The 72,089-nt window shown below is 38.5% G+C and overlaps 1 long non-coding RNA gene across 2 annotated transcripts; it reads left to right on the top strand.

Annotated features, from left to right (window-relative positions):
- The first annotated feature begins 17,193 nt into the window (after window positions 1–17,193).
- On the top strand, window positions 17,194–67,603 carry LOC138806473 (uncharacterized). Of its 2 annotated transcripts, none has more exons than XR_011365895.1 (6): window positions 17,194–17,303; window positions 22,061–22,125; window positions 43,778–43,843; window positions 61,652–61,848; window positions 63,419–63,627; window positions 66,967–67,603. It is a non-coding gene; the product is annotated as an uncharacterized lncRNA (long non-coding RNA). The 2 variants fall into 2 exon arrangements; XR_011365894.1 differs by having other exon boundaries at window positions 17,194–17,420.
- The last annotated feature ends 4,486 nt before the right edge of the window (window positions 67,604–72,089 follow it).

Below are 72,089 nucleotides of genomic sequence, written 5' to 3'. Positions count from 1 at the left end.
AGAGATGAGGGTAAAAAATAGGAATAGATTGGTGTGGGGAGGCACAGGGAGAGTTAACTATGTCCTAATCACAGTGCAGGAAATGGGTTGGGTAGGATACAAGTAGAGAGAGAGAGAAAAAGAAGAGACGGAAAGGGGAATGAAAAGAGACCAGAAAAAAATAGAAACATAAAAATTAATGTTATTATAGAGATTAAAAGACCATCTATTTAGAGAGGAATGTGAATATGTTGAGAGAAAGGGAGGGACATAGAGGAGATGTGAAAAACTTTAAGGATGGGAAAGGGAGAAGAAAAGATCAGAAGTTCAGTAGAGCTAGACAAAAAACAAAAAGATAATTAAGAAAGAAAGAAAAAGAGAAAGAAGACAAGAAAAGAAAGGAAAACGCTCATTCACATATTCCTAAAATAAAAATTATAAGAGGAGAAAAAAAAAGTTACTGGAAAACAATTATTTTTTCAGAAGAGGCAAAAATTAAATATTAATAAAAGTTTTAGAAGAGAAAAAAAATTTATATATATATATAAGGTAACAAAAAACAAAAAACAAACAAAAAAAAGAAAATAAGAAGAAGAAAAGAAAAAGAAAAAGAAAAAAAAAGTCCTTTGATTTTTTTTGGGGGGGAGGGGAGGCGTGGGAAGAATCCTGTATCTCCCTTTTGTCTGTAACCAGCCTCTTGTTGAAGTCTCTGGTCAGCTTGAGGTCCTGTGGCTTGATTGGTTTCTTAAGTCGGTTTGTTGGAAGAGGCAGAAAAGTGCTCTGCTTTACCCAAGATTTTGAGATCCCCCTCCCAGGTTAGTTTTCTGGGAGGGTGATCTGCTTTGAGAATCACAAAAGAGGGGGATGCAGTGATGAGGCTAGGTTCTGGGTAGAGTTGAGGCCTTTCAACAATCAGTAGCTTTTCCCTGGGGCTATTTTGTGATAAAACTCACAGAGCCCAGCCTGGAGCCATTCTCAGGGTTTCTGTTTTTCAATTGATTGTGGTGGCTGCTAGAGGGAGGGGCAGCCTCTGGCTCTGGTTACCCAGTGAGGGAAAGCCACTCCAATGGCTGGCGCCTGAGCTGGGTGACTTTTCCCTGGATGGAGCTGAGTCTGGCAGGTCACTTCGCCGTTAAGTTCTTGTGACCTGCTAAATGACTCGTTTTATTCCAAGGCCTGAGCTGGAGCTAGCAGCTCCTCCGAGCTTTGTCGGTATCCAAGATGGAGATCACCGGTGCTGGGGGGAGAGGGGTGGCCTTCCCTCCTCTGCTCCCTGAGAAGGAGTGAGGATGTCAGGCTTGTACTCACGCCGAGTCTTGGATCCTGGGTCGTCTCTGGTCTGCAAACTGCAGGATGAAGATGTCCGCTCCTTGTAGGTTCTTGTTGGTGTTGAGTAGAATCCGCTCGTCCGCTGCGTCAGGCTCCTTCGTCCCGGATTCTCTGTGTCTCAGGTATGACCCCGTGGCGGTGGTCGCCGCAGCGACCCTGCCGCCGCAGCGGCAGCTGCTAGCAGGCGCTCAGATGTGTCTCCTTGGCTTCCCCTCTCTTGACTAACTCTCTGTCCTGTGATAGCACACTTGGTGTGATTCTCTGTCTTAGGACTGTTCACTGGAACTCTAAAACTGCTTTCTATGCGAGAGCTTGTTCAGATTCCAGCTTCTCCTCCGCCATCTTCCCGGAACTCCCGATTTACACTTTTCCCCTTTTTGTTTTTAAAGTCATTCTTTTCCCCGTAACTTTCTAGTTATTTGAGAGATTAAGTTGCCAAGTTCATAATGCCCCACTTGTTCTTTCTTTTCCTTACTTTAGAAAAAATGGTCCTTTTAGGTCACTGCTACCATCCCAACTCTATTCTAGTTTCTTTGGACCCATACACAGAGACTCTGGAAGAGAAGTCAATAACATACTCCATGTGGTGGTTCAGCGAAACAGATTCCTTTTATTGCTTCTGGGGTAACCAGCAAGAATTTAAGAAAAATACAGAAGAAATAAAGACTCACTTTATCTCATGAAATGAAGACAGAATTATAGATTTCTATGCTTTGACTCAATATATTTCTTCCACAGAGATGTCCTTAAAATGGTATTGATGACCTGTATTGGAGAAGTTTGAATTGTCCTGGAAGTAGAGCACATTTTCACATGCAATGAGAGCAAAGACTTCTGAAAGCAAAGACTTTTAGAATGCGAATGTATTAAATCAACAAGGATTAATATTGAGGTCTAGTTTACAGATAGATGATAGATGATAGGTGATGGATAGATAGATGATAGATAGATAGATATCTGGAAGATACTGTACATGCAAATATCAAGCCACAAATCCAATTCATCAGGCAACCCTATGACTTCTTATCATCAATTGCATTTTAGCCACTGCATCTACTTACAATTATCTTTTTCATGTTATAGTTTCCTAACACATGGATTGGCCTCCACAATACCTCTCTTTAGTCAATTCTCTGAAGGACAGCATTAGTGATCGCTAGAAACCTACTTTGGATGAAACTCCAACCTCTTTATCATAGTTCAGGCTACAATTCTCTTCTCTGTTTCTTCCTCTTCTTTTATTTTCATCTAATATTCTTCATTCTCCAAGGCTTTGAAACCTACTTTCTCATTTGGATGCTGGATCATTCCTGTAACCCTAGCTACCCAGGAGGCTGAGATCTGAGGATCCTGGTTCAAAGCCAGCCTAGGCAGGAAAGTCTATGAGACTCTTATCCCCAATTAACCAACAAACAATTTTGGATAGAAAGGTATGGCTAAGGTAGTTGAGTGATAAAACTGAATGGAAAAGCCAAGCAAGAACATAAGGCCCTGAGTTCAAGCCTTAGTACCAGCACTAAACATAACTTACTTTTTCACTCACAATTTTCCCCACCAAACATATATATCTTTAAGATCTTAATTTGTTATCCTTGTAACTGTAACCCCTTTGCATAGGGGTTTGCATAGGCAATGAGTACATTTCTTCTTGGCAAGCATTATGACCCATTCCCTTGTTGTTTTCTCACTACCCTTCTCTCCCCCACCTCCCTAACTCCTCCACCAATTCTGCCCAAAGTTGTAAAATTCATTTCCAATATACTGTCTTGTGGGTATTCATGCTGCAACGGGTCTTCCTGTATCCTTGTTCCAGCATCTTGTTATTCCCCTTTCCCTCGCCAAATTAGACAAATATATATACAAGATGCAGGGTACCAAAATCAAATACACTTTCTTAGAAATGTCCTCCCTGATTACCTAATGTACAAAGGTCATCGGTTATTATTCTCTTCTCCATGTTTGTTTCCTCAGTAACACTCAGCACTCTGCTCATCAAGATGGCTTTCTCATTCTCTTGTCTCTACACATGTATTTGCTCACTTCCTGCTCAGTGCTATAGCCTTGATGTCTAGCACATGATCAGTGTTCAATCATTATTTGTTGAATAAAGAATTTACAATGGGGATAAATAAGGAAGCTATTAATTTTTAAATAACGTAGAAGAGATTTTCTTTAAATGACGAGCATACTTTGGATCATTTAATACAATTCACACAAATATAATTTATATAAAAAATTAAGTGTACCATATGGTAAAATGTACCTAAAATTATTTTGTACTAGGTTGAAGACTGAATTTTCTTAATTTGAAATGCATCTTTACTGCACACTTTGTTGTTTGAAAAGAAAAAAATGTCTCTCTCTCTCCCCCCCCCTCTATCTTCTTATCTCCTAGCTCTCTATAACTTTTTTTTGTGTGTGTGTCCGGTCGTGGGTCCTGAACTCTGGGCCTGGGTGATGTCCCTCAGCTCTTCAGCTCAAGGCTAGCGCTCTACCACTTGAGCCACAGTGCCACTTCCGGCTTTTTTTCTTTTTGCTTATGTGGTGCTGGGGAATCGAACCCAGGGCCTCATGTATGCAAGGCAAGCGCTCTACCACTGAACCACCTTACCAGCCCCTCTATAACTTATTTATATACAGGAATACCTTCTTTCACAGTATGTACATGTTCATGAAAGTTTCTTAAACACTGAATTTTTTAGTTTTCTAAATCAAACCATGTTTCTAATGATTCACTTATTTTATGATCTTTTATTTTAATTTTTGATCATTTTTTCTCATTTCTATTCAATATGATCTAACTTATCCTGTATCACTGTCTAATTTATAAACATTTTACAGTTATATGGAAATGTAGAGGAGATACTTTCAAACAACTTAATGATATTAAGCAATGATGACAGTTTTCACTTCCTGAATCTGATATGCTTAAAATTTGTGCACATTTTGGGATTCATGAGGGCAGTTCATATGCCTCCTTTCTTTATAGGATTTTATAACACTGATAAAAGGTGGAGGTTGAAATAAAAAAATGAATAACATAATTTTGATAGTTATGTTCTCTATTATTAGACTTCAAAACACCCAGCTCCTATATATGTTTAAATCTTCAACCTGGGGCTTTGTTTGAAGTCATATTGCCAGTATGGTTTAAGATGCTCTGGCTTCTGCTGTGGTTTTGGACTGGCACAGTTTCTGTATGTATTGCTTATACTTTCCTTGGGGCCTGAACTAAAAGCGTTGTGGATTTAGAGATGGATTAATGCTGGCATTTGGGGGATTACAGATGGAACATGAAGAAACTCTATTTCAAATACGCACGATGCATGCATTTTACTTGTCATCTTTTTTTTTTGTGGTCCACGAAGGTAAAAAAAAGAAAGTACTTTGCTAGTACCATTAAAACTAAATTACATGATTCTGATTGGGTTCACACATCTACATTAATAGGTTTACTGTAATTAATTGAGTTAATTTTATTTCATTTGGCTAAATGTGGGTATGTATTTGTGTGTGTGTGTGTGTGTGTGTGTGTGTGTGTGTGTTTGTGTGTGTGTGTGTACTGGTGTTCTACAGCTTGAGCAACACCTCTACTTTCAGGCTTTTGCTGGTTAATTGGTGATAAAGGACTCTGTCTATGCTGACTTTGACTCTTGATTCATACGTCTCAGCATCCTGAATATTTAAGATTACAGGCATGAGGTATGGGTGCTAAAATGTTCGAATGTGTCTGTTACCCATATCTGATACTGAGTGGAAGGAAGAATATGAACTACTTTTATTTCTTTACAGGTTGCCTGAGCTATTCAAATGAACAGAGTGCTAACTAGTCCTTAAGTGTTAAAATCTGATTAATATTTGGACAATGCTCAGTGAGCAGGAAGAAAAGTTTTGAAAATTAGCCCTATCATGTATTTAGGAAGTAGCTTAAACATGCAAAATAGGATGACCTCCAATATGTCTCCCTACAGCAACTTGAGAATTAACCAAAATAGATCACAAGTCAGTTAAGAAAGAATGATGAAATAGATGTGCATGAAGTGGTTTTCTGGTGACAAAACTATTGACTTTGGGAACAATTAGTAACTTCTTTGAGTTTCAACTTTCCTTATAGTAAAGTGAGGATGATCATAGTAACCTGAATGGCACACATGGGTAAAATGAGAACATATGTAAAAATACTTAGCTAAAGAATTGCAATAAAGACTCCAGTACCAGTGGCTCATACCTGTTTTCCTAGCTCTTCAAGAGGCTGAGATCTGGGTTCAAAAGCAGCCTGGATAGAAAAGTTCATAAGACTCTTAAACTCTAATTAGCCAGAAAAACCTGGAAGTAGAGATGTGTTTTAAGTGGTAGAGTGTCAATCTTAAGCTAAAAAGCCCAACAAGACTAAGTGACCCTGAGGGAGAAGAGAGAGAGAGAGAGAGAGAGAGAGAGAGAGAGAGAGAAAGAGAAAGAGTGCCTTGTAGAAGGGTGTAGGGTAGAGTGGGGATTGGGGAGGGAGGAGGGAGGAGAGGGAAGGAGAGAGAAGTGAAAGAGTAGAGAGGGGAAGAGAGGGAGAGAAAGGAGGAAAGGGGGAGAGAAAGGGAGAGAGAAAGGGAGAGAGAACCTTGTAGAAGGGGGGAGGGGAAGGAGAAGGGAGGAGAGAGGAGGAGAGAGAAGTGGAGAGGGGAAGAGAGGAAACAAAGAAGAAAAGAGGGGGAGAGAGAGATGGAGAGAGAGAGTGATGGAGAGAAGGAAGGAGAGGAAAAGGAGAGATTACAATATGGAAATATGGGAAATAAATGGGATGAAAAAATATTGAAGAAGCCAAAGGAGAGAAGAATATTTGAATTAGAGGGCAGAGTTCTGGGGAGTATTTTAGCCTGTATCTCTTCTCTCCTACTTCAAGCTTTGCTCAATCTGTTTCAAAGCCAGCTGCGTGAGCTTTTTTTCTCTTTCCCCACTTCAGGAGTTTTCCCATTTCAGGAGTATATATTTTTCTTCTATCTGTAGCTGTTTGCCCTTTTTATTGGCAAGGCAGCGTTATCACTCCTCTACTTCTTGGCTTCTTGGTATTCAAAGCTGCAGAATGAGGCTCTGCAGTAGCAAGGGGGAAGAACTCCTTAGTGGCTTCAGTGGTGAGGACATGTCAGGCCACCCAAGAGACATGGCTTTCTTCCAAGTTTCTAGTTCTGGTGCCTTCCTGCTTCCTCTCCTCTCCTTTCCCTCTTTCCCAATCTTTTCTCATTTTTCCTTTTCATATTAAAGAATGTGAACCAGAACAATATCACCTACTTCACTCTTCACACACTAGTAGTTATTTAGTAAGTTGGTATCTAAGTGTGTTTAGATCAATGCTGTCTGGTAGAAATAGAATGCAAGCCACAAATGTGAACTCTAGGTGTGATGTAACATTTTATAGTAAGCACATGAAAATAGAAACACAGGTGAAATGAATTTTATTAATATATTGTATTTTGATGGAAGATATAACATTGATCAAGATGCATTGTACTCATAACCTGATTATAAAGTTGTAACCTCTTTGTATAACTACTTAACAATAGAAAGAAATATTTTAGTTTACCCAACACATCCCAATATGATCATTTCATCATGTAGTCTATATTAAAACCTATTAATAAGAACTCCAAGACCTGGATACAAGAGGTTTTTCTTTGTTGTTGTTTTTAATGTAGTATATGATTTCTAGTTTTGTTTGAATGTTCTTCCTCCTATAGTATATCTCCTGTTGTCATTGTATTTGAATTTGGTACCCTGGTATTGTATATACGTTTATCTGAATCAGGGAAGGGAAGGGGAACAACAGAATGGTGAGACAAAGGATGAGGGGGGAACCAATGCAATAGCAATATTCACAAGACAGTATGTTGGAAATGATCTGTACAACTTAGGGAGGGTTGGTGGGGGAGGGAAAGAAGGAGAAAAACAAGAGGATGGGTAACAAGTTTGACAAGACATGTACTTATTACCTTATTACCTGTAACCCATCTGTATATCACCTTGACAATAAAAAAAAAGAATTTAAAAAGATTTTCTTTCCTTTTTTTTATACCTGTACTTAGGCTTGACCTTAGGGCCTAGTTGTTCTCATTTAGCATTTTCACTCAAGGCTAGCACTATACTACCTTAGCTATAGCTCTACTTCTGGCTTTTGGAAATGAGTTTCATAGACTTTCCTGCCCTGGCTGGCTTCAAACTGTAACTCTCAACTCAGCCTCCCGAAAAGCCAGGATTATAGACACTAGTAATCCATGTTGCTCCAGTAATTTAAAACAATGATTTAAATTCCCCTGAGGAGTAATTAAAGCTATAGATAAACTATGTCTTCTGAATGGAAGAAGTTTGGCATCTCAGTATACAACAGCTAATTTGGAAATCTGAAGAAACATTTGCTGAGTCTGAAAGAATTGTCTATTACTTGAGAGTACTGTTAAAAAGTGACAGAAATGCAATTATTTTGGAGTTGTTTTAAGGCTTTGGTATTTTTAGAATTCTCAATAAACATCTCCTTTGAGGAGCATACAGCACTTGGCATGCCAAGGTAAATCAGGCTGCTTGTAGCAAAATACAAAGACGACTTGACAAGGCATCTGGGTTTGTCGCTGTCTGAAAAGCCCAGGTGTTTATCCAAGATATTCATATATTTTGAGTCTTCAGCTAGACAGATTCTTCCCCATTCCTTTCTTGAAGTTGAGTAGCTTCCTAGTGGTGCCCTGGAATAACTGCCAGGACCAGCTGTTTTGGTCCATCCACACTGTGACACCTCCAATATTCAGCCATGATCCTGTGGTCCCAATACTTGAGGTCATTTTTTTTTTCCCGTCATGGGCCTGATCTCTGGCCCTGTCCCTCAGCTCTTCAGCTCAAGGATAACGCTCTACCACTTGACTCACAGTGCCACTTCCGGCTTTTACTGCTTATGTGTTGCTGAGGAATTGAACCCAGGGCCTCATGCATGTGAGGCAAGCGCTCTACCACTGAGCCACCTTCCCAGCCCCACTTGAGGTCATCTTGTAAGGAGCAATGGTGGTGACAGCAGGGCTGAAGAGTAGCATCCACACTTAGAAAACTGATGAAATCAGGACGAGATATAACTTAGTGTAACACAGTGATGTTGTTCTGAGAACTGAAGTGGAAGAAATTATCCCCAGGATAAAAGAGAACAGGATGAAAAAATAAAAAATAAAAAAGATATGGATTTTTTTCTTCCCAGACAGATTGTTAAATAGGCTTTTCTTGTTCAGTGGGGTCTGGTAATGAAAGTTGACAGGATATTAAGGTTATTTCAGGTTCCACTGTCTCCCAGGGTCACATAAGCCTTCTGTTATGCATGTTAATCCATCTCAGCATTCCTGCCAGGAGCTGCTTAAGTAGGACAATCAGTTTAGTGTGTACCTTTTGCATTGCAGTTTAGTTGAGAGGCAAAAGCTACTAATTAGCATAGTAGGCCTTGGAAATGAAGTGATGCTTTCCTATTCTAAAGACAGAGACCCAAAATTTGTGATTAATAAGTGATGAATCCAACTGCTATGTTCTCAGATATGCAAAGCAGAAAGACAAAGACAAAAACAAAAACAAAAAACCCAATGTCTCCCACCTTTTCCCATTTCCTTTCTGTTACGTGCATGTCCATGTATCCCTGTATGTACATTTTGTATCGTAGACTGGGAATGATGCTTGGCTCCTATCCTCACCTCACACTCCTTTTATTTTTCAGGCATACAGTTTCCTTATCTGCAAACTACCAACCAACTGCCACACTAACAATGGGAGGAAGATAGCATACACAAGCATACACATACAATACTGGATGCATAATCAAATCTGTGTATGTGTTCATGCACATGCATGTGCATGCATTGCACATGCACATGTGAGCCAATACTTGGACTTGAACTCAGAGCTTTTCTTACAATTTCTTACACTATTTCTTACCATTTCTCTACCATTTGAAATAGAGCTCCATATCTAGTTTTTTGCTGGTTGAGCGGAGATAGTCTCATGGACTTTCCTGCCCAGGGCTGGCTTTAAACCTCGATCTTCAGTTCAGCCTCCTGAGTAGCTGATATTACAGGTGGGAGCCACTAATCACATGCTCTAATGCATAGGAAATAGTGTGAGTATGATTCTGGAACTAATCCATTAGTGACTGTGATGTATCTCCACAAACAACTACTATTCTAGATGAATCCTTGAGGAACATTATAAACTTCTTATGGGTCTAAAATAATCAGAACAACCTATTCTGACCGTTGTTCTTCCAAACTTAAGCTATTTTCTGTGCAATTTATGACAAAAATAGCAGGAAGTAAGGACACTAAATCAGTTGGATTAGAATCTCAGATTTCCCATTAATTATTATTACTGTATTAGTACTGGGGCTTGAACTCAGGGCCTTACTCAGATCTCATTTGGCTGTTTCACTATAAATGTTAGTGCTCTATGTTCCACCACTAGAGCCACACTTCCACTTTAGTCTTTTGCTAGTTATCTGGAATTTTTATAGACTTTTCTGCCCAGGTTGTCTTCAAACTGTGATCCTCAGATCTCAGCATCCTGAGTAGCTGGAATACAGGCATGAGCCACCCGCACTCATCTTCCATTTACTGAACATTTGACCTAGAGTTAATTACTTGACACTCCAAGCTTCAGTTTTGTCATGTATAAAATGGGAATAATCGGGGGTTGGGAAGGTGGCTCAGTGGTAGAGTGCTTGCCTTGCATGCATGAAGCCCTGGGTTCAATTCCTCAGCAGCACATGAACAGAAAAAGCCGGAAGTGGCGCTGTGGCTCAAGTGGTAGAGTGCTAGCCTTGAGCTGAAGAGCTGAGGGACAGCACCCAGGCCCAGAGTTCAGGCCCCACAACAGACAAAAAAAAAAAAAAGATAAAATGGGAATAATCATACCTAATTCATATAATGATTAAATGTGGTAAGATGTAATATTTACATATGATCTGTGATATATGTATGGTATGTAAAAATATGTAATAATTGGTGATCCATTAATGGTTACATGGTAACAATAAAGCTGAACAATTCCAGGTATGTTCTAGTGAATTATGGCCATCTTTATCCAATTTCTGAGACATGATGACTTTATACCAGAGCAAGGTCAGTATCCAGAGGACAGGAGGGGATGGTGCTTTTTCCTTCTCACATTTGTCTTTGAGCAAAGCTTTAAATGTGAGCTCCCTTCTCTCTCTTTGACCAATCACTCCTTACAATAAAAGGCAAACATACTAAGTGGCTATTAGAGGGGCCAATCTCTGCACAGCCCCTTCTATATAATAGGCACTCAAAACTCATTTCCTCTGAATGACTTAATATTTTCTGTACTGTCATAGTGGTGGTATAGGCTCCTAATAAAACATTATATCAACTCTTGAACCTCTGAATTTTTGAAGCAGATGTTTTCCTAACATCCTGTAAATACTCCAATCATCTGAAACTGCTGGGCTTTCACCTTTGTACCAGTTTTAGAAATGTTCTCACTGAGTAATGGGCCTGTCTAATCTGTTTGACGTTTATTGGTGCTCAAAGAGTAGCAAGGTTGGAAGATGTAGCAGAGCACATTCTAAATAAATCAACACAAGAAAGGAAACTAAATCACAGGGGGAAATTACAGTGTCAAAATCATTTATACACTGGTGATTACCATTTCACCTGGGCCGAGCTGATGTCACTTGAGACCCCCACAGCTTGAGGAATAATTCATCAGTCGACTAGGCCTGCTCATCTGTGGTTCTACACTAAAACAGACTTATGTGGTGGAGATGTTGGTGGTCCACAATAAGAAGACAAATTAGTGATGTGAAAGAACATGTGGAGAAGGAAACGTACCAGGTTGAGAGTGGTTTTAGTAGTAGATCTGTGATCACTGTCTTAGTTCCTTAAGAAAATATCTGTATATCTTTGTATCTATGTGTGGATATATTTTTGTAGTGGGGAGAAGAAAGTTTTTATTTTTATTGTTTTGAAAGGACCAGAACCTCTATTCCAAATGCAAAACCTAATGTAAAACAAACAAGCAAAAGCACAACTAATGTTTGGCGGGATACACAGTGGCCTACATGTGTTCCCTTATGCCCTGTGACATCCCTAAGCAAGCTTTTTAGATACTTAGAGTTCTCTGGGCTTTGTACAGAAACTTCTGGATTGTGTGGATAAACTCTTCGAGTATATGGAAAATTCTCTCTAAAGACAAAATGTTGGATTTACACAAATATTTTTATTTAGTAATTTATTAGTTTTCAACTTATGCAGTAATTTTTTCTAAATAATTTCTTACAGTAGTTAGGTCTCAAGTCTCATGAGTAAGTGGTTTAGTTACCTTACACATGGGAAGCAAGCACTGTACTGTTGAGTTACATCCCAGTCTAGTCTTGTATTTTTAAAGAAACTTGTTTGAAGTTCAAATTAATATGATTTGCCTCATGTTTTACTATTACTAGCTTTATTATTTAAGTAGCAAATGGCCACATTGCAAAGTCATTTTAAGCTATGATCTCCTTAGAGAATCTTTTTTCCAGTTGGGATAGATCTAGTTCCCAAGAGAACATTGCTTTCTCTTTAATGAAAACAAACAATTACAGATTTGTGTTTAAGCCATCAGGGATCTGAGGGATTCAGTGAAACCGGGATAAAGCATATTCCAGGAAGCACAAGTTCTTCCTATAAAAGTAGAGAAGGGCCCAAGGATGCCTGACTTTGTGGTGGAGGAAGGCAAGGAGGAGTGAGTCTGAGACAGACAGCAGAGGACAAACCAGAGAAACTGCCCCAAGCTGAGATTGGGACTGGAGAGTAAATCAAGTCTCCCAGCAGCTTACAATAGAGGTTGTACTATGAACCATGAAGAGATCCTCAAAGTCTCTCAGGTTTTCAGATCTCAAGACAGGCTGAAAGGAACATCCTTCTTCAGAACCAGGACAGCAGTGAACTGATCCACATGGGCACACAGATAGCATCTAATTCAGCTGAAGGACTAATTGAACCAATACAGCCAAGAAGGTAGAAAAACCTTGCAGAGGAGGGAGGCACCTTCTTTGGGTGAGTAGATACGTAAATATTATTTACGTAAGTCTCGATTATCCTTTTACTTACCTAGAAATTAAGGATTGCTTACATCATCATCCAAAGAAACAAGATAATTAATAATAAGGCTCTTGCTAGATTATGTATTTATGTAACTATTAATTCAATAAAAATTCTATGATATGTGAAAATGGAGAAAATGTTAATAATAATAGAAAAAGGCCAAGGCTCAGATGATACATTTCTCAAAAGAAATAATTTTACTGCCATCTTGTAAATATATTAAACTGATATTGGAAAAATGGGCAAGAGACATGGATAGGTGGAGGATGCTTGCAGAAAAGTGGGAACTAAAAAAATGTCCAAAATGGAGAAAAATTAGTGCTGTAAGTAGTTGCTCTAAAAGTTACAACATACATGTGCACATTCAAGTAATATTGAGTTACTTCCATTATGTAAAAACATTACAAGAGTATTGATAACAACTTATACTTTTCTTAGTCTTTGTACTTATGTTATCATGGGTTCTGTATATATTAAAATCTCCAAGTATGTTGTTATTATATTGTTTTAAATAGTAAAATGTTTGAGTTGGATTTATTTTTTCTCAAGCCAGGCACGAATGGCTCACACTTGTAATTCTAGCTCTTCAGGAGAATGGGATCTGAGGATTGCAGTTCAAAGCCATCCTAGACAGGAAAGTCCATGAGACACTTATTCCAATTAACCAGCAAAAAGCCAGATGTGAGCTACAACTCAAGTGGTAGAATTCCAGGCTTGAACAAAAAAAGCAAAGGGATGGCATCCTGGCCCTGAGTTCAAGCCTTGGTCTTCGCATGCCTATGTGTGCATACACACATTATTTCCTCCTCTCCATCCAACACATACAATCTTTTCTCAAGCACCAGTAAAGTGTACCATACATTTTAACATCACTGGCTTTAGTTTTATCACCTGTGTCATTTCCAGGTCAAAGTGGACTAGTTGTGGTTCCCTACATTGTAGATTTTATTTTTCTCCTTTGCATATAAAGAAGTTTTTGCTTGGATGCCAGACATTATGAATTACACATTGTTCTGTTCTGGATATTGTTTGTATTTAACACTATATATTTTCATTTTATTCTGAATAGAATTAAGTTACTTGGAAACAATCATCCTCTTGGATCTTGTTTCAAAAGCAAGTTTTATTAATAGGACTAGCATCTAATAGAGTCTTTTGTGTAAGTGATTTTTCCCCCCTGTTACTTAGTTCAGGCACTTAGGACTTTAACCTGGAGGATATGCTGCATTTTTTTCTCTCTCTAATGGACCAAGTTGTGAATTTTTCAGACTATGTGAAGCATCTGGTCTCTGTCCCAACTGCTCAGCTTTGTCACTAGTTCAAAATTAAGCCACAGAAAATACATAAAGAAATGGCTGTGCCTGTGTTCTAGTAAAACTGTATTTGCAAAACTAGGTGACAGATTGGATTTGGTCTGTGAGTCTCACTTTGCACACCCTTGTGCTGGTCCATAAATCTTGATTTATGAGATTTTCTGCTGTGTGCAATGGGCACCATTACTATCTTGGGGTGAGTTCTGGGCACTGTTCCTTTTGCCCAGAGGATAATTTTCTCTCAGTATTTGCTTATCAGTATGTTGCTGATATTTAGGAGAATGCTCTGCACCCCTTTCCCCTTCCCTCCTAGCCCCTCCTCTTCCTCCTTCTCTTCCCCCTCCCTTCCCTCCTTTTCTCCCTCCTCCTCCTCTCTCCCTTCCCCCCTTCTTTTCTCCCTCCCTTTCTTATGTCTTTCTCCCTCCCCCACCCCCTCTCCTTTCCTTCTTGACTCCTTGAACTATATAGGCACTTTGGCCTCCCTAAATACTGGTCTCCCCTTCTTCAGTCCAGATGTCTGTCTACTCTCTGCCCAGGCTCCCTTTCCTGATCACAGCCTGGAATCTTTCTCCTCTGTTCCTCACATCTCATTATGCTTTTTGGCCTAGTGTACAGTAACTTGAAAGCTGATTTGCCAAGGTCTTTGGTTGTTTCAGGCAGGAAGATAAATCTGATTCCTTTAATTGTGTTTTTTTGGGTTATTTGTTTTGTTTTGAGACAGTCTGTCTAGATCAGCATTGAACTAGCGGTCCTCCTGCCTCAGTCTCCCAAGTTCTGGGATTACATGTGTTCATAACCATGCTTGGTTCTTATCCATTATTTTATCTTTGCTAGAACACACAATGTTAATATAATAAATACATTGTATCCATAGACACAAGGCTACTTCTTACATTCTGTTTCCCTCTATAACTTGTAAATAAGGCTCTCAGGATTAAATGTACAATTTGGAGGGGGAGGCATTAGGAGGGAGGGAAAGTGAGAGAAAAAAGAGGGAGGGGGTAACAATGTTCAACAAGAAATGTACTCACTACCTTGTGTATGTAACTATAACCCCACTGTATATCACCTTGACAATAAAATTAAATTTAAAAAAAGAGTTGGATTTAAATATCTACAACAATAACCCATTTTGGAGGATTTTTTTTAAAGTAAGTTATTGAGAAAGCTGAGGAATAACTTGAGCCAATTACAATTATCATGGTGAATTCTCTGAAATTATTGTTAACTAAAATGAAACTACAATATGATTTGTGGAGGTGTAGCTTACATGTCTGAAGCAAGTATATATCATATTTGTTTATTATTATCTCCAATGCCTGCTTTCAGCTCTAGCTTTGTAGGATCCTTGATGGGAGGAATGATAACTTTTTTTATTGTTTAATATCAATATCTGCCACAATGCATAGGAATGGTCTGAAAGCTCCCAAGTGAGTGTAATACATATCCAGGTAACTCTACTGTGCCTGCATGATGACTATAATGCTACTTAAGTAACCACTCATTCTAGAAACATGGCATTTGAAACTATAGTCATCAGAATTTTTCATTCTGCAAGTATTTACAGAAGGCTTTCTATGTACCCTGTACCAAAAAGGGTTCTCCAATGTACAGAATAAATACAATATATAACTACTGTCAAAGAGCTTACTATCTAGTTGGGGAAACAAACTCTTACAAAATAAGTGAGAAAAAAATTAAGCAGTTATAATTAACTTCTGAATAGTGTAGACTAATTATATATTACATAAAAATTCAGCAAAGCAGAAAATCATTTCAAGCTTGAGTAGTCAAAGCAGATATTCTTAGAAGAATTATTATTTTTCTTTGGTCAAGTAAAATATTCTGAATGTATGTACAGGAAAATTCTTACATGCTAGATCCAGATCTTTTTATTTTTCTCCATGTCTTATTTTAGGATGAATCACTGTCAAATAGGAAAACTTCTTCTACAGAAAAATTGCTATTAAGATTTCTAAAAATGTTTGAGAAAATTAATTTATCTTTTTAAAAATTCAATATCTGGAATTACTCTTGTTGTTAATTTAAAAAGCTCTCTTTTTCTGATCACCCTCCTCCAAAGCATTGGATACTATTATTATTTTCATGATTATTTTATTATAATGGAAAGGATAGGGAGGAAATACCTTACCTCTGAAACCAATTTTTGAATGCTTTTTTTTCATTTTGGAAGCCCAAGCAAGTTTTCCATGAAGAGATCTTTTTATTTTTCAATGTATGCATTGATTGATCAGGAATATTTAAGTCTCATGTTCTGGATTATTTTACCGTTAAGTGCTTTGTGAAAAACTGTTCCATTTTGAATAGTTTCAGAATTTCATTAAGCTTTTGGAACTTTTTTCCTTTTTCTTGTTTTTTCTTTCTTTTCTTTTCCTTTTTTCTTTTATCTTTTTTTTCTTTTTTGCAGTTGTGAGGCTTGAATTAGGGCCATGAGCACTGTCACTATTTTTGCTCAAGGTTAGCTCTGGACAACTTTGAGCCATAGCTCCACTTCTGGTTTTCTGGTGGTTAACTGGAGTTAAGAGTCTCATGGAGGGCTGGGAAGGGGCTCAATGGTAGAATGCTTGCCTTGAATGCATGAGGCCCTGGGTTCGATTCCCCAGCACCACATAAGCAAAAAGAAAAAAGCCAGAAGTAGAGCTGTGGCTCAAATGGTAGAGCGCTAGCCTTGAGCTGAAGAGCTGAGGGACAGCGCCCAGACCCAGAGTTCAGGCCCCATGACCGGTCCCCCCCTCCCCCCGCAAAAAGAAGAGTCTCATGGACTTTCCTGCCCAGGTTGGCTTTGAATCACAAACCTCAGATCTCAGTCTCCTGAATAGGTAGGATTACAGGTATGAGCTACCAGTGCCTAGTTTAGGGCTGATTTTTAATTTAACAATTTTTTGTTATTTGAAATAAAAAATATTATTATTAATAATAACTTTGCTTGAGGTAGGAGCAGTTATTGACCAAATAGTCCTCCCGATTAGAAATGGGAGAAGAGCCCTCACCCTACCCTTACTTCTGTCTTCCCTTTCTCAATGTCCTCTGTTAGGTCTGCACACTCCTTCCATGGCCCCTTGGCTCTTGCCTTTTCCCATCACAGATGGGGAGGCCCTTTTATAGCCACAGTGGCACAGCACATCTTGTCCAAGGAACAGCAGTGTCTACTGAGTGCTGGCGGCCCCAAGCAGCTGTCCGAGCTACTTGCCCCCAAATTGCCTTTGGATAGAAGTAAACAAACATGCACATCCAACTGAGCATATTTCAAACTGACCTCTAAGGCCATCTATTTTAAGTAGGTTGTAATTTTGCAAAAGGCATGGCTCTACTCCAAATGTTTATTTAGTCTTGAATGGACTCCAGTTGGCTAGCTGTTTACTTTTTCAATGGTGTCCAAGATATTAAGAAACACAGCAATAATAAATACTGGATTTGCACTCCTCTTCATACCCAGAAATTCATTTTTGGGTGATGACAGACCAAAAAACTTCACTTCAGGGAGAGGCAAGCATAAAAGCCAGGCTGTATGGTAGCTGATTTTGGTGGCCATCACTATTACCTCCACTGGCTGATGAAGGTAAACGATGTGTAGTGAAGAACATTCCTTTGACCTTCTAAGTTCTTTTATGGAATCCGTAAGGCTTTAGCACTGGGTCCAGCTTTTGTTATATAGTCTTCTTTCTTCACAACAACCGTAAGTATTATTACTTCCATTTTAGAGAGAAGGAAATTACCATTTGAACTACAGCTGTAAGAATAAAGTAAGCTTCCAGAGGTATTTTTTATTTTATATTTCATTAACCATAGTTCCCCCCTTGCCTCCAATTATGTGTTCATGACAGAGCAATTCTTTTTCCCTCTACTTATTCCTACTATCCTTGATATGGATTTTTGCTCCAGGGTGTAGAGCTCTTGGGAATAAATCTTCTGTTCTCTTGTAAGAGGCAGGAATGTCCAAGTGCCTTGCACTCTTATCCACTTGGTCTGACTTCTTCTCTTCAGTGAAAATGATTATTTCTATCTTCTGTACCAAACATCCAGTTACTATGAAAAATGAAAATAACTGATGTTCCTACATACATGAAGTCACACTCATTCTCCATCATATTAGAATGATTTCACAGTCACAAAGTTTTGGCTTAGTGCAAATCTTTTCTTCTACGCAGCAATTTTAGGAACTTGAGGAATTGCTGAAGGGGGGAGAAATTTTAGAAGATCTAGATTCTAATTAACTTTTCTTCTAATTAACTCTGCCACCATCCTTTGTGAATACAGCTGAGACTCCCAAAGATAAAACGGTTATGCCGAGGATGGCAGCAGGCCAGATGCAGGAAGCTTACAGAACCTCATTCTTCAGATTTTAAAGCAAGGAATATGGGTAGCATGAGAGGGAAAATATGATTGTGTATATTAAATTGGGCATTACCATTCTCTGCATCAACAAAAAGTACTAATAGACACATGGGCATAATTTTCTCACCATCTCTGCAATGTTTGTCTCTTCAATTTTTTGGTGGTCTGTAGCTCAGTCAGAGGTGGTAAGACTTCCTAGTGCTGAAAACACCTCTCCCTACTTCCTTTTCTCTTCCATCCATTGAGATATATTTCCACATCCCTAGGGAGTGCTTTACTGGTTGACTTGTTCATGATGCTTGTATTTTCCAGGAATGCTCAGTTCTTCACTTATGAAATCTCTCCCAGTCCCTTGAAACTTATTGCAACTACCACTTCTTCTAATAAGTACTTACAAACAGTCCTCTAAGCAATAAGCGGTCATAGATGAGTTTTCTTGGCTATTCTTGCTATCACTGATGATTGGTTTTCCAAAACAGAGCTTTGATTTAACCTTAGTTTAAGTGTTATTTCAATCTTTCCTATGAGTTTAGCAGTTACACCACTTGAGTGTGACTTTTCCTTTCTGTTCAGGGTCTCTTCTTCCCATTTTCTGGGATTTTTGTTTTGTTTTGTTTTTGTCAGTCATGGGGCTTGAAGTCTGGGCCTGAGTGCTGTGCCTGAACTCTTCAGCTCAAGGTGAGTGCTCTACCACTTGAGCCACAGCACCACTTTGGGTTTTCTAGTGGTTTATTGGAGATAAGAGTCTCATGAACTTTTCTGCCCGGGCTGGCTTTGAACAGTGATCCTCAGATCTCAGCCTCCTGAGTAGCATTACAGACATGAGCCACCAATGCCTGGCTTTACTTTTCTTTTTTCTTGAAGTAGGTCAGTTTGTTCTCATGAGGAGTTGACAGTGTATGCAGTCATGAGCATGTGGGCAGTCACAGGATCACTTTATTCTCCCTAGTTTTTCTCCAAGTTTGTTTAGTTTCTTTTTCTTCCTTTCTTCCTTTCTTCTTTCCTGCCTTTCTTCCTTCCATCCTTCCTTCCTTCCTTCCTTCCTTCCTTCCTTCCTTCCTTCCTTCCTTCTTTCCTTCCTTCCTTCCTTCCTTCCCTCCTTCTTCCTTCCTTCCTTCCTTCCTTCCTTCCTTCCTTCCTTCCTTCCTTCCTTCCTTCCTTCCTTTCTTTCTTTTTTCTTTTTTGTTTCTCATGGTGCTCGAACTCTGGGCCTGGGTACTGTCCCTGAGCTCTTTAACTCAAGGCAAGCTCTCTACCACTTGAGCTACAGTACTACTTCCATTTTTCTAGTGGTTTATTGGAGATAAGAGTCTCACAGACTTTTCTGCCTGGGTTAGCTTTGAACCATGATCTTCAGATCTCAGCCTCCCGAGTAGCTAAGATTAGGCGTGAGCCACCAGTGCCTGGCTAGTTCTCTTTTCTCTACTCCACTGAGACTTCATATTTTGAGATTGCAGTGCCTTTCCCATTGAAATTCTCTAGTGCATTCTGTAATTTCCTCTTATTCTCTGCTTCCATAGTTTCAGTTCTAGCACATAGCACAAGGTTTTGTTGTTGTTGTGTTCCCATGTAGTTCTCTTTTCATTTCTCATTCCTTCTGCAAAAATCACATGCAGAGGTTATTTTTCTTCCCAAGTCACTTTCTTTCCCAGTAGTCAAACATGGCTCTGACTTACTTTGGTTGAGCATGCTTTGAAAAAGTTGCCTTTCCCCATCTCCATCTGTAACCATTCCCCACAAACAGCTGGACAATTAATGGCTCTACCCCAGCTTTGCCTTCTAAAAGCTACCATTGTCTCTTATGAATGCACAGGCCAAATGCTCCCCATGGTCTTTCCCCTCCTGCACAGCTCATGCTAATGGAGCCAGGATTGATGCTCACCCTCAGAGGAACCACATAAGAGCTCAGAGCCTGGGGCAAAATGCGAGTTCAGCTGTGTCCTAGATCCTTTGCCAGCCAGCTGCTCCCCTTCAGTTGCTTTGACTCTCCCATGCAACCTGTCACGACCACCCATCACCCTCTTTCTCAACTACTTGATGAAATTGGTGGGATTTTTTTGTGTGTGTGGTTCTAAAACATCCTTTCATTTGTCATGCCTCTTTGAGCTTCTTATTGATGTCTGATCTGTCCTGTTTTTGCCTGGCCACTGAGTGTCTGAGCTTTTGCTGCCTGACTTCTTATCCGGAATGTTGTGCTCTTATCCTCAGACTGCTTGTCTGAGCCATAGATGCCCTCTACCCAGACTCTGCCCCTTTATGAAGGGGTGTGTGCCCTACCTACCTACCCACTTAGCCCACCATACCCTGATTGGCTTTCTGGAATTCTTTTGTCTTCCATTGCTAGCAGTCTTATCTAGATCAGTTTCATGACTGCATATTGAGTATTTAGTGTACATAAAACTTTGTATCACTTGTCTCAATTGTAGTAAAATAAACTTTTTAAGAACTTTCTCTCAAAGAGCTTATAATTTAATGAAAAGATTGTAAAGCCAATTTACTTGTGAAAGTCCTAATGTATTATAGTCCTTACCTGATCCAGAAAAGAAAAGTCCTTTTTGTGTGTGTATGCCTGTCCTGTGTGCATGTGTGTGGAAGTGCATGCATATATGTGTTTGTGTAAGCATGGCATGCATGTGCATATATATAGATGTGCATATGTGCATATGTATGGATGCTCACAGAAACACACATGTGTGTACCTGTGTTATTGTGTATGTCGTGTATATGTGTATATGCATATGTGTGCTGTGTGTATATTGTGTTATGTGTAGTGTGTGTGTGTGTGTGTGTGTGTTGGGTGCAGGGTGGTGGCAATCAGGACCATGTCCTAGGAAGAGATGGTATGTGTGGACAGAATAATAAACATATACTGAAGGTGTTAAATTTTGCTCAAACTGAGGTAATGTTTGTGGGTGCTATGTGCAAAGCTTGGCTTCTCCTGGGAAGCTGAATGTCCAGCCAAACAACTGGTGGTGTTGTCTTCACATATGGCGGCACACAAACAAAACTCTGACCCAAGTGGGGCTCTGGGAAGAGCTGAACCCACAGCAATACTCAGGTTTTGAAGCTGATGACTAGAAGCATGGGGGAACCCTATGCAGTCTAAGAGGGAAATAAGAATGAGGATCAAGTTTCAGAGGAGAGTGTGAGTTCAGTTTGGAGTATGCTGTGTTTGTAGGCTTGGGGAGGGCAGATGGGAGGAGAGACACAGATTCCAGAGAGGGTTGTGGACAGCAGGCATGAGCAGTGTTGTACCACCTGAGGTTAAGACCAGGGGCTACTTAGTGAATGTGAGTGATGCCACCTGAAAGGCCCTTTCTTAGGGTTTTTATACATGCAGAATTTAGTTGTTCTTCAATAACTCCACCAGGCAGGAGTCTCTGGGCATGGCCTTTGTCTCTTTACTCTGCCCCCCCCCCCCCCCCCCCCCCCCCCGCCTCCCCAGGAGGTGTGTCCTGATTGGTTCCTGTCCTGATACAAACTGAGCTAGACAGGAAGGAATAGAAGCTCAGATGAGGAACTTACTGAAAGTAGGCCTGCAAGCAGGTCTCAGCAAGAGGGCTCAAGGGCCTCAGACTTCTTTTGGCTGGAACCTTCTTTAGGTCAGTGTTAGGTGTGTTTGCATATGACCCTCTATGTGTTTACATGCATATTTATAATTTAGTTCAAGGTTCTTTCCTGTTGTCTCTGCTGCAATCACAAGTATCCAACCCCTTAGTCAATTTATTTGCCTCAATAAGCCATCTCACACCCTTTCTCTCTCTTTCCTTGTTTTCTTTCTTTCTTCGATTCTATTTTTTTAAACGTCGAACAATAAGTAGACTTCACCTCGGTTCAAGAGAGAATGCTCTTTAAATGGAGCTTAGCATTTTGAATTAGTGAAAGACTGAGCTTTTAAATAAAATATTAGGTAATGGATGTACCAGGAATGAACTAAAAAAGATGCAAGCTTTTCTCACTGATTTCAGTTTTATTCCCCAGTGCTGTTCACTGAAGGAAGGTCAGGAGGAACAAGGCACAAGCGCATTGGATCCAGAATTGCTAAAGTAAGTTTTCTCCTCCGGTGGGGTCCCAAAGGACACAGAATCCGGCTGAGCTGTTCAGGGTTTCATTTTCTTTCTCTAAGTAAATTAAATCAGGAACACATCTCATCACAGAGACCAGCACAAAAGCCTGCTATACCTTTTTGGCAAGCAAGACCTGAAATGGAGCTTTTAGAAATGCTAAAAGCCTGCCTGCTCCAGCCATTTGTGTTAGCTGGTCCAGCTGTGACCACGGGAGGCCTTGGAGGTGGGTGGGAGGGTGCAAGGCAGCAGGGCCTGGTGAAAAATTTTATCTAATGTGGGAGCCAAATTGAGACCAAATGGATTCTTGTCACTATTTTCTCTCTTTTCTCTAATAACTTGGTGTAATTCTTTCCTGAAGCAGCTAGAGAGACTACAGGATATTTCCATGGAGAGAGTAACTAAACCCTTTCCCCTCCCCCAACTTGGGAAGGACTTTAAGAACGAGGGTAAATGAATACAAATAAGAATGTGTTGGGAAGATACAGTAGGGAAGCCTTCTGTGGCTCCCTCGCCTATACAAATGCTGGCTTAATTAGAAAATCAATCTTGCTGTCCCGCTGATTGATTGCAATCCTCTGTTGGAGGTGGGAAAGAGAGCCCAGTCATGACGAGATAATTTTTTCCTATTACTAAAAGAAGGCCTAATGTACATCTCTAAGCAATTCAGCGTGAAGAACTTGTTAAAGACACATCACCTTTTCCCTCTTGTTAATTGAATCTTTGAAGGAGGGGAGGAGGACTAATAAGGGCTGCACACATTTTGTGAAAATTCTTGCTATTTTTTTCCTCAAAGGATACCTAAGTCCTAAGAGGTGATTTAATAACTAGCTTCAAAGAAACTGGGGTGATTTGATAAGGAGGAGGTTGGAGGCCTGCTTACCACACCCACAGAACCAGGATGTGAGAGGGCTGGCATTGTTAGAGGGAGGAACACACTGGGTTTTGAGAGTGACTGGAGGAAATAGAAGAACCATCTCTTCTGCAACCTTCTCCTTTTATAGATGCCCTTGCTTCCCCTCACCCTCCCAAAAAAAGTCTACTGTTTTTGGCTCATGCCTGTAATCCTATTTACTCAAGAGACTGAGATTTGAGGATCAGCCTGAACAGAAGAGTCCCTCAAACTCCTATCTCCAATTAGCCACTAAAGAGCTGGAAATGAGTAGTAGCTCACTTACTTGAGCAAAAAGCCAAAGGGACAGTGCCCAGGCCCGGAGTTCAAGCCCCAGTACTGGCAAAAAAAAAAAAAAAAGTCTGCTCTGGGCCCTGTTTGCTTTCCCTTCATCACAGGGGTTCTGATCTCAGGAATGAAAACACAGAGCATCTCCACCTTCACTACAGAGCTCTATGCCTGCCCTGTCTCTGTTGCTTTAACTCCTTTTGTATTTGTTGGCTCACAGATCTATGTAATCCTGCATCTGGAACTCCCTTTCACCAAGGACTATTTCTACTGATTTTTTTCTGGGAAAAAAAAAGCCTCTTACAAAATGTCTGTTGCAACTCAGTTGGAAGGAATTTAGAAAACTTCTTGGCTTTAAAGAGATCAAGAGAAAAGAAAAGAAGTGGAATCTAAAAGTTTTTGGAAAAAAAATCTTTCTCCATTGGTTAGAGAGCCTGGTCTCAGTCTCCCTCCTGTCCCTCCAAATCTCAATTATTCTATATGCTTTCATCCTTCCCCCAACCCACATTGGAAAATTCTCTTGAACTATAAAATCTCTTCCCTACAAAACTTTTCTACTCAATTGTTTCATGCATTCATCCATGTGGTTTACATTTGTAATATTTAATCATTCCCAAAAAGCCCACAGCTGCGATCAAGCTTATTAATGAAATGAAATCTGAATATTTTTAGGCATTGTTTGTCACAAATTTTATCTTATATGAAATTTAGTGAGGCTTGGTTATTAAAAATGAGAGAGATTACTTGTTGCAATGCTCAAAAATAGTATAATATTAGATTAGAATTATTAGATTATGAAGGTAGTTTAAAGATCTCATGTTCTCATTTTAGGCATTCATATCAGCTTAAGGAATTTATTGGTTATAAGAGACTACAACTCTTAGACACAGAACTAGATATCAGCTACCATTTAATCAAACCTAGGAAGAATAGGAAAGAGAAGGAAAAGGGGAGTCTGAAAATGGGATGTGACTTCTCTAAAATTATGTGTAGAGAAACCTCTGAGTCACGAAGGAAACGTATTTTGTAAGGAGCTGTGATTTGAGGCACCCACAGTTTCTGTAGTTTTAGTCTCTACATGATGTGCTGAAGGCAGGGAAATGGCTTGAATGAGGGAAACTAGATGAGGAAGAATGACTAATCACAGAGATCTTGAAATATGTATGCTTCAAGAAAAAAATCCAGGAAGAAAAAATAAAATTCTTTGTAAATACTCCACATTGTGGGCTTTTTATCATGACTTGTATGTAATATAGTTTGTAGACTTTAGGTAGAACACAGTAATTATTACGTCTATACTTTTGATAAAGATAGAGACAGATACTCAGAAATTGTAGATCACTTCCAAGTTCACAGGAAGAATTTATGGTAAATTCAGAAGAACATTCTATTCTATCTGACTCTAAAGCATAATTTTTTTATGTGATAAGTATGGTAGCCCTTTATACTTCTAAAGAGAAATAATTTGTGGAAAAAATAAACATGATACTTGAATTTGACTTTGTCTTGGAAAGCATAATCCTTACAGCTTAATTGTTAATTGTTAATTGTTAATTGTTAATCCTTACATTAATTGTTAAGCCATGTGTTGGTAATGCCATAAAACTGATGACAGTCCAAGTTTCCTTTGTTCATAGATCTGGCTGAGCTCAGGAAAAACTCTTTATTGAGAAGTATTTCTTCTTTAAGCACTGAGCTCTAAATTCTGAGATAAGTTAGCCATATGTTTGTAGCAAAATAATATTTTTAGATACTGCAGCATTTTATGCAGAAATTTGCACTTCACGAAGACATATTTAAATACTAAAAAAAAAAACCCCACCAAACCCCCTTGGGATCAGGATTCCTTATTTTAAGTTCCTTTCTTACCCTTTCTATTTTGTTTTATTTTTAAGTAGTTATTTTATATTATTATCTTTAAGTGGGTGTACAAAGGGGTTTCAACTTAACATATCAGTTGGAGTGCAATGTGTCTTGTTGATCAATGTCAATTCTTTCTTCCCCCTCCTCCCCTTCATCTTGTTGAGTCCCACCTATTCATTCAAGTTGGCTGATTCCATTTTCCCTTGAGTACATTGAATGTCATGACTCTATTTGCCCTGCCCCCCATTCATCTGCATCTCCAACCCTCTGTCTTCTCCTTCCCAGCTGACCACATGTTTTAGCTTCCTGCTAGTCATTTTGTTAGATTGTAAGCTAGTTGTTCATAGTAGTTACACCTTTAAACATCTTCTCAGTGTATACCACACTTTAATGGAGTTGTTTGTGTATATTTGCATATGACCTTGTACATATTTTTGTATATGCTTATAATTGAGATCTAACTTCCACATACGAAAGAAATCATGTGTCTTTTGTCTCTCTGAGCTGGATTTACTTTACTTGGCATAATTTTTTCAAGGTCTATCCATTTCCCTGAAAATGACATAATAATATTCTTCCTCACGGATGATTTAATACAAATCAGACAACACTGAGATTCCATTTCACCCCAGTAAGAATGACTACCACCAAAAGTATGAACAATGACAAATGATAATGGGAATGTGGGGAAATAAGGGAACTCTGTACACTGTTGGTAGGAATGTAAATTAGTACAACTACTATCAAAGTCAGTTTGGAAAGTCTTAAAAAAAATCTTAACATAGAACTACCCTACGATCCAACAGTATAGTTTGTGGATATTTATTCAAATAGTTACATGTCAAGATTCAGTAAAGACTCTTGCACACCTGTGTTCATTGTTGCACTATTCACCATAGCCAAGCGGTAGAAATAGTCAAGATGCCCTACGTTGTTTTAAAAGAGACATTGGGGCCCATTTATTTTGTGTTAACAATTTTTTTTGAAATACTTTCAGAGTAACAAAAATGATAGGAAGGAACTAGAATTTTCAAAATTCAGGATGTAGATTTAGAAAATTTTAGTATTTGGTTATCAAAACTGGATTGAATTAGGAATCCCTTACAGGTTCTTTTGGATGAAAGAGACCATCCTAGAGGAGTCTTATTTAGGCGATACTTACTCATGAACATTTTTGAAACTGGCAAAGGACCTTCTTGTTAAGCTGATATTCTCTCTGTTTTTTTTTCTTGTTTATTTCTAAGGGATTTTAGATAAAATTGTAAATAAACAACAAATTAGACAGCAAAGTAAGATTCCTAGGTATTTCAAATAGGGAAAGCATTATGTTAAGGAATGTAGATTACTTCCAAAAGTAAAATTATGGCTAAATATTCCTAAAGCTTTAGTCTTTTTGGGGAGGGCCTGAACTCTGGGCCTGGGTGCTGTCCCTCAGCTCTTCAGCTCAAGGCTAGCGCTCTACAACTTGAGCCACAGTGCCACTTCCGGCTTTTTTCTTTTTGCTTATGTGGTGCTGAGGAATCAAACCCAGAACCTCAGGCATGCAAGGCAAGCGCTCTACTACTGAGCCACCTTCCCAGCCCAAGCTTTAGTCTTATTTGTAACACAAAAGTAAAATTATGGCTAAATATTCCTGAAGCTTTAGTCTTATTTGTAACACTGTTCTTATTTTTAAATTCTTTTATTTATTTATGTTTGCATTTACTTATTTATTTAATAAATAAGTAAATAAATAAGAGTTTGAAGTCAGAGCTAGGTAGGCTTTCTACTGCTCAAACCATGTGTCTCCTCCCCAAACCTTTTTGCTTTAGCTATTTTTCAGGTAGTATCCTGTCTGTTTTTGTCTAGATGAGCTTGGACTATGATCCTCTCATTTAAGCATCCCCTTAGCTAGTATTATAGATATGAACTACCATGTCCAGTTTATTTATAATTATGTGGGTGAGAAAATCACAAGAAGGGACCAAGAAAATGTTATATACTAAGGAACTCTAGAAGATCAGACTTGTGTATTTGTTAGTAACTGGGGCTTAATCTCAGGGCCTCTCACTCTTGCTTGGCTTTTTCACTCAAGCCTGGTGCTCTACCATACCTGAGCCTCTGGCTTTTTGCTGGTTAATTGGTGATAAATCCTCAAGCACTTTTCTGCCCACACTGGCTTTGATCTGTGATCTTTAGACCTTAGTCTCCTGAGTAGCTAAGATTATAGGTGAAAGCCACTGGCATCCTTCAAGACTAGAAATTTTTTATTTTCTCAGTGATTCTCCTAATACCAGTGAATGTGGCAGGAGAGATATTTCTGCTCATTTCACTGATAAGCAAATGGAAGTACAGAGAAGTCAATGGCAAATTCAATGCCACATAGTCATTGTCAGTAGGATTTGACTCTAAGATTGCTTGATTCCAAAGCCCACCTCCTTTTGCTTTTTACCCCAACACTCCCATTTCATGTACACGTGTAGGGACTAGTTCAAACTTTTCTCCTTTGAGAAAAGAATGAGTGAAAGATGTATGGATTACAATAAAAGGGAAAGCAAGGTAAGATACAGTCACTTATTGGTTCAACTAGAGATTTCATAGTCACAATTGACAGATTTCAGCATGGACAGATGGCAGTTTTGGCTGTGATCAGCTAGAATCCTCGAAGGTAGTTCTGTGCCACTGCTCTCTACCTTTCCTCCACACACGCAGGCTGGCTCAGCTTGGAGTGCAGGGGAGGCTGCATCTGCTTCATGTGAATCTTAATACTTCACAATGCTGAAGTGAAATGAAAGGAAAAGTAATGCATTTTGTATATTATTCTTCCTGTTAAAAATATTGCCACAAAGGGACTTAGAATGTAGGTTGAAGAGAAATACACTTGGAATTTTTATCTTCTCCCAGGGATTATTGAAACTTGTGGCCACCTCAGATGCAACTTATTTTGAGATCAGATATACAGTTGATAAATGAATTATATTTTAGCCCTGAATTAAACTCATTTTTCCTTCCAAACAGATCTAAATCTATTTGGCCTAGCACCTTTTCATTTTATATACTTGTTTATTTAGAGAAAATATAGCCCCTGTGGTTCACATTTATTTATACTTAACTCATCAAAATATTATTTGGCAATAGGTGTTTAATGTCCCCTAGAAGATTCTTGAGGTACTTTTGATAAGGTTGAGTTCTTAGATCCAGGAAATAATGTTATATCTGGATAGAAACATAACTCCCAGAGGGTTCTCGGTCAGTTCAAAGCCCCATTCAAAATGGTTATGGAAGGCTGGGTTTAGAAGTATAGTTTTGTATAATTCGCAGCTGTCTAGAATTGCAGTAGAGATTGCTGGTTAGGGGTTATTAAGACTCCCAAAGAAGCCTGGTTTAATGTAAACTGACCAGCAACAAACGAACTGACTGATGAACCATTCTGCATTTGTAGTGGTATGTTTTAAACATTGGATGTTCTAAACATGTAGTGAAACATTAATTTTTTTATGCTTGTGGGGCCTGAACTCTGGGCCTGGGTGCTGGTCCCTCAGCTCTTCAGCTCAAGGTTAGCGCCTCATCACTTGAGCCACAGCACCACTTCCAGCTTTTTTCTGCTTATATGATACTGAGGAATCCAATCCAGTGCCTCATGCATGCAAGGCAAGCACTCTACCACTGAGCCACCTTCCCAGCCCCTGAAACATTAAATTTAATTATTTTAAATAACAATTTCAAAAGCAAATAAACTATGTTGACAACATATATGTCATGGTCCATAGGTATACAGAGGCACACAATACATATATACATATGTGAAAGGTATGAAAAATTATCCATATATGAAAATACATTTAAAGCAATAATGTGAATAATAGTAACAAATAGATGACATGAGACAAATATATACAAGATAATATATACATGTATATGTTTAAAATACAATATATATAATCTCAATGTATAAATACATTCAGAGGTTAATGTGTATTAGTGGGGTGCTGATCACAAGTGCGACTCAGGAGTCTGAGATCTGAGTTTGAAGCCAGACCTGGAAGACAAATCTGAGAAACTCTTATCCCCAGCTGACCAGTAAAAAACCAGAGCAAAAAGCAAAATAAGAACATTAGTACCTGATTTCAAGTCCCAGTACTGACACACGTGCATATGTGTGCATGTGCACGTGCGCACACACACACACTTCAGTTGTATTAACAGTTAAGTGCATACAAATTAATGCAAATAATAAGATATAAACTATAAAACTGGCAATGTCACGTTAAAATGTTAAATTCTACCATTATATTTGATACTTTGTTGGTCAATATATAAACTGGTATAATTTTTCTGGAAATGATTGAACAACATGAACCAGCATACTTTGAAAGAATGTGTGCCCTTTGATGCAACAATTTTACAGCTAGGAATATATCCAGAATTGCTGATGAATATTTCCATGCAAAATCATTTATTGCATTGTTACTTAAAATAATGAAAATAAAAAAGCTAATATTTCTGCTAGAGATAAATAAATTAGGGCACATTCTGTAGACAATAATCCACTAATATCATACTACTTAGTTTAATGTTATAGAAAATGTAACTGATACAAAAAAAGAAATAAAACTTTTCTCTGTGATACTAAATTTGTATAAACAGAACCAGATATGCAAAGAAAATTAATAGAAACCAGTAGTAACTGGTTTGTTATGAACAACTGCTTGGTGGCAAAAACATATATAATTTAAATATTCTTCATTATGTTTCTGAAGTTTAAAATACTAAACGTATGTTAAAGTTATAATAATAAAACAATAAATATTACTCATACTGATAGAACTCCTCATTACAATTGAAATAATTCTGTCACTGGTGGCTCATAACTATAACCCTTCTCAAGAGGCTGAGATCTGAAGATTACATTTTGAAGCTTAATCTGAGCAACAGTTATCTCTAATTAATCAGCAAAAAAACAAATATGAAGCTATGGTTCAGGTGGTAGAGTTTCAGTCTTTAGTGTAAAGCTAAGCGAGAATATGAGGTCCTGAGTTCAAGCCTTAGTACCAGCACATACACACACACACACACACACACACACACACACACACACACACACACACACACACACACACACACACACACACACACACACACACACCCTAGAAACTGTAATTATTGATCTTAACAATGATCATGAAATAACTAAACCTTCTTTGTCTTCTTATATTCCTCTGGATGTAGTGTAGCTGTCTTTAAAAAGTAGCCTATGCATGGAATTATTATCCTGTCTTCATATAAAAATGATAATTCAGAAAAAGAAAAAGAATTTGCTCTGTTTTGTCAGTTAAAAACTACCTATAATTAATATTGGGTTTTCTGATTTCTAAATTTAGCCTGGTTGCACACTTATTGAGATTCTTTTCTCTTTAATTTGAAGGGGAAAATGTAGCTTTATTTTTAATAAGCCAACTATCTTTAACAAAACATCTTTTCAGAAGGCATTTTTCCCATGAGGTCAGACTTGATTGACTTGATTTATATACTTCATTAGATGGAAAGGAGTTTGGATGCACATCATAAGGAGATTTGGTTGAGGAATTGGAAACCTATTACAAATATAATCTAGTCTGGAAGGCAGCATGATGTGTGGGTTGAATGAAGACTTGGATAGCATTTTAAGTCTTCCATTTATCAGGTGTGTATACCCATGTTATATGCTTTCTTTCACCTACTTTAAAAGGTTTTCCTAAGGAACATAAATGATAATACAGGCAAGTTACTATTGTTATTATACAATCTATAGACAGTGGCACATCCTACTGGGATACATAGTAGAGTCGAATCCAGGCCTTCACAATGTTCCCCAAAGTCCTAGTTTAAACCTAAGAAATTTAAATGTACCTTTTGTTTGTGGTTAGCCATATTCTTTAATCTCTCTGGAATCTCTGAGGAACAAATATTTTTTAAAATATGTTTATTATATTTATGGTGGAATATAAAAGTAATGAAGCTATATGCATGAACTACACCTGTTCATTTTATACCACACTGCGTCTGTGCACATCTCCATTGGCAAACAAATCAACTAAATTAAATATAATATTTTGACGAAGACTGTCTTGGTTCTGTTATGAAATGCTTACAGTTGTGGTAGTTGGAAGAAGAAAGCATCTTGAATCAGGATATAGGTAAGATAAAAGAGCCAAGTTCTCAGATGCAGAGATTTTAAGAGATAGGCAGGAAGTGTGAACCTCTTAAGAAGATAGGGGTCTCTAATTGTCACAAATATTCAAGTAGGAGATTTTAGACAACCTGGCAAGATAGAATCTAAGAGTCAACATGCAATTCATGTTGTGATAGAGACTCTTAAAGAAAATAAATAGCATATTTTTATTAATCAGAGAACTGGAAAAAATAAAGGTCAGATACTCTCCATGCTACAGCAGCAGACTAGATGTAGAGGCAAAACAAAGACCTTTTGTTATCAAAATATTTAAAATTTAGGCTTCTTGCTTTTTGTTCTTATTGAGACATTATCTTTTTAAACTAAGTTGTGGTTTTTTTCTAAATTAAGACTATATTTTATGTAAACAAAGCTTCAAGTGGGTAATTTTAAAAAATTATTCTATCAAGGATGTAAATTCAGTTCCTATTGTACAAAGTGCATTTTCCTGGTCCATTATAAAAGAACTGAGCTCCCTGAATAATTCAGTCCAGAGATCATAAGCCAGAAGCTGCTATAGAGGAAGGTGAGATGGAGGAGTTCCTACGGGAAGAGAATCGTATCAGTCAGTGCACAGAATAATGAGAGCCATACTCACTACTATTTCAGAAAGGAGTTATGAATTTGTAAAAATAGAAATATGAGCTTGAGTGATATAAGATCAGAATTGAAAGTATTTATGTAAAATTTTTGTTTCTAAGATATAGAGCTGTAAGGCAGACATACATTTGTATGTTTATGTATCTATGCATATATACTTGGGTCTTCATATTTATAGTTCTGCATCTGCAGATTCAATCAAATGCTGATGGAAAGTATTTTTCAAGGATTGCATCTACACTGAATATGTACAATATTGTTCTTGGCATTATTCCCTAAACAATGAAGTTTCAACTATTTATGTAACATTTACATTGTATCATGTGTTACCATTAGTCTGAGGTGGGTGAGTCTGCATGAGGGTTTGCATATGTTGTATACAAATACTATGAAAGTTTATATATGGAACTTGAGCATTCTTAAATATTGTTATTCATGGGAGTCCTGGAACCAATCTTCCCATGGTATCAAGGAATGACTGTGTTTGAACTCTGATCAACAAGAAAACCTTCAAGTACTGACACTACAGTCACAATGATGATACTTTGAAATCAACTCTTTATTGCTGAATATTATTCTATATAAAAAGCCATCATAAGTTGAACATGTTGGTACACACTTATAATCCCAGAACTTGGGAGGTTTAAAAGGGTGGTAATGAGTTTCAGACCAGCCCAGGCTCCAAGATAAAACTCTCATAAAAAGAAAAAAATAGGGGCTAGGAAGGTGGCTCAGTGGTAGAGCACTTGCCTTGCATGCATGAGGACCTGGGTTCAATTCCTCAGCACCAAATAAGCAAAAAGAAAAAAGCCAGAAGTGGCGCTGTGGCTCAAGTGGTAGAGCGCTAGCCTTGAGCTGAAGAGCTGAGGGACAGTGTCCAGGCCCAGAGTTCAGGACCCACAACCAGGCCCCCCCCCCCAAAAAAAAGAAAAGAAAAAAATAAAACAAACAAACAATCAAAACAAACAACAACAAAAAAGCCCAATCTGGCATTGGTGGTTCATGCTTGTAATCCTAGCTACTCAGGAGTCTGAGATCTGAGGATCGTGATTCAAAGCCAGCCTAGGCAGGAAAGTCCGTGAGACTCTTATCTCTAATAAACCACTAGAAAACTGGAAGTGGCACTGTGGCTCAAGTGGTAGAACGCTTGCATTTCAATGAAGAGCCTGAGGGACAGTCCTCAAGCCCAGAGTTCAAGTCCCATGACTGATAAACAAACAAACAAACAAAACCAGAAGTGGCTCTGTGGCTCAAGTGCTAGCTTTGAGCTGAAGAGCTGAGGGACAGTGCCCAGATCCAGAGTTCAAGCCCTATGACCGACCAAAAAAAAAAAAAAAAAAAAAAAGAAAGTAAAAAAGCCCAGCCCAACCCCAAAAAGTTCTCTACAACAAAAACATAACTATTTCTTTAGAGAAATGGTTGATGACAGGACTGTAACGGGAAAGTAAAAAAGAAATCCAGAAATTTTTAATGCCCCAGGACATAAGGAGGGACTCAAGAGGAAGGACTCAAGAGAATTACTCAGTGTGTCAAAGAAATGCAAAGGGAACAGAAACCTTTGTGAAGGAGTGCTATCAACTCTGAGATCATTTTATCTTCTAAGTAGATAATGTTAACCAAAGCTCATAATGCTGAGTAAAACAAAATCCATGAGCCCATAATAATAAAAATAAATGAAAAGTAAATTGCAAAATGTTAATGCCAATGTGGAAGAAATAATTACATTAGAAAATCACTAATTTGCAGCCATACTGGTAATAATTACACCCCCAAATGAAGAAACACACACACACACACACACACACACACACACACACACACACACACACACACACACACACACACACACACACACACAAAACAGATCTGAGGATTTTAGAAGGCTGAGATCTGAGGATCACAGTTATAAATCAGCCCAAGTAGAAAAGTCCATGACTATCTTATATCTAATTAACCAGCAAAAAGTCAGAAGTGGAGATGTGACTCAAGTGGTAGAGCACTGGCCTTGAGCAGAAAGCTGAAGTACAGTACTTGGACCTTGAGTTCAAGCCCCAGTAATGGCACCCCCTCAAATATAAGATAAAGAAAGAAAGAGAAAAAGAAAAAGAAAATCTGCATGAACTCTTCTTGTCATGAAAAATATGTTCGGACAATTGGTAGAAATTAAATGGGGGTGGAAAGTAGGTGGTAATGATGTGTCAGTGTTAACTTTCTTGTCTTGATGGTTTTATTATAGCCATGTAGAAAATGTACTTGTCTGGAGGAAATGTATATTAAATTGTTTAGGGGTTATAGGGCAGTAGTCAAGCACTGTAGTTTGTGCTGAAATGGTTCGGAAAGAATTCTTTACTGCACTTGGAATTTTTTTCCCCCAGTACTGGTGTTTGAACTCAGGAACTTGCACTCTTGCTTGTCTTTCTCACTCAAAGCTGACACTCTACCACTTGAACCACAGGCTTTGGCTGGTTAATTGGAGATAAGAGTTTTATGGACTTTTCTACCTAAACTGGTTTCAAATTGTGATTGATCTTCAGATCTCAGCCTTCCTTCCAAGTAGCTAGTATTATAGGGATGAACCACCAGTGCTCATTCACAATATTTGTAATTTTGAAACTATTACAAAATAAAACTTGTAGTAAAAAATGCATAAAAAGGCCTTATAGAATAGAAATGTTAAGACATTAAAGTTGAGGGAAGTCAGCAGAACAGAGAAACAGAAAAACAGTCTGGTGACATTCTACCTAGTATCACATGGTCCAGAAACCAATGGTGGTTCTCTCATTACTAACGAAGAGAAACTCATATAGAGAACATATATTTTCCCCTCTACAAAAAGTGATAATAATAGTGTAAACTCATAGGGAAGCTTTGTGCTTTATGGAGCACATAGCAAGTGATGTATAATTGGTGGTTATTATCATTAGTTATTGATGAGTAAGCTCATGGCTATTTGTAGTCAAATATCTGTATCTAAATTAAGGTTCTATCACTTTCTATGTGATGCTGAATATGTTTCTCATATCTTTGTAAGACCTAGGTTCTTCATTTAAATTAGAGATTATAATCATTATAATAGAGATAATACTGGCTATTATTAAATAACCATTAACATGTGGTTGGGAAATGCTTAGTACACTGTAAGCACTTGGTAAGTGTTAGTTATTGCTACATATATAAGATAAACCTTAATTATAGTATAAGAAAGATTTTTTAAAGCATTTGGCAATTTTAGGGAGAAGGAAAAACTATCTGGATGGACTGACAGTTCTCTAGAATGATTGAGACACTTTTGCTATAGTTTAAGGATGCTAAGTTTAGAATCAGAGTGGGATAGTCGGAAAGGGAAGAAAAAATTCGGTCAAGGTAGAAAGGAAATTCAACAGTTTGCCCATCTTTAAAAGACAAAGAGCAGTTAAGACAGGAGATCTGGTTTTGAGAAAAGACATTGGGATGAAGTGTTAAGGTAGGTATTGGCAGACAATGAGGTTTGACTCCAGAGAGAAGAGACTCAAACATGCAAAAAAAAAAAAAAAAAAAAAAAAAAAAGACAATAAATTCTGAGAGTGAATAAGAATTCCAAGGAACAGTGTTTCCAGTGGCAACAGTTAGCAAGAGGCCATCATTTAGAAAGTGAAAAGAGGACAAGGAGCCCAGGAGAGTTCAGCTAGAGGGTTAACAAGATAGAGAGTGAAGGAGTCAGGAGGGCGCTAGGTGAGAGGCAAGGAACTGGGCTGATTCGGAAAAACAAGACAGATGCTTTGAAATGAACAAAGACTTAAAAGGTATTTTGTTACTAGGTAGTTTACTAGACCTGGCTGACTACCAATAGGGTGGAGTAGAAACCAAAACCAAGGGGCTAGGTGTCAGAGAAGGGAGATCCAAACAAAGGGACAGGACTGGAAAGTGTTCTAGCACATCCTCCAGCATGCTTCTTGAGGACACTTAACAGCAAAGGAAGATTTACCACAGAGTAAATAAGGCCTCTACACTCTGGATCCTAACATGCCTGGACCTTTCCTAAGCCTTCTCCACAGCCTCATCATCTGCAAGGCTTAGTCAGATATTTGATTGAAGTAACCCAGGTTTTCCTGCACAGAAAGCAGGATGTCTGCTTAGCAGTCAAGCACCAGCTAAGGAAGCCAAGAGTCAGAATTCAAGTTGATACATACTTTGCATATGGGTAACAAGAGTTAAGTTACTGAGAACAATCCCACAAGTTTATCCACCCACTGGTCAACTTATCTGGCATTGATACCAAATGTGGACAAATCCTTTGATATCTGGCATTTGGAACCAAAAAATGTGGGTAGTGGAGGAGAAAATATATAAAATGTACAGAGCCAGAAGGCAGTAGGTGGAAAGTGCTTTCAATATAAGATATACAAAATTATAAGTAAAGGATCTGGTTTTTCTTAAGGCTTCATTAGAATGCAAATATTATCTATCAGATAAGATAATCTAAAATACATAATGTACCATGATGATGAGACATAACTGATGAACTGGTTTAGGGTGTTGTCAGCTCAAAGATGTCTCGGGATTAGTCATAGCAAAAGAAAACTTGGCATGTTGTGAAATCTTTCAGCTCAGATCTAAAAGAAACCTAAGAAAATTTTACAAAATGAAAAAAAAATCTCACAAACTTGAATTCCCAATAAAAATGTAGGTAGCTAAAACTTCTCTAAACTATAAATATGCAATTAAAAAATTAAGTAGACTGGAAAACAGATGGAATCACCTCTAAAGATGCAAACTCAGAGAGTGCAGCAAAAATATATAGAAGAAAATGTTAGACACCAGACTGTTAGCAAGTAAAATATTTATTATTGTAGCTTTGCTGATGTTTGTAGGACTTTTTATTTCCAAAAGATAATAATGCATTGCATTCTCCCTATTTCTAAATCCACATTCACTTCCATAGCTCATCTTTTATTTATCATTTTGGATTCTTTACCATTCCCCCCAAACCAATATTAACTCGAGGACCTGCAGAACCCTGCACCCGCCAGGCCATTGCTGAAGGGGCGATGCTTTGCCAAGGGCTTACTCATGCTTGAGCAGAAAGAGCTAGGATGTCAGCTTTGGGCGAGGGAGGATATTAAATATTTCATGATTAGTATTTTTTTAGGATAGGGAAAACCAGAGCACTTTGTGTGCAGAAGAAAATTGCTTGCTGTTAGAGAGATCTGGAAATGCTCCTGAAACAGGGACAAGTATATGTGTAGGGGGTGGCTGTTCTTGCAACAGTGGAAAGGAATGGTCTGAAATATAGCAGAGAGAAGGGTTTTTGAGGGTAGCAGAAAAAAAGAGAGGAAAGGGGGGGTAGATCTAGAGTTAGTGTGAGGGAAAAGGGATCTCTATTTCTGTGGCTCGAATGTTCCAGTTCACATGCGATGCCACCTATCAATTCAAGTCTTAGAGGTTTCTAAAGTCTGAGCAGGTCACTAATAGCTCACATCAAAAAGGAACTGCTAATGTGGTGAAGGATTGGTTATTTTCTCCAGGTCTTCCTGTTGGTCCTAAGCCATCACTCCCAGAGACTCCACTGTGGACTTGGTAGCAATGATGCTGTAGACTGTGTTTGGAAATAACCCTGTCCTAGTGTCCCTATGATCAGAGAAAGGAACTGAAGTGGGAATGTAAGAGTACTGAGGAGACTGCTGGAAACCTTGAATTGTTGCATAGAGGAAAAAAAGTAAATATTTATTTATATATAGTTTTATGCCACTCAGGATTTAAGGTAGCTTATAAGAATGAATGACATAAGATAGCAAGGCATAGTCCATAAATTAAAATCTAAAGCTGAGAAAGCATAAAATATAAAGGAGAAGAGTTCAGATGTGGCTTTTAAGTTGTCTTCAAAGAACTGAAAGGTTGTCTAATGTGGAAAGCACATAGAGTAGTTTGGGAAATTGGGTCCAAGAATGTGGAGTATCTTAGGGCACTGGCCCCAAACATCGAGGGAGTTACCCTCTTGATCTACATGACCTCCTTATGGTGAGAACTTCAACATAGAAATTGAAACATTCAGACCACAGCAGAAGGGATTACAGGAAGGCCAACATCAGCACAAGAACCTTCTTGCAGTCCAAATTGGCCTCTGATATGCCCTTAGGGTCATCAGCCCAATGACAGTGTGACTTGGACTATTCTAAACATCACCCAACAAATGAGGAACTATTCTAAAAAAAATCTCTACGAAAGTCATTCTGAATCGTACCTTTGACCTGCAATGCAAATTTCTGAAGCAGAAATGAGGAATCTGCAAATGGGAGGAGAGATGAGTTTCGTCAACTAATCAGGCCCTGTTCTCTGGGTCTTCATCTCACAGCCTGAAGAGTTCCTGGTATTCATTGTTTCAGTGTTCATCAACAAATGGTTGTTGTTCCTGGGCACAGGTCACTGCTAAGCCCAGCAGAACAGCAGACACCATTCCTGCTTTCAGAGTGCTTGTTGCTTAGTAGGAAAATGACACTGATAAAAATAATGACGTATCTGTGTATTTATAAATTTCAGCGTGAATTATAAGGGGAGAGAATAGTACTCTAGAAGAGGGTATAGTTGCAGGGCCTAAAGGAAGCCTGGACAAAGAATACATTTACTGGTTTCTGCTAAGTAGAGGAAGAGTACTATGGATGGGGGTTCAGATGGGAGTATTTCTGTTGAGGGGACAATGTGTGCACCAGTGTGGCTGAATGACGCTCACATTGCTGTCCAAATAGCATGAGCAGTTAAGGACAGAGTGTCCAGGTCCACAAATGACAGCATGCTTTATCATGTTGAAGACCCAATAGGCAACTAATATGATCATCTTGGTGACTTGTTGGGTGTTGAGATATTCTCTCTCCCTCTCTCTTCCTCTCTCCCTACCTCTCCATCTCTCTCTCTCTCCATCTCTCTCCCTCTCTCTTCTCTCTCCTCCCTCTCTGTCTCTCTCCCTCCCTCTCTCTCCCTCTCTTGTCCTCTTGCCCCCTCTCATTCTGGTAACTGGGGCGTGAACTCAGAACCCTCTTCCTTGACTTTTTTACTTACAGCTGGTGCTCTACCACATGAGCCACACTTCTAGTTCTTTTTGTTGGTTGATTTGAGATAAGAGGCTTGTAGGCTTCTAACAGAGATTCTCAGACCTCAGTCTCCAGAGTAGCTGGGATTATAGGCGTGAGTTCCCAGTACCTGGCTTCTTGTCTTCCTTTTCTTTATTTTAAATTACTTTTACAGAGACTAGGTTGGGAACTGGAATAAGAGCAGATGTAGGGATTTTTCAGTAATCTACACTAGTTACCAAGGTGACAGATGACTGCTTGGGCAAGAACTATGGTGGCAAAGATGGAGAGGAAATGATTTCCCAAGGTGAACACATGATTGAAATGAAAGGATTGTATGATGGGTTCGATGGGATCTGAAGAAGAGTGTGTATGTGTGTGTGTATGTGACTCAATGCTCAGTAATTGGTCAATAATAGGTCACATTAGTGTAAGGCTGGTTTGAGAAAAATAAGAAAAATTGAAACCATGCCATACCTGATTGAGGGTTAGACAAAGTAGCAAGTTCAACTTATTCAAATTGAAGTTGACCTAACTCAGGCCCACCTCATTCAATTAAATTTGTGAAAGGTTAGTGGAGGGCCGTGTGGCCCTCTCCCCAAGGGCTTGAGCAGAGAGTGATATGCCATGTCGGGGAATCTTTAGTTTACTTCGCCTAGATTAAGAGTATGATTAAGAATTTGGTGTGATTAAGAGATGGGTGACTGTGGCTCATGCTTGTAATCCTAGCAACTCAGGAGGCTGAGATCTGAGGATCATGGTTCGAAACCAGTCAGGACAGGAAAGTGTGTGAGAATCATATCTCCAATTAATCACAGAAAAATGAAAGGGGTGCTGTGGCTCAAGGTAGTAGAGTGCTTGCCTTGAGCTAAAGACTCCAGGAACAGTGCCTTTACCCTGAGTTCTAGTCCCAGGACTGACCAATATTAATTAATAAATAAAAGAGTATGTACTCTTGTTCTTAGTCTCAGCTCACTCTCAAATTCCTAGGTCTTTTCTAAACAATCCCATGTTTATGTCATCATCACCATGACTTACTCTCTAATGATCATACCTGCATTTTACAAGAGCTAATTAGAAAGTGTCTGACTGCCTGGGAATTTTCTGACCATGGTAACACCCAAATGTAGACTATGTATCTGGGATGATAGTTCCAGGCAAATTCCCTTCTATCATTACAGCTGGGAAGTAGGAGCCCTAGACTCTTCTTTCCAACACTTCCACATGACTTCTGTGTGCTCCATTTCCCCAAAGACTTTAACTATCTTTCTCCACACTGGGCTCAGAACCTGAGTGCAGATACCACTGTCTAGATACAAGAATTCTGGAAGAAATCATGTGCCATAATTGAATTCTAGATTTAGTAATGGTAGTTAACCATTATCTACATCATTCTACTTTGAAAATTTATTTTCCTATGTGTTTCAATAGTCTTTATGCAATATTGTACTGTAGGTTTGGTTATAGTTATGTCCAGAGAGGCTGAATTATTCACCCAAAGTCAGACTACTGTGAAGGAACTGGCAGGGCGGTATTGGGGGTGGGGGAGAGCTCTGCATTTCATGTTCTCTCCACTGTACCTGTTCTCCTCTGTTTGTAGGAATTAGAATCTTTTCTGTCAAAGTGGTTGTTTGATGTAAGTCCTGTCATTTTAAGGGTAGCCTCCATCATACAAAGAGCTATTGTAACTAAACTACATCTTGTTATAAGGATTTTTTTTTAACCAGGCATGGGTTGCTCATCCTGTAATCCTGCCTACTCACAAGGGTGAGATCTGCACACTGCAGTTTGAAGCCAGCCTGGGCAGGAAAGTCTATGAGACTCTTAATCTCCAATGAACTATTCAGAAAAGGCTGGAAATGTGGCTCAAGTGGTAGAGTGCTAGCCTTGAGCAAAAGAAACTCAGGGACAGAGTCCAGGCCTAGAGTTCAAGCCCCAGGACTGGCAAAAAAGAATTGCTTTTCTAGGGGATGGAGGCATGGCTCAAGTGGTAGAGTACCAGCTGAGTCAGAATATTTTTCCAGATAAGTTTCTGTTTTGTTCAGGTATCCTTGTTTTGGTTGACTCCTTGGATAAACTAATAACTCCTTTCAAACTAGCCAATTATGTAAAATTGGGAAGCTAAGTTCTGACCAATCAGAATATGGAGCAGTAATGTGTTAGGAAGAAAACATGGGCAGACTGCCAACCAACATGCTTGCTTAATTGGCTTCTGTCAGTAACATGCCATTCTGCAGAAGTAAAGTCTTGCCTTGTCAAGTTCCTTTTGAGCTGGTGTCCTTATTCCTATGCCACACCTCAGTAATCAGAGACATTTCCAACATGGTTAGGGTAGACAGATCTGTGATTGGAGCTGGAACTTGAAGATGTGAGTAGAGTGAATTTTTCCATCATTCCTTGAAGCCACAGAACACAAGCAGCTGCCACTTTCTCCCATTTAATGTTAGTCCAGCTCACAGTATAATAACTGGGATTTCTCATATAGAAGTGGGAAGGCTGATAGTTGACTAGTGATCTCTAAGATCATTGTATGTGACTTTAAAAAAAGCAACTACTGTGAGGACAAAATTAACCCCTGTGTCAGGGTTTTTGTAAGGAACAAATGAGTTCATAGATAAAGGCCATAATTTCTGAAACTAGTAAAAACTCAAAAAATGCTAGCTTGGTAGAAGTGTCAGTATTTTTCTATTCTAGAGTTCAATTTTGTTGGTTCCAGGAACTTTAAAGTGCTTCCTTGTGAAGGTTAATTGGAAAGGACTAAGATATTGTGTTGAGAATGATTTTGAAGTATCTTATAGGCCCAGATGAAATTAATTAACATTCCTACATTATTTCCTTTTCAAGCCATAAGTCTATGGATCATTGTTTTCAGAACTGTGATTTGAACTCTGAACCTCATGGTAAGCAGGTGTTTTACTACTTGGGACACACCGTTGGCCAATTATGGCCTTTTCTCTAGAGCACTTTGCATGACTTTTGCAGTTCATGCAGTTGTGTCTTAGCTTTTCACTCTGTCCTGAGCTTTTGCTCAGATTCTTTTATGAGAAGCAGTCAAGCTCTGTTCCAACTAAATACACTTTCCAACACATAAGGGCACTGTCTGCTTGGGTAAGAACAAAGGATTTAATGAGTAGTAGCTGTGTGAGCTTACATTCTAATGAGAATGGTTAGCAGGCCAGGGATTAAAAATAACCACAGTTCAGCAGCCTTTGGTGAGCCAACACACGAGACATATATTTCTATATAAATCAAAGACATTCATTCTGAAGACTCTGGAAAAACTGCAACTTGAGATTCCCACAAATGTTTGGGAAATCCTTAGTCCTACCAAAGTGGCAGAGCATAATACAAGCAAGAATGCCAGTAAGAATGGGAGACAGATTCTGAGAATCAAAGTTTGGACTAGCCTTTCAAGAAGCTAACATTCTTTCTCACTAATCTAGCATTCAAGTGTTGGGGGAGATTATTTCTCATGAAGCCTACTGATTAAACATTTGCTGATCTCTCTCGGCAGAATTACAGAAATACAATAATTGTTATGAATGGTCTCTTGGAGCCAAGCTTATCAAAGATTCCATTCTGTGATCCACAGAGAATTCTAACAGTGCACTGTGTTTTTCTTCTGCTCCTACCAAATTTATCAATGTCTTGGGTCATTATTTGCCTGATCATAATAACATGCATCCATGAATATGTATCAGCTAAAATCCTGCAATTTTATGTGTTAATTTGCTCACATCTTTAGGTGTTTATGGCAATTAAAGAAGACCTTGATAAATTTAAAGTAAAAAAGCTTTGATATTATGACTGCCTATGCAGCAGAATTGCCTGCTCTAAGATAAATTATATTTTGTATATCTATGAACTCATTGATTGGTTTATTAGATATTTTCACATTTACTTAAATATTTTTCTTAGGAAATAAGTATTTTTCTTAGGAAATAAGTGGTCTATTCTTAGCTGCCTTACTTAGCTTTCTGGTGTTCTTTTCAGCTTATGAGTTTGCCCATCTTGGCTTTGTCTTCATCTTGGCTAATTTAAGAGTAGGTGTGCTGCCCCACTGATTTATGAAAGAGGTCTAGAAATTTATTTTTAGTGAACCAAGGCAGCTACAGAGAGCAGCTAAATTCTGTCATAGTCTCATTGAGCAAGAAAGAACTCAGGTTTTATAAGGCTCCATTGACATCAGAGGCCACCAGTGGCCAAAGGCTATGTCTTCCTGAAAAATAAAAGCTAAACATTCCTAAAGTCCTGTAGAACAAGGTGGTTAGTAGTTCCAGTGAGCCACCTTCCAATGACAGGAGGTGTCAGGGCAGGGATTTGAAGTTGGTCCATAAAAGATTGGTCATCTTGGGAACTGGATGTGCCAGGATGGAAGCGGTACTGATAGCCATTTAGTCATAGGCCATGATTCCAGCAAGGAATGGATCCGGAAGAAGTTTTTATTGGCTTTGAGACACAATTATTTTCATGATTTCTCATTATTCTTTTTGTTTTTCTGGGGGGGATGGACAATTTTACAAGAACCAGTTATATTTGGCCTATGTCAAAGACAAGACATATAGATTGGTTGTAAGAAAAATTGTGTGTATGGTTGTGTCACCCCATTGAGAACAAAAATCTCAATAGTCTGAATTGGTTATCTACATGACATTTAACAGATGAGCGTTTGGAAACATCTGGCAGGTTGGTTTACTTTTAAAACATTTTTTTATAAAGAGCTACATGATTGATTATATTTTTCCATTTTTATTCCAGTACTTTGGAATAAAACAGACAATTAAAGAGGCTCAACTGCAGGAGAGAACACATGATCATCTCAAGGTAGGAGATTGTCAAGTCTACTTTTTCATATCATTCCTGTCTATATGGTGGAGACCGTTTCTTCAAATCATTTTCATGATCTTTGATTCTTACCCTATTCCTTCCTCAGTGTATAGCTCAGGTCTAGCACATAGTAGATACTGAATTAACTCCTTAAAAATTAATGGATGCACGAATGAAGTAGGTTCATCTCCAATCCAAAGATTATGCCAAATAAACAGCTTTGTTTAGAAAAATAAGAGCTGGCGTTTATGCAGTGTTTATGGAGCCAGAACTGGATAAGATAATATATGCTTAGATTGTATAGATATATGCCTTTCAACACACAGGTGTTCTATTACATTTGCTTGTGAAGAAGAGCATTATCAGCTTGGTTACTTATTTTAGTAATCTCAAAAGAGGATAAATCAACTGTGAAAGAAGTAGAGGTGTGGCTCACGTGGTAGAGAACCAGCTTGCATGAAAAAGCCAAGCAAGAGTACAAAGCTCTGAGTTCAAATCCCAGTACCAGCACAGTAATAAACAAACAAACGAGGAAGATGCCCATAAAGAATTGAGGCTGGGACATAAACTTGATGAGGTTGAACATTTTGCCATCTCTCTGGGTTCTATGCAAAATTCTTGGACTTATTTGTAATAATCTATACAGTTTTGAAGAATCTCATCATTTTAAAGATTGATGAAAGGCAGAGTCCTTGCTCAGTGCCAGCAACAGAGAAAGAAAGGTACCCAATTTTAGAGGCAAGATGAATTGATTTCAGATCCTTGTCAAAGACTCTTAGCTTTAGAGAGTTAAAATTTTTTTTTTACTTATAGTCAAGGTTAAAGATCAGAATCAGCCTGAAAGCAGTGCAGCTGCAGTGTAGCCATGGGACATGTATGTGACAGTCCTATCCAGGATGTTTCTGTCATGGGAGACCAAGTATCACAGGTCAACTTTCATGGATCAGCCTGACTCTTACAAGCGAAGATGTTTCTTTCCTTCTGATTGCATAATTCAATGTAAATATACATTGGCTTAATGCTTAAAATGTAATAGCTTTTTCAAATCCTTCTTTGTCTTATTCAGTGATTAGAAAGTTAATAAACAACAGTCATCCAAATACAATTATGTCAGGTACCACGGGTATAGATAGTAATGAAGAGATAAAGCTAGTCCTTGGCCAGACGCTGGGAGTGCTACCCCTTCTGAGGGCCAGGACAATACCTTAGGAATGTGATCACAGGATCTGATATTGTCTTGTAAAATATGAAAACCAGCTATTTTAAAATTATTTTCTTGACCCCACTTAGGTGGTATTGGGGCTTGAACCAGGGCCCTCATGCTTGTTAGGCAAGTGTTCTACTACTTCCTTTGGCTTTAGTTATTTTTCAGATAGAATTTTTGCACTTTTTCCCAGCACAAGCTTGGACCTTAATTCTTCTACCTGTGCCTCTGATATAGCTGGGATTGCAGTCCCACTATGCCAGGTTTGTTCTTTGAGATAGCTTCTTGCTTTTTGCCTGGGCTGGATTCAAATCATAATCCTCCCAGGAGTTCAGCAAAGAATTCTGATGTCCTATCCCTTTGCATTAAGCATAGACTTTTTCTAAACAAAACAAACCACTATTCAACTATTTCAGTCTCCCAAGAAGCTGAGATTACAGGTACTGCACCTGACCTTGTATTGTTTTACTTAAAAACATTCCTACCTTGGCACTGTAGAAGCTGTAGGCACCACCACACTGTATCTGCTCCCATGATTATTGTCTTGGAAGACAAGTTGGCATTTAATTTGGAATTTTAAGAGGGAGGAGTTTGTGCCTGGGGGACTAGGAACTACAGTAGGGGGTTAAGTCATTTTGGGAGGTCAAGGAGAAGATTTGTATGAGCAACTGACATTTAAACTGAGTTCTAAAAAGTGGGTATGGCTTTGGGCTTTGGCTTTTTGCCTAGGGTGGAACTGCACTAACAGGTGGAGTGAGTCATGTGCCCAGACCCTGACCTGAGGTAGGAGGGTGCAGGGTTGGACTTATGTTCTGAAGTGGGTACTTCCCAGGGGCTGAGTAGGGAGGGGTCAGGATTAAAGGATGATAACAATGAGTTTAGCTGAACCTGAGATACATTTTGAACTTCAATTCAAGGACCTTGGCATATGGTTAAAAAGAATACCATTTGATTTTCAACACTCTGACTCTAGGGATGGAAAGTGGAGTTTTGTTTTACTTTTACCCTTTAGAAGAGTACCTGGAACATAGCTGTGGCTTGGTAAATAAGTAATAATAAGTGGTTTTGGTAAATAGACTTTGATATAGAAGTGGAAATAATGCTCTCAAAGGCCATACATCATGGCCAATGAGAGCCCCAAGGAGCCCCATCCTGAATTTGACACTGAATCAGAAGTGCAGGTAAGATCAAGGCTGTAGATTGCAAGCAGATGGCTTGGTGAGTGGAGGTTGTTTGTGGGTGAGGCCATGAGCCAGGACTTTCCTGGCATCCAGAATTCTTTCTCCATCACAAGCAATATCAGGCAGCAGCAGCAAGGAATCTGAGGGAGACTGGAAGAGGTCCCAACTCTTAAGAATCAACAGCTGGTAAGGATAATGTCAATGTCAATGTCAGTGTCAAAATCAGATGTACCCTTTAGTAGGATCCCAGATCAGAGATCATGGTATAAACAGGACAAGTTTGGTTAATATAGCAGACTATGGACATACAGCCACAGACTTCCTCGGGCAGTTGCCCTTTAGTATCTCATCAATCCCATTCCTGGTTTCACATCTGACTCCTGATCTTCACTATCATTTGCTTTCCTGATTCTTGTTCTTACCTTCCTTTTGCCCTAGACTGCACTCTATTGGGATGATCCAGATTAGTAGGGAAGCCTCTGATGTTCACATGACCTATCTATGCTCTGTCTGTGCAACTCTATAGATGTGGCAGACAGATGCCCCGCTGATAGGCAGCACAGGGTCTATAGACAGTGTGAGGACCTGTTGCCTAGCAAAAAAATGAGAAAAAAAAGAGAAGAGTTCCATAGTATTGTACTACTGAAAGCCAAGGCACTGGTCCTGGTTGATCAGGTAACAGGACAAAAATTCCTAGCAGAGTGTGTATATTACGAAGAAAAAATATCAAGTCTAGTTGAAAAGTAAATTTTTATGCTTAAAGATAAAAAATATACCTCAAAGGAGCTAATATAATATATGATTTTGGATGATGCTTGGTAAATAAGGAATATTTTCTGAATGACAATAGCATCAATCTGATTTCCTTAAATCAGTCCCAGGAAATGAATACAGATTCCAAAAACTATAAATTGTCCACAATCTCAGCACAAAATCTCAGCATTTTGGGTTAACCAAATTAAATTCTGCAGAAATCGGGAATAAGGCTTTTAACATTCTACTGTCTTTCAGCCTGGTAAATGGTTTGGGATTTTCTATTTCGAGAAGCATTTTACTTTGTGTTCCTGTCAAGTTGAGAGAGGGACTGGAAGTCAGAGGAAGGAGGAGGAGCTGAGATGGTGTCTGGAAAATGAGAGGAAGGAGGAAACCCAAAGAACACCAGGTGGAGGAGGGGAGCCGGGAAGGCAGAGCCAAGCAGCAGTGGCTGTCAGACCTGACCTACTTCCTCAAGCCCTGGGAGTTGTTCCTGTCTCTGCTTTGAGCAATTGTGACACTGCCTTTAGGCAGCTCTGTAGCCAAGCCATACTGAGTGATAGCTGTCCCTGCCATTTTCCTCAATGTCACTAGTAAAAGAGACAGTGTCACCCCCTTGGAGTATATATCCTCCACTTATGGATACATTGACACTTGGTTCCATCCTCACAGCTTCCAAAATTTGGTCACAGATGAGTCAAAATTGTGTCAACTTCTCCGGTCAGAGAAAGCATAGATGGAGGTATATAGAATTTATGATGTCCTTTCCATGTAGCAGTAAAATGACTTTCCTGCCATCAGGAGAAACATGTGCTCTGAATTATTTTAAAGCTGTAAAGACAGATCTGCAATGTGTGTCTGACAGTTCTCTGTTTTTATCAGTTCCATTCAGAATCCCAGCCATTCCTGGAAACGCTGGGGGAAGGGGAAAGAAGCAGAGAACAAATACAGGCTCAATTCCTCTGAGGGCTTACATAATTAGTCAGCATAAATTAAAGCCATAAACTCTACCATCCAAACACAATAGAACTGTCCACAGATTTCAGAATAGTTAGATTCCTATTTTGAGAGCTTGCTCAGTGCCAGAAACTTATTCTCAGCTAATTCAGGGGTTCTGCCCTCACGTTCCCTGGAGTGATGTCTCAGCATTTTGAGGAGGTGCTGACATGTTGGTGTGGGGAGAGAGCAGGGAGGGAGAGGCATTTGGTGCTCAGCATTACCTGATTCCAAACTTCAAAGTGAAGTGCTTCAGCTTATGGATACTCGACCCAACTCAATGGCCCTTTGAGCCATTCACCAAATCTTCCTGTTACCTTTGGTCAGTTTTCATCTCTTCAGCTCAACAAGGTGTGGGAGGCAATAGGGACTATTGACCCATCCTTCAGGGGACCTCGCTGTTTCCTTCAGTAGACTGGGTAGGGGCCGCTGGTGGTGTCCCTCCTCTTTCAGCTCCTCTCAGGTCATCATGCCTCAGTAAACTTACTCATCCTCACCGAGTTTTTGAGGCAGTAGTCACCATTTGCCAAGGAGAAAAGCCAAGTGCTTCCCAGAACCACACAGGACAAGTAGTGGAGCACAACCTGCTTTCCAATCCATGTGACCCCTTCTTTGTAGCAACCACCCATCCAACTTGGGCCTCCATTTCTCATAAGCCTCTGGTGATGATCAGAAGATAACGTCTGTTCTCTCCATGTGTTATCTGTGTACGGACCCAGACAGCCCCTAATAGGCTGTATGGCTTCTCTAGGGCAAAAATCACTCACATTTCTCTATCTCCCATCCACGATCACCAGTTTGCCCTCAGGATTTTTATTTTGATCTATGATTGATTATAATAAAAAAGAAAAATTAGTAAATGGATGAGTACTCCCCCCCCCCGTCACTATGTGTCTATTTGTGCAGTTGTGCTGCGATCAAGGTAGTTAGATTTATGTGGATTGGGCATCATGCAGATTGGGCAGTGATCTGGCAAGCTTACTCTCTGATTCTTCCTACAAACGCCACTACCCTATCTCCCCACACCTTGCCTTTCTGGTTTCCCAGGTTTCTGGCTCTGAGATTGGATGTCAATTGTAGGGCTCCATTTTTACAATGACAAGATGAGCCATTTGGACCTTTGCTTATCGCATTGACTGTGGGATCCCTCATTGCCCATTTGTAAGACTGGATCTCAACTGTGAGTGTTACTTTGTCACTCATAGCACCTGAGCCTGGAACAGAGTGCCTGTGCCCGCATCAGCCTCTCCTGTTCTCACTGGCTAGGAGATCATTCTTCTCTCCATCATCTTGCAGGGACAGAAGGATTGTTATGGTGAGGGTACCTGGCTCTGAAAAAATACCTAATTTCTAGTCTGACCAGATAAGCACAGATAAATCAATTTAAAAAAATCTAAGATGAAAATCTGTAGCAAAAAGGAGAAAATGATATATTTTCTTATGTGTTCTATGACAGCTAGCTAATAGCACAAGGATAATTCCCACAGAGTTGTCAGGTTTATTGGTGGTTTTAAGGGACAGAAATTCAGTTCTAATTAATTTAAGCAAAAGAAGAGAACTAACGTTCTTACATAACTGAGAAATCTAGGCCTTCAGGCACAGCAGGATCCAGGTCTTGTCCATCTCCTTCTAAGCAGCTAATGCTTTGTCTCTTTGATTTGGCACTCAATGACTCCTGGCTTAGGTGGATGTTTTTCTCAGAAGTTCAGAAGCAGAAAAATCCTTTCTCTCTCAACATCCAATATAGTTGCAGAAAAACAAACAACCCCTCCCCACTATAAAACTCTCTGTATAGTTTTGTTAAGGGTGAGTCTATGTCTGGTCTCCTGAGAACCAGTGACCTTCCCTGTGATTACTGACTTAGGATCCTGTGACCAGAAGGCTTTGCCACACACTCCCTCACTCAGGGAAAGCAGATTCCAAAGTGGACCAATGTAAGGAAGGTCAAAATATTCAACAAATGCCCTGTGTTTGGCAACTCAGTTTATGAATTCATGGGGTATTTGAGAATGGCACTTCCAGCATTGTGTAGTCTGCAACTCGAAAAACATACCACAGAGACGCTGCAAAGAAAGGAATTATATTAGCAACTTTATTAAATTGTCACATAAATTATACAATTTTCTTGAAAAAATTAAGTTGAAGGCTTACTTGTTTATGTATCTGTAGATTAAAATTCAAACTAGCAGCAGTAGACTTGGGGTCTAACTTGGACCTGCATATTCTCATATGTAATGCATATATGCATATAGGGTATCAGATTGATTCTCTGCAAAGCAGCCTTCTGATTCCAAGGATAAAAATTATATAAGCACCAGAATCCAAAGGCTTTTTAAAATTTCAAACAGCTCTTAACATTTTGACAAGTTAAGCACAAATGAGTCATAAATGTACAGATTAAATTTCCCTTGGAATACAGATGGGTTTAAACTAGAGAAGAAAAAGTGGTCGACCAAACACATGCTTAGTATGCTGAGTCAACAACTTTCAAGACCTAGCCTACTGTTTGAAAACTATAAGTACACCGTAATAAAACCACAAATGTGACTATTTCCATATTCCAGAGTCTGCCTCCATTTCGGAGGGAAAAAACATTTAATAAGAATGTTTAAAAAGGAAGTCTCTTCCTCTAATTAGTGGTTATTCTGAGCTGGCATTGTATGCCTTGTTCCTTGAGTTTCTCTATTTCATCTTTTATAGTTAAATGAAAACATGAACTGACTGACTAGGACCATGCCTTTGAACACAGATCATAGCACTTACAGAACAGGAGCACTTGTTACTTGGGTCACTGAGTGAAAACCATTGACAAGAAACACTTCTAGAAGTTGAGAAAAATAAATTGACCAGCTACATATTTCAGATTCTTTAATAATGTGATGCAGCTGTGCCTGAATGTATTGAGAAAGCCATTAGTAGGGTTAAAAAAAAAAGAATTCATGATAGATACCTGGTGCTAGTGTCTCACACCTGTAATCCTAGATACTCAGGAGGCTGAGATCTGAGGTTTGCAGTTTGAAGCCAGCCTGTGCAGGAAAGTCTCTGAGATTCTTATCTCAATAAACAACTCAGAAAAGGCCAGAAGTAGTGCTAGCCTTGAACAAAGCAAGCTCAGAGACAGAGCCTAGGCTCAGAGTTTAAGCCTCGAGACTGAGGTACTGAGTCCCTGAAGTAGAAAGAGCTGTGTGTTTCTGGAAGATTCTCATTGGATAAAAAGGAAAGGTATTTATCAACGAATTGTTGACCTGGGGCAAAATGAAGGATTGAAATCTCAAAGGAACAGACAAGAGACAACCAGGGAAGTGACTAGGCCAAGAGTAATGTTGCTCAAGGAATACAACTAAAGAAAGACATGTTGTGCCCAGGTGGCAGGACCCCCATCAAGAAGACCACCGAGAGTCAGACTTTACAGCTGTTTTAAGGATTTATTTAGACGGGCTGCAGCTCGGGCCTCATCCTACACTCCAACACAGTGGAGCCTAGGAGGAGAGCCCCTAGATAAAGATTTTCAGGGCTTATAAAGGTACACACCAACCAGGTGTTTGGATTACCACCACGTGTTGCTCTGCTAGACAGAATTTGCTGATCTTAAGCAACAAGTGGTCACTGATCAAAACTTTAACCCTTCAGACATTAAACCAAAACCCCCTTTTCTTGGTGGTAGACAGAATTTTTCAGTGATGGAGTATAATCTAATTAAGGTATAAATAAGAACAGGCAAGTCTGTCTTTGTATTAGCAGAGAAAAAAAAAAAAGAAATATTGAGACTAAATGCCTACCTGAGAAGGATTTGAGGGACAGGATCTATACTTAATGACTTCAACCTTACTCACTTAAAATTTTCAGGATCACTTTGGAGATCAGGCTGACTCCTCTTTACATTTCCCAAGCAACCATCCACTTGGAGTCTTGTGATTTTGATTGTGCCTATTTGAGGTAGAAATAGATTTTAAAAAGAAATGAAATAGAATTCACTCCAAACAAATAACAAGCAAACATCCATTTTGGACTACTATAAGATAACCTAAAGATATTGTTTATTTCTAGATTTTGGTTCAGAAAGGTAAAATCTCACTAACTATATTCCTTTTCTTTTCTTTCCTTGCCTTTCTTTTTCCTTTGCCTTACCTCATTTCCTTTCCTTCTGATTTTCCTTTTGTTTCCCTCTTCTCTCCTTCATTAAAAAAGTTCTCCTTTCCTCTCACCTTCCTTTCCCCTCCCCTCTCTTCCTTTTGTCATAAAATTGTTATAAAAAAAACTCAGTGGTAAAAAATCATCTACCTTTGCTTGGCCTTGTTCCTTGAATTCTTAGAACTGCCATGAAGAATACAGAACTGTGCTATTAAATAGTGTGTAACTAAAGGAGATGGAGTTTGTAATACATAAAGGAACCATTGTAAAAAAACATATCTAATTGTAATCTTGAAGCAGGCAAATAGCTCCATTTTTTTGGATTTTTTGAATACATTGAAGATGCCCTTGAAAGGAATCCACTTGCTCAGATAGCCAGACAGCCACATGTAGGCTCAGGAAATACTTACCTTTAAAATATTTGAGCAAAACTCAATTGAAACCCTTTGGTAGAATAAACAGAACCTTTGCCATATATGAGACCTGATAGAGCTAAATTTAAATCTCACTTTATTACCCACTAACTCTGAGGTATCTAGAAATTCAGTTGCTTCATCTGTAAAAAAGAACAATAATGATATTGGAAGACCAGTATTGAAAGAGCTATTCTAAATAAATTGGCAACTACTGGACAGGCACTCAGCAAAGGCTGGGTTTCTGTCCCTCTTCTTCTCGTCCAAGTTTTTTCACTTGTAGAAAGTATTTTTCTTGTTCAGTGTGCTGGTCAACTCTCTGTCAATGTAAAAAAATACCCATGAGAATCGACCTAAGAGGATGAAAGCATATTGTGGCTCATAGTTTGGGGAGTTTCAGTGAACTCTTGGTGGCTTTGTTGCCCAGGGCCTGTGGCACTTACATGATTGTAGAAGTACATTAAAGAAGGGATTGATCAGGAACCAGCAACAGGGATATCCTTTCCAAAGGCATACTCCCAGTGACCAAATCCCTTCCAGTAGGCCCCGCCTACTCATGCTCCCACCACCTTTAACGATGCCATGGACCAGGAACAAAATCTTTAACACACGGCCTCTAGGGAACATTTAAAATTCAAAGTTTTAGGGCCCAAAGTGGCTCAGGATAGTGACTGCCTATCAAGTATGAGGTCTTGAGTTCAAACCCTAGTGCCACAATAAATAAATAAGTACCTAACTAACTAACTAAATAAATAATAAGAGCCAAACCTTGGGCAGCTAGTGTTTTCTAAAAGCTCAAATATTCACCCAGGTTCTGTGAATATAAAAGGACTTCTCCAAACAACCATTTAACAAGCTGCTCCACAAAAGCATCTAAAACAGAGGATTTATTTCTTTTAAAGAGCGCAAGGATTTAGCAACAGAAGTGTTTTCCAGCAATGGTTTAAAAATGGTTAGGAGGCCAAATCACATATAGTCTAAGGTCTATTCCAGCTCTAAAATTCTATGATTTCATGAAATTGAGGCAGCAGCTGCAAACTAAGGCAGGGTTTAAAGACGAAGAAAGGATTCATGCTGGGCTGGTTGCTCAGCATCTTGAGGATTTGATTAAAAGCCACTATACTCCAATGTTGGCTTTAGGATTGGAAGAACATGTTCCCACTTTGTTAGACACTGAAAGTTCATTTGTCTGCTAGTCTATTTGAATGGAGAGTACCTAGTAGCTAAACAGACTGGCAAGCAGTCTAACGAAAGCAAGCATGCCTACAAACCCATTCCTGGCCTTGAGATTGCTGATTGTCATTGTCTTTATGAGATAATTTAGCTCCATGTAAGTTTAGATGTCTTTGTAAAAAATATTATAAAGCTATTTAATTTGAAAAATAAGAATCCTCAGGGAAATGCAAACTCAGATACAGAGATAAAAATGGTTTCAATTTTTCTATAAAACTCTCATTTTTATTCAGATGAATTTCTAAACTGACTTGTACATAACTTCATTTTACAATGCTTACATTATTTGAAACAACTTATTCCAAGTGCGTATATCAACATAAGCAGTAAAATGTAAACACCTAGTATCTAACAATATCTCCTATAAGGAGAATGTGTGTGTGTGTGTGTGTGTGTGTGTGTGTTTGTGTGTTTGTGCGCGTGTGCGCGCGTGCACAAGCATGCTGAGGGGATTTATTTTCCTTTTTTCTGGAGCAGCAAGTTTTTATTTTAAGTTTCATGAAGCCCTGAGGATCCATAGACAGGTCTACAGAGTCATTTGAAGTGCAGTACAGTCAGGGTTCAAATGTTAAAAACGCATATGCTCCTCCTCAAAGAGGCCATGACACAGAGCCCTATCTAAAGGTAGAATGTATACATAAAGATAGGGAGAAATCTACACAAGTTGAAAACTACAAGTCTAGCAAAAGAAGATCTGAACTAAGGCTGAAAGGATTTTTTTATGTGTTCAATTTCAAATCTCTGTTCTTGTGTCTAATTTTTCTATACAAAATTTCCTTTTATTTATTATTAATATTCTATTGTGAAAATACTATACAGAGGGGTTACAGTTACATGAGTAATGAATATGTTTCCTATCCAGCATTGTTACTTCCTCCTTTATTTTCCCCTACCATCCCTTTCCTCCCCGCCTCCCCAACTCCTTCTCCCCGCCCTCCAAGTTGTAAAGTTCATTTTCAACATAGTGTCTTGTACATCTCATTGTTACAATGGGTCAACCTGTATCCTTGTTTCAGCATTTTGTTATTTCCCTCCCCCTCCCCAAGTTAGAAAAATGTATATACAAGATGCAGGGCACTGGAATCAAATACAGTGAAAACAGGGGTTATATCATGGGGGAAGTTCATACAAAAGAAACAAAAAAAATCACAGTACATTAAAAACAACAGTGAGAATGTAAAAACCTCTTGTGTCCTATCTTGGGTTCATTTTGCTTAGCATCATCTTCTAAGGTCATATGTACATAGCTTTTGACCTTTTCTGCTTGTCTGGTAAGATTATCCCAAATGTATACTAGTTATTGCAAATAAGTGAAAAGATGGGACCTATGTTTCTTTGGGAGTGTCTTACTTCAATTAATATAATTTTTCCAAGTTGTTCCATTTCCTAACAAATTTGGCGATGTCATTCTTTCTGGAGGCATGGAATTCATATATATATATATATATATATATATATATATATATATATGTATATATATATATATATATCTCACATTTTCTTGAACAATTCATCTACTGAGGGGCATCTGGGTTGGTTCCATATCTTAGCTATGGTGAATAATGCTGCTATAAACATAGTTGTGCTGATACCTTAGTATGGCTTTGTTTGTGATTATTTGGGTAAATGGCCAAAAGTGGGATTGCTGGGTCAGAGAGGAGCTCTATTTTAAATGTGTGTATATATATGTATGTATTCTTTTAAATATATAAATATATGTATACATAAAATATTCATATATACATACTATATACAAGCAGAAAAGTTCTAAAGCTGTGTACATATGACCATAGAAGATGATGCTAAGCAAAATGAACCCCAAGATAGGACACAAGAGGTTTTATCTTTGTTGCTGTTGTTTTAAATGTACTTATAATGTACTATGTGATTTTTTTGTTTCTTTTGTATATTCTTCCCCATGGTATAACCCCTGTTTTCACTGTATTTGATTCCAGTGCCCTGCATCTTGTATATACATTTTTCTAATTTGGGGAGGAGAAAGGAAGCAACAAAATGCTGAAATAAGGATACACGTTAACCCACTGTAACAATGAGATGTACAAGGCACTATGTTGAAAATGAACTTTACAGCTTCGGAGGGGCAGGGAGGGAGGAGTTAGGGAGGTGGGGAGAGAAGGTATGGTAGGGGGAAAAAAAAGAGGGGTTAACAATTCTCGATAGGAAATGTACTGTAACCCCTTTGTACAGTATCTTTACTATATATATATATTAAATTTTTCCTTTTAAATGTGTGTGTATATATGTGTATGTATTCTTTTATATATAAACATATGTCTACATAAAATATACATATATACATAATATATGTGAATATATGTAGTATATACTATATATATGCATACATGCATAAATGATTAATATGCAGAGACAGATGATAGATAGATGATAGATATTCATGTCAGCATTTTATTTTTAGTTTAGTTTATATTTAAAATTTAATTTTTTTTGCCGGACCTGGGACTTGAACTCAGAGCTTGGTCACTGTCCCTGAGTTTCTTTGCTCAAGCATTCTACCACTTGAGCAACACTGTCACTTCAGGCTTTTTCATTTTTATGACTTACTTAGGAACCGAACCCAGGGCTTCATGAATGCTAGGCAAACACTCTACCACTAAGCCACATTCCTCTCCATTTTATTGTTATTTTTGAAGAGTTATATATAAAATGAACTACGTAACTTGTGAGTAGGAATGGGAGGGGAAAAATGAAGAAGCATTGTACTCATAACCCATCTAAGAAACTGTAATCCCTTAAAAATAATATTAACAGCAAACAAATAAATCAAAGAGTTGTCTTTTCTTTGAGAAACAATTTTCTTTCTGGTTTGGGAGTATATAGTCTATTGATAAAATGCTGAATGTTTTAAGTTTTTTATTTAGGAGAAACATAAATTCAATAATTTTCATTCTGGAAATCAGGAGAAAAACAGGCTAATTAAATGTCAAGAACAAAGATTCCTAAAGACACTGGGAAATCAAGATAATCTCTGTAAGGGAATAGTAGCCATAATTATACAGGCAAAGCAGCATTTTCTAGGTATGTACAGTGTACCAGGTTCTGGCTTTAACACAGGTGAAGGGATTGAAATCTTACAGCTATAACAATGCTCCCAAATGTTTTTGCAATTTGAAAAAGAAACAACATAATTTTAGGGTGACACCGGAGTCTCCTACTCCAACCTGAATAGTAAAATTAAGATTTGGTTAAGCAATACGAAAGAGTATTCAAAATTAATGAGGAAGGTACTTACTTGATTATGCCATATGAATTGAGATATTTTGGAATATCCTCATTTAGTTCATTATTGAGTCGTTATTGTGTTAAAAAAAAACTGTGAGTGCATAAAATGATAAAAATGTTTCCACCTTTCATGATAGTCTAGAAAGGAAGATATCTACAATTATAATATGCAATATCTATTGTTATATCTGTGTAATACATATAATTATAGGTATAATTGCAGTATATACTACTATGTATTATATAATTCAATGAAATATAAATATATAATTTACTTAAAGCAACTATATATATGTATATATATAATTACTACTTGCATAAGTTGTACAACTAAATTTTCCTGGGTATGTATAGAAGAAAACTACTTGCTGGGAAGGTGGCTCAGTGGTAGAGCCCTTGCCTTGCATGCCTGAGACACTGGGTTCAGTTCCTCAGCACCACATAAGCAAAAAGAAAAATGCCGGAAGTGGCGCTGTGGCTCAAGTGGTAGAGCGCTAGCCTTGAGCTGAAGAGCTAAGGGACAGCGCCCAGGCCCAGAGTTCAGGCCCCACGACTGGACCCTCCCTCCCCCCCAAAAAAGAAGAAAACGACTTGATTTATGTAAAAAAAACAAAAGACAAAAAATAAACACCAGTTGATGTTTATATGAATATAAAGAAAAGCATCCAAACTTGCTGTGGACATTTGGAAGGGGAATATAGATCAGTGATATGTATGCTCACAAAGAGAATTATGGGATCCCAGTCTGTTCTCTCTTTCTGCTTCCTGGTCATGAAGTAGAGGTTTTCTGCAGCATGCATTCCTACAGTGATGCGCTACTCTTGCTGTATGCTCAAAGTCATGGGGTTAATTTATCTTAGACTCTAATGCCCAGAACCCATAATGCCCCATGAGCTCCAAGAACTTTTTTTTTTTTTTTTTATAAAAACACCTACTTTTAGAAAATAGTCAATCAGTGTTAAACTGGAAATAGAAAAAAAATATAAGGCAAGAGTACACTAAATATTCATAGTGATTTTTTTTTTGTAGAGGTGGAAGTATGATTAACTCTCTTTTTTCCTATGTACTTTTCAGAATAAGTCTAAATTTCTTGTATACTTTTACTGTTTAAAATATAAAAATTATTTCAAAGGGTACAAAGAAAGGAAAAAGAAGATAAGAAAGCACAGAGGAAAGAAGGAAAGGATAGACAAAGATTGGAGGGAGCAAAATTATGTTTGGAAAAGGTATTTTTCTTTTTGCTTCTGACATTGGCTCTTTAAGCCATAACCCATAGCTGCTGCTTCTGAATTCTGAGGGTTGTCAACTTGTTTCCAAATGTACTGGAGATGAATGCATCCACAAGTGAAGCAAGATTAAGGTCTGCAGGAAATGAACAGATACCTTACTTAAGTCATTTATAGGAAAATGAGCTTTGATGGAATGGATACAGCAAATAGGAGAGAAAACTCACAACTGTTGGCCTGTTTAGAGGCAACTACAAGTCTATGTGAGGTGTTAGAGTCAGAAGAAGAAAAGGTGAGGATGGCGGAGAGACCAGGGGCAGAGAAGGTGCTGGTAGAAAGAGTCTGGCTGTCATGCCATGAGATTGAAGAGGTGGCAGGTCAGTAGGCTAAGGTCGAAGTTGCTCAAACGATTGTCTGAGCCACCTGCTGGAAGGATTCCTACTGGTATTATTGGTCCCATCAAGGTTTTGTTGCCAAGCCACAGCTTCTAAATGGAGACTCAAAGTACTCTTACTAGGTTTTACCTTTGAGCGAGGTGGCTTTTCAAAGAGGTTCAGCCCCTCAACAGAGCTCCCATCTTCTGCTCACAGTACATAGCCTTTCGGGTACTTGGAATCCAGTGCTAGCCATGTCCCCAGGATTGTTACAGTTGCTCTGCCCCATGCCTCCAGCTAGGATCCTGGAAATAAATACCCTGAATCATGGACTGTTTTCACACAGTATATGGGCTACAATGTATAAAAATTAAGGTATTTTCAGAAAAGTTGAGCTTTCTGAATGTTTTAGCATTAATGCTAATTTGTTAACATCAACTATAACTATCATGTTAATAGTATATTAATATATTCATATCATATGTATGTATTGATTAACATATTCTAATATTAATTAATGTTAATAAGTCCCAACTCCTACAGAATGACATAGGTTGATGATGAGCAATGACCTGTAGTCTCTCCTTTTCTTCTCTCTGTATGACTGGAATATTTGCCAAAAGGATTATTAGGTCTACAGCTAAAAAAGATACACTTGGGAACAAGCACTGTCTTATTGCTTAGGATGCCATGTTTGCCATTGACCTCTGGATCTCTAATAATATTGAGGCCCATGAAAACAATGAGCTGAGCAGGACACCATGCTGAACAGAGCTGAGCAGAAAAAGAAAATGAATCGAGGGACAATGTTGAATTTTGTCAATTTGTAGAATTAACCTGCCCCAGAGTCATAGCTTCTTGTTAAATAAGATAATATATTTTTTTCCTGAGTTGCACTTTCTTTTCTTAGTTCAACATCTCGAAAGGCATTTAGTTTGCCATGAGCATATCTTGCAATCACCGTTGGCCAGGGGCAGTCTTGACATAGCTGTCATTTCCTGTGCATGTGTCAACTTCATTGTTATTTTCTGTGATATGACTGACAACTGGAGGCTCTTGATTGTTCAATCAACACACCACTGAAGTGGAGTAGAGTAAGGATTTTGTTCACTGTCTGAGAACCTTTTATTGACATCCCCTGAAAAGATAAAGAAGACACCATTATTAAAACTTCCATAATGATAATACTAACTGCTTAGGAGGCTGAGATCTGAGGATCACAGTTTGAAATAAGCTCAATAAGACAAATTCGAGACTAATTTCCAAGTAAGCACACACACAAAAAAACAGGAGTAGCAGTGTAGCTCAAGAGGTAAACAGCAAACTCAACTCAAAACATTAAGCCAGAATGAGAGGTCCTGAGTTCAAGCCTTAGTACTCACATACATGCACACACAGACACACAGACACACACACCAGAAACAAAACATGTGTTGGATTCTGGTGGATCATTCTTGTAATTCTAGCTACTCATAAGGCTGAGATTAAAGGATCTCAATTTGAAGACAGCCTAGACAGAAGAGTCTAGGACATTCCATCTCCAATTAATCAGCAAGGTGATGGACTGGTAATGTGGCTCAAGTGGCATAGTGCCAGCTATAACAAGAAAGCCAAGTGAGAGCACAAGGTCCCTGAGTTCAACTCTCACTATTGACAAAAAAAAAAAATCCTGCATAATGAGTGTCGTTGTCTAGGTGAAAAGCCAAGAGGCAAGAGTATGTGACTTTTTAAGGAATGTTAACAAATGTTTTTATTGTTAAGAACAATTCTGAGTGGAAAAAAAACATGAGTATTGTGGCTCTAAATTAAAAAAAAAAAGACTAACAATTCTGATTTGAATGTGATCGTGTTTCATGAATGCAAAGCACAATGTTTGATGGTTGTAGATAAAAATTTATGATATAGTATTTATATAACAAATACATATCTAAATATTTACCTAAACAAATCAAGATACAGTGTACACATAATCTCCTTTGTTAAATTGAAAAAAAATTCAATACATACCTAAAATTTCAAAAAGTAAGGGAAGGGGTGGATTGGGCAGCGTGGGTGAGAAGAGGTGTCAATGATGAAGAAGCACTGTATTAACAAGCTGGTTTCAGAAATAGCGAGTCCTTTTTACAGCTACTTAAGGTAATAAAATATTCAAAATAGAAAGATGTTTATGAAATATTTATCTGACTATATATCTATGTATCTAAACACTTCTTACAATTCTCTTTTAATAGGTATAAGTCACTAGAGAGCACTACATAAATTTAATTAGTGATGTTTTTATTTTTCTTGCTGGTATCTTGATATCTTACACTGGATCAGATCAACAGTAAATGCCTTATTGTTTAAGTTAGGACTTTCAATGTCTTACAAGCAAAGCTTTCACAATGACATAACATGCAGTTTTATGGATATTCTACAGACACTCATCTTCTGAGCTCCCTACAGGAAAGAGGTAGAATAGGTTAATGTCCTTGAGATATGTGAATCTAAGCTTTCTATCTGCCTACTTCTTAAGCAGACAACAGGTACAACTAAAAGCAGAGCTGATTTCTTGTAAGAATCTAGTGGGTTGAGTGAGCAAGAAACTTCTAGCTTTTTTAGAAAAGAAGGTATCTCTAGCACCCTCCTTTCTGCAGAGGTAGGCCTCTACTCCATAACTATTAGTTATGCTCATGTGTTAATGATCAGTATCTTCTGGAAATGAAAATGTGCCAGTCTTATCCCTAAGAGACTTCTTAATTAACCTACTGGTGCTCTTAGCTACAAAGTTAGCTCTTGTCTCAGCAATGAGTTATCTGGGTTCTTTTGTCCTTCCCTACTCTTTTTATTCTCTCTGACTATTAGAGATCAGGATGCTCCTTGATAAACTCATCATAATTTCCTGAAGTAAGCAAGTATTTGAGAAACTGCCCATGGCACATTGTTCCATTGCTTAAACTTGCTGCTGACTCTTATCCCTTAACAATAGCCTTAATTACACCAGCCATTTATTCTAAAACTCTTACCTTTCCTTTTGATGTGTTTCATCCTCAGAGACAAGATTAGTGGCCTCCCTTTGGAGAAGAAGCTTGCAGCATTTTTCTGGGAGCAGAAATCTTTCCTACTCTTCCAATCAAGCATGGTCTAGTGTTTCACACCTGTGGACTATTGGCTACCACGTGGTGCTGTTTCCCCAAGAAGTTTTGGATGACAGGCAGTTCCAGCCCTGTGAGAACTTCTTACTGCCTATTGTATGTGAATTCTTCTTTTGGAAAGCTCGAATAAAATGTTGGTTTTAAGAAAGAATTACAGTTGGTTAAACTTAGTGTCATGACTCTGTGTGTGTGTGTGTGTGTGTGTGTCTGTGTGTAAGAATAGTTTCTGGCTTGGGGACTGTAGTGTTTCTTGTGAGTTAGATGTTTCCTTATTCATTCAAGTGTTTGTTGTAGTGTTAATATCCTTCAGAGAACACATCCTGCTGACTTTCTTGGCTTTGTAGTACTTGCATTTCCTTCCAAAATGACTTAGTTGAATTTTATTATTGTTGAAGGAGTGAGGCCTTGATTTAATTTTAACTTTTGAGGCAAGATTGTGCTATATAATCCAGACTGGCCTAGAACTCTCAGTCCTTTTGCTTTGTCTACTGAATGCTGGGATTACAGTCCAGCACCATATATACCTTACTTAATTTTAGCTCTATTATTTAAATTTCTTTGACTATTTTGCCTCTTCTATTGTGCATGTGGACTGCTATTTTTATTTTTGCTATGCTCATCTCTTAGAAGAAACCGTATTTGTTTCCCAAAATGAAAAAAAAATGTACCTATACAGGATCTTGAACTCAGGGCCTTAAAGCTGTCCCTGAGCTGCTTTTGCTCAAGGCTATCACTCCACCATTTGAACCACAGCTCCACTTCTAGCTTTTATTTCCAAGTAGATTAAAGGAGATAAGAGTCTCTGGCTTTTCCTGCCTTGTCAGGTCTCGGCCTCCTGAGTAGCTGGAATTACAGGAATGAGTGCCTGGCACCTGGCTAATGAAACTTTCTTGCAATTGAAACCTCTGTTATTTCTGCTAAGAGTTGATCTAGTTCGGAAGACTGGAAAGTCACCAATATCCTATCAGCTTTCTGACTCACTTATGGTACCTCAGCTTCTCTTCTTCAGTGCTTCCTATGTCCTCACAAGATGACAACTTCTATTTATTGAGTGTACATTTTTTGTTACTGGGCCAGCCCTGAGTGTTTTATAGATAGAATCCTGCTTAATCTTTCCATCTATCTTTACAGGTAATTATTATTCTCTTTATTTTAAAACGTAAGGAAACCAGAGACCAAAGTAACTAGGCAACTAGCCTGAGGTTAGCCAGCCAAATTGTGACTAAAGCTGTAATATGAAAAAGCCCCTCTTGTTATGAAAATCACATTTAGAATCTCATTGAGGGCATGTTATTTTTTTCCCAATTAAATTTTCTCCCAAATTTTGAATCAGCGTATTTTTTGTCAGAATTGTGCCAAAAGTGTTTGGATTTAATGAGAGATTGTTTAATATTCTGAGTGAAAATTTTGGCTGTAGGCCAGATTTTCCTGGTACAAGATGAAACCGGAAAAGCTCTCTTACATAAGAGAGCCACATGAAATAATTCTATTTCTTTAAGTTTCTGATGATTCAACCAAACCTGACTTACACAGGAGGACATAAAAATGTTAACAAAATAGATCTGATCAGCTAGTGAGTTTTGTCAAAAATGCTTTGCAACCATTTTCTAAAGCAATAAACACCAACAAGCTTTGTTAAATCCTTTCACATTCTCTTTATCTCCAGGAAGGGAGCTGCTTGTGCCTGCCATGATTCCTGAGATCCAGGAGTATTCAGAGGTCTTCTGGATTTGCACCACAGACTCTTTCAAGATGGCAAAATGAGGGGATAATTCATTCTAGGATCAATGTGCTTCCAGATGAGATTTACTCCCAAATATTCTGAACTCTGTCCATAAGGAAGAAGCAAAACAAGAAAATAATTCTTTAACTCAGGTACCCTATGAAACAATCAACTAATACATTAGGAAGAGAAAGGAGGGAAATTTTATGTTGCCTTTAACAAATTTACTCATTATCTCTTTTAAAAAAATTTATTTATTTTTTATTGTGAAAATACCGTACAGAGGGGTTACAATTACATGGGCAAGGTAATGAGTATATTTCTTATCAAGCATTGTTGCCTCCTCCTTTGTCTCCCCTTCCCATCCCTTCACATCCCCCTTTCCCCGTTCCCCCCCCCCTTGTCCTCCCCTCATTATCTCTTTAATATTTTCTGGGCTATGAACAATGGTTAGCATATAAAATTAATTCTCGGATGAATTATTTGACTAACTTAGGATACTCCTAGAACATTAAGCAAAGGGTCATGCTATTCAATTTGATCATCTTCTTCTTTTTTCATACTCTTCTGTATTTCCTGTTACCTTAGAATTAAATAAATTAGTGTTTTCACACTGGGCAAACCAGAGAGTATTTTCTTTTAAGACAGTCCTTAGGAATTTAGGGAGTCTGGAGTTATATATAATATTTATTTATTTTTTAGTGCCTATCCTGAGGCTTGAACTGAGGGCCTCATCTTGTCTCTGAGCTTTTTTGCTTGAGGCTATTGCTCTACCATTTGAGCCACAGCTCTACTTCTGGCTTTTTAATTGGAAGTTAATTGGATATGAGTCTCACAGGCTTTCCTGCCTAGGCTGGCTTTGAATCATGATCCTCAGATTTCAGCCTCCTGAGTACCTAGGATTATAGACATGACCCACCAGTGCCCAGCAGAAAATTTAATAATTTAGTGGTTAACATGTAACAGCTATGCAGGGGGATATGGGTGGATGAGATTGCCATTACTGCCAGCTCAGCACACGTAAAATCTCCCATTAATTTCTTCTTGTTTTCTCACACGCATGAACTTGAGGTGATTGTGACCCCACAAGCAACCACAGATAAATGAGGTCACTATGACTTAAAAATACCTTATTGGAAATAAAGGAGATCTTCCCACCTATTTTAAAAGATTACCTGAAAAACACTTTTAAAACATTGTACATTATAGTCTGGTTAATATTACAGTGCAAACCACAGTAACTAAAACTGTATAATTTCTGAAAGATGAACTCTCACAGAATAGAAATCTATATTATCATGTTTTATTCTCCAGTCCATCAATGGAGAATAAAAGCAATTATAGAGAAATTAAATTCAGAATGCCTTACAAGCATGGCTCTTTTTTTTTTTTTTTTTGCAGTTCCTGAGGCTTGAACTCTAGGCCTAGATGCTGTCCTTAAGCAATTTTTGCTCAAGGATCGCACTCTACCACTTTGAGCCACAGCTCTGGTTCTGCTTTTTGAACAGTTAATTAGAGATAAGAGTATCACATGGACTTCTATGCAAGGGTGGCTTCAAACTGTGATCCTCAGATCTCAGCCTCCTGAGTGCTAGGATTACAGGTGTAAGCCACCAGCACTTGACTTGTTTTTCTTTTTTAGTAATACCAGCATTTTAATGTTGGGCATTATGCTCAGTGGCAAGCATTCTGTGACTTAAGACATACCTCTAGCCCTTTCTGTTTTATATTATTTTTTTTTCTGAAAAGGCATCAGATTTTTGTCTAGAGTTGCCTTGTACTGTGATCCTCCTATTTATGGCTCCCAATTAAGCTGGGTTGACTCATACTCCCACTGATTATTTCACTTTTTTTGTTTTGTCCCAGATGTCCAGGAAACTACAGTCTTCTGATCTCTGCCTCCTAATTTACCTGAGATTAAAGTTTGATCCCTCAGAAATGTGTAATGAGAGGAAAATGTCAATTTATGTCATTGGAAATTCAAATATTTGTACTGCTATAAGCACCTATGAACGATATTTCTTGATATAAAAATAATTTAATGGTTAAAATAACCAAGCCTTTCATTTTCTGGAGAAAAACAGAAAAACAGAGAAAGAGGGAGAGAGACTAAACTTCATCAATGTTTCAAAGTTCCATGTCCCTTTGGGCAACAAATGTTGGTTCAAAAAATAATTGTTCAATGAAAGAATTTGCATTGCTCTTTTCTCCTCATATAAAAATTTATCCCATAAAAGAAATGCAAATCAAAACAACATTGAGATATCACCTCACCCAAGTTAGAACGCCAAAAATCAAGAACTCTAACAACAACAGATGCTGGAGGGGATGTGGACAGAAAGGAACCTTACTTCATTGTTGGTGGGAATGTAAACTTGTTCAACCACTTTGGAAAGCAGTATGGAGGTTCCTCAAAAGACTTCACATAGAGCTCCCCTATGACCCAGCAATCCCACTTTTGGGCATTTACCCAAATGTTTACAAACAAGACCACACTAAAGCTACCAGCACAACTATGTTTATTGCAGCATTATTTACCATAGCTAAGATATGGAACCAACCCAGATGCCCCTCAGTAGATGAATGGATCAAGAAAATGTGGTATATATACACAATGGAATTCTATGCCTCCATCAGAAAGAATGACATTGCCCCATTTGTTGGGAAATGGAAAAACTTGGAAAAAATTATATTAAGTGAAGTAAGCCAGGCCCAAAGAAACATAGGTCCCATGGTTTCCCTTATTTGTAATAACTAGTATATGTATGAGTCAAGCAGAAAAGGTCAGATAATGTGATGTCAGGAAAATGAACCCTTAGATGTGTATTTTAATGTTTTTTTTCTTTCATGCATGTGTTTCTAATGCATTTATATGATTATCTCTTTGTTGCTTTGTATGTCCCTCCCCCACAGTATAACCCCTGCTTTCACTATATTTGATGTCAGTATAACTTGTGGAGGAGATGGGGAAAAACCAGTTGTTTAAGGATACAGGTGGACCTGTTGCAACAATGAGAAGTACAAGTTGTCATGTCCAAAATGAGCTTTACAACGTTGGTGCGGGGGGGGGGGGGCGGGAGGGGAGGAAGGAGAAGGATTGGGATTGGGGGGGAGGGGGGAGGCTGGGAAGGGATGTGAAGGGTAAACACAGGAGGTGGCTGCAATACTTGGTAAGAAATGTACGCATTATCCTGCCCATGTAATTGTAACTCCTCTGTATAGTATGTTCACAAATAAAATTAAATTAAATTAAAAAAAAATTTATCCCACTGATATCTATCAAGCTTAGATTCTTCTAGGTATTTAGAATGCATCAGTGACCAAATGGAAATGCCTTCTGTGTAGAGGCAGAAGGTCAAGCAGGAGAGTAAAAAATTTCAAAACCATCAAATAAAGCAAGTCAAGATCATGCTAAGAATGATGGAGTGATTACTGGCCCTCTAGATTGGTGCATATAGTCATTTTAAAATTTATTTTTAATGTATCTGTAGGAAACAGTAGTGTTACACTCCTTTCCTGGAAGCCACTTGGAAATCCAGCAGCTTTTGTCATTCCACTCACTGAGTTGATGTCGATGTCCTAGTAGTCGCCAGCCCACAGGCCAATCTGTCATGCCACCAGCTGCTGAAAACAACACAGGATCCATCCACATTGACAAGAGGAAACGAGACACATGGACCTTGACAAGTTCTACTGCCTCCAAAAATGAAATTGATTTAGGCCACTAAAAAACTCCAAGCTCTTTCATTAGAGGCATTGGGAAACCACAATAAATCAGCTTATTAGGGTGCAACAGGGGTACAAATTGGTGTCTCAGTTAATGTAGATAAAGATTTCAGTGCAAACTGCATATATCAAAAATTTAACACATGCTGCCTGTAGAGTTTTAATGAATACAAAAAGCTCAGTTGCTGAAAACCAACCCAGGCATTACTTCATTTAGCTGTCAATAAAATTGTCTCTTATTTTATTTTCTAATGGTTTATCAATACTGGTAATTTGCTGCGGGTTATAAAAAAAAAGAGGATGGGGGAGGGAAAGGAATTTAAATAAATCCTGCTAACTAGAAAAGAGCTTGGTGAGCCATTTTGTTTTCTACAGCAGTGATCAGATGACGAGGGGGAGTGAAATCACCATTTCTACCTTGGACTAGAAATATCAACTTTGGAAAAATATATTAGAATGGAGATCTCTTTCACTCACCTTTTGTTGTTTTGTTTGGTTTGTTTTATGCTGGGACGTGGGCTTGAACTTAGGGTCTCATTCTCTTGCTTAGCTTTCTCATTCAAGGCTGATGCTCTACCACATGAGCCATGTCACCATTCTACATTTTGCGGGTTACTTGGAGATAATTGTCTCAGGGATTTGTTTGCTCAGGCTGGTTTCAAACTGTAATCTTCATATCTGGGTAAATAGGAATACAAGAATTTAATGCCTGGCTTGTTATTGTTTGCTCACCAGGAATATTATTGCACTGCAATTCACATTCCCTTAAAGAAGGTCTGAGTAAGGGAGAAAGAGTTTTGTTTGTTGTTTTAATTATGTACTTATTTTTTTCATCCTTGTAGTATAGTTTGAACTTAGCTACAAGGAGCCAAATATAAAATCTCATTTACCATATCCACTTTGCATAAGACACAGAGCAAGCTTAAGGTATTTTTCTAAAATGTGGAGGAAATTCCACCATTGTAGCAGAAATGAACAGGTCTGTTCTATTTATTTGTCAGCACAATAAGGGGATGGGTTCTTATTATTGTTTCCCCCATACAGGTATCTAGGTGTGAAGAGAGAGATACTTTTCTCCCTGATTGAGATTAATGTAGTCCTGAAAATACAGATTCATGACAATGAACTATGAGAGTTTATTCCTTGATGAATTCAGTCAATAAACATTTGTGACAGACTAATGTATTATTAAGTTAATGTAGAAACTAACCTATGCCTTTTCTCTTCCATATATATTTTTTATTGTAAAGATACTCTGCAGAGGGGTTACAGTGATATGAGTAAGGTAATGAGTCCATTTCCTATCGAGCATTATTACCCCTTCCTTTTTTTTTCTCCTACCATCCCTTCCCTCCTCACCTCTCCAACTTCTCCCTCTCCCCCACCCCCAGAAGCTGTAAAGTTCATTTTCAACATAGTGTCTTGTACATCTCATTGTTACAGTGGGCCAACCTGTATCCTTATTTCAGCATTTTGTTATTTCTTTTCCCCTCCCCAAATTAGAAAAATGTATATACAAGATGCAGGGCACTGGAATCAAATACAGTGAAAAGAGGGGTTATACCATGGGGGAAGAACATATGAAAGAAACAAAAAAAAATCACATGGTATATTATAAGTACATTTAAAACAACAGCAAGAAGGATAAAACCACTTGTGTCCCTATCTTGGCGTTTATTTCACTTAACATCATCTTATATGGTCACATGTACATAGCTTTTGGCCTTTTAACCTATGCCTTATTTTATTATTATTACTACTCTTATTTTCTTAGTACTGAGATCACACATGCTTGCCTTGCTTGGCTTACTTACTCATGGCTGGCACTCTATCACTTGAACCATGATTTCAATGGCTTTTGGTGGTTTATTGGAGATTGTTTCTTGTGGACTTTTCTACCTACATTGGTTTTGAGTTGTAATGCTCTGACTCAATCTCCTGAGTAAGTAGGATTACAGGTATGAGCCACAGGCATTTGAGTAATTAGGATTACTGGTATGAGCTGCAGGCATTTGAGTAACTAGGATTACAGGTATGAGTCTCGGGCATGCAGATATATATCGTTGTTCTTAAAGAATGTCCCACAGACTGTGTAAACTTCAGGACTGCTCTCACCTACGTCAGTCTCTAGGTAGAAGAGCCTGAGGACTAACCTGGGAAAAGTCTGGAATCTAAGACCTACAAAAGGGTCCACTGGAGGCTTCACCTCTGCATTTCACTAAAGCAGAAACTGAGTCCCAAGAAGTTAAGTATTCCCAGAGTACTTAGAGCCTGGTGGTGGCAGAGCCAAGAGTAGGGCCTTATCTTTGATTCCCTTCTGAGTCTTCATATTAAAATTTGCAAGCATTGAGTTAGCACAGGAGTCACACACAAGATGGTCATGTGTTGAGGCTAGTTAATACAATGCTTTAAAAAATAACCTAATGTCAATGTCTTTAGGTGGGACTTCATCATCACTGTTTACTTAGACCCTTCTGCTCCCATTCCCTGCTACCTGAGTGACAGATGTACTCCTCCTATGCAGTCCATTAAGGTATTTGGGTCGGCAACAGTGCAGAGCAGAGAGATTTTGAGGCCATGGCTCAGGACATTCCTTGCTGTGTAGCACTGCAGGAAGTTGTACGTTCCAATACTAATCTGCCATAACACCACCCATCAACAACTTGGTATTTGAGAGCTGAGGTAGGAAAAGAACAAAAGCTATATTTTACCTGTCAGTCATCCTTAGATAGTAGGGTGAGCTGGCCATGCTGTGTGGTTTGTGGATATGTAATCCTGAACAGAGAAAACTGAAGACATGCAAACTCTCTGAAAGAGAAATTAAGCCTGAGACGACAGTAAGGCCAAACGGAGAATACCTTGGCAAGAGGCTGTTTGTATTTAGTTTCAGCCCTTGGCCACAGCATATCTGATGATTTAAGTTCCAAAGGAAAAGCTGTATTGCAGATGTTCTTAGAACAACAACAGACTATGAGCTGGTATGTTGTCAGTTATGAAAGCAACTGAAAATTCAATAACAAAGGACATGAATCCAAACCATTACATTACTGTAAAATTCCAGCTGATGCGCACAGAAAACAGTCTTGTTAGCTGCTAGCCAATCCACAGTGGGAAACATTCTTGAAAAGAATAGCTGTGCATTTGTCTCAGCTCAGTTTTCTCTGGTATCAGACTCTAAACCCATCTGCAAAAGCATCCAGACTATTTTGCTTAAGAACATACCTAAAGACTTAGCAAATATCAGGTCTTAGGACCCTGTATATTGTTTTAAATGAAGTCTATATTCATCCAAAACATGCTATGGTCCTTATATTTTTCATATTGAATTCATATAATGATCATCCATTCCTTTCATATTATAAATGAAAGATCCGAAGCTCAGTAAGGTCATTATGAAACAAGACCACACACTGATCAAAGGAGGTAGAACTAGATTCAAGGTTATCCAGTCCTAAAATCATCACAGATGTCTGCTTTAACACAAGTGATATAAAGGAAAGATAAAGGTAGCAAGTACCAGCGAGGAACCAAGAACCATGACTGCCTTGAAGGCTCATGATGAAAGCAGTGTGGTCCTTTGGACTTAAATCATCATCCTCAAAGCTGATTTATTTTTCTTTTGCTGGTTTGCTTGTCTGTGCTCTGCTCATGGTTTGTGTGGATTGACTGGATGACTGTCATAATGTCAGTAACTGCCTGTCTGGTCACAGATACTTTTTCTTCCTAGGTAAATCTGGAGCACAAGGAATCTGCTCAACTTCTATTTCCTTACTGGAACTATATCTTCCCTATACTCCAGCATCTAGAGATTTGGAAACATCACTCTCCTGTGTTTCCTTCTCTCTTGCATTATCACCCCAAAGGGGCTTTGCCTAGATGCTTCCATCAACGTCTCAGTATAGGTCTATGCTTAACACGGACAGATTGGCTGTAGTCTTCAGATCTGACATGTTTCATATGTATTACTTCTTAGCATTTAAAACAGTTGATAGTTACTTCATTCACTCCAAAATCTAGGAGAACTTTAATGTTCACATTTCTTTAACTCCCATAACTATCATGTAAAAAAGAGTTTAGTTCTAACCCAGAGACAATTGAATTTTCCAAGATCGATGATGTCTCCCACAGATGGGGATAAATTCTGAGTATAGAACAGAGACAATGTTTTGTTATTCATGTTGGAATCTATGTTCCATCTTGGCTGGCCAGCCAGGAATCTTCCACATATTAGTAATAGGTCTTCTTAGTCATCACACCGGCAACCCTATTGATGCTCTGAGAGATAGCGGTGGCCAGGGGTCCCATCAGACCTCTTCATGTGGCTGACATCCAACAGTGCAAGGACAACTTAGGTTCATGACTAGGGTAAAGTATATATCAGAGGAGCTGAAGAGCATCTATTTCTATGAGATTTAGGAGGACCTGACATTTCTTCTCAAGAAGACTAAGAGCTCATCTTAAAATGAGTGATGGTACACCTAGGTGTGCTAAGGCACCTTGTTTTGTCCTTGGTACTCTTCTTGTAGTACTGAACTGGTGCACAAGGAGTTGCTCACTTCTCTTTGGGTAGAATTCTTCCTTTCTGTTACAAGTGCCGCCCTCTGGTGACACTCATCAAGAAGCCTCCTGCACCCTCCTCCATATAGCTACTTTCTGCTTTCTCATGAGCTGAGCATTGCCATGGATATAAATGTGAGAACTTACAGTCAGACAGAGAGCTGGATCTGTGGACAGGGACAGAACTGCCAGCTCCTTTGCCAGGATGACCACTCGTGCATGCAGCTTTATCAGCCAGGTTCTACACCAGGCTTCTTTTCCCATGAAGTGATAGAAAACATATTTCTTAAGACCCCTGCCCAGGAGTCAGAGCTGAGATCCTCCTTGTACC

Source organism: Dipodomys merriami, unplaced genomic scaffold (assembly GCF_024711535.1).
Source record: "Dipodomys merriami isolate MVZ:Mamm:240054 unplaced genomic scaffold, mDipMer1.0.p SCAF_40, whole genome shotgun sequence".
Classification (NCBI taxonomy): Eukaryota; Metazoa; Chordata; class Mammalia; order Rodentia; family Heteromyidae; genus Dipodomys; species Dipodomys merriami.
The sequence above is the reverse complement of the archived record's forward strand: the minus strand, read 5'-3'. Positions and strand labels throughout refer to the sequence as shown.